Consider the following 72,089-nt stretch of genomic DNA (forward strand, 5'->3'; position numbering starts at 1 on the left):
GCCTGCTCTAATTATAGCCAGGATTTCAGGCCAGCTCTTGGTGAGAGCAGGAAGGAATGAGACAGCTTAGGTGAGGTGCCCAAAATGGGAGTCCTGCTTTGACATAATCCCCTAGGCCCTGAAGGATGCCTGGACAGGAATGTGCTGGTTATGTTGATCCTGTTCAGCAGCTCACGTGCCCTGCACCAGCACTTGGAGAAGCTGCAGAACTTTGTTTCTGAAGACTTAGAACAAAGAGAAATGAGAAATCACTGTGTTAGGCAGCATCCAGAGATGACTTGGAGGATGTGGGTGCTTGCATTTCTCTGTACATCTAGCCTTAGATCACATACTTTGTGCTGTTCTCAAATGTAATAACTTCACCAGTTTAACAAGATATTGTTCCTTGTGCTGTGTATATGCAATGCATGAACATAAATGAATGTAAATTGCACCTGCACTTCCTCGTTGCGCTTACCCAGACAAATAACATCCTCACACTTGAAACCATTCAGACCTGCCCAGATGACTACTTTGTTCACAGTTACCATGCCTGTTACCTGCATGTGCAGCATTTCTGTATGTGATTGGAACGCTATTCTTCCAGAGGTGGCTCACAAAGTAGTGTAGACATAAAATCCCATTCAGCATTTAAGGAGAAATAATTGCTAGTCATCTAGGGTCCCCATAAGGGCAGCTCCATGGATATCTTCATCCCACCCTAATATGGACCAGTAGCACTTCCTCTCAGAAGACTTCAGTTTGAACAGGAAACACTGAAAATAATAATAGAAATGCTAAAAGTAATAGTAGTAATGCTAACAAAATAAGAAGGATTTTGGGTCAATCTCAAGCCAGTTAATAATTTGATATCCTTTCTCAGGCACTTTCCTTGATTTACTTTCCTATCTTCTATTTAATGTCAGACATTTTCTTTCAGTGCCTTAATTAGCCCATCCATAAATATGGATTGCCTATTACGTATTGAAATAATATCACAGTAATACTTATTATATTTTTTTTCACCTTAAGATCAGACAGTTCCCTATTTTGAATCAATCCTTTGTTTATTAAAGTTTGGCTTAGAACTTCTGTGTAATATATGGTTTTAAAAAAATGACTGCTTTTTTTTTTTTTTTTTTTAGTCCTGCTTCTTCATAGTACTTTTGAAACTTTTAAGGTTTTGAAACATTTCCACTTCAATTTGTACTAAAGTGATTAATCCAAGCACACCTTCATTTTCTTGCAAAAAATAGCCTGTTAAAAAGATACGATGATATCACAGTCTTCATGAATATGGGGCAAAATCCCTGTATTTGGCAAATGAGGCAATGGCTTTCTAGAAAAAAGCTGAAGGTGGAATCACAGAAGTTACAAAACTGCACAATACATTCACTAATGAAACCTGAAATCTACCATTGGTACCTCTAGGTATCTCCATTAGCCAGGTTAGTTATACCTGTATATAGCTTAACATTATACATACAACCAGTGCTTCCTTCTGAATGTATGATTTAGGGTATTCCCTAAGGTGAGGGGCTTAAGAGGGAGGAAAGTTGGTCCTGTGCAGGATGGGAGATGAGAGTCTAGTGTCTATGAACAAACTGCCTATAATATGTGTATCTTATATTTAATATCTAAGACCTGTCTAATAATACCTTATCAAATATAAGATGGAGTGTCATTCCTGGTATGATAAAGTAGCTATGCCATGCATCTGATAAAATTCCTCCAAGGATGTTGCCTTCCTTTCAGTTCTCTGAACCCTTCAGAGAATTTAAATTAATGAAGAGATTTCCCAATGGATGGTGACAGAATAAAGCACAGATTTGTACATCTCTCTGGTGTATATTCCCACAGAGCTACAACCCAAACTCTGGGGATGAGATGCAAGTCACTGTATGTACATCTAGGTTCTTATGCTCTTTCACCAAAGATCTGCTACTGGTTACTGTCACATACAAAATAGCAGGTGAAAGAAGTCTTGATTTGCTAAAGCTTGTTTGATTTTAGGTTTTACCTCCATGCAACTAAAGACACCTATATTAATATATATTTTTAAAACTTTTTTAAAATAAAACTTTTAAAAAAGTTTAATCTTAACAAAATAAATAAAACCAATACAGTTAAACATGCAAGAGGGATTACACAAAGTAACTGTTAAATTCTGGGAGGTTTTTTTCATACATCTGGTAGAAGAAGGTGATATTTGTTTCAAGGCATTTCAAAAACAAAGTTCTTTGAAAGCTTTTAAGAAATAGGATACAAAAGGACTGATAAAAAGCCTTTAAGCAATCATATTCTGGGATTCTAAGTCAAGACCTTTCAGCAAATATCCCAAAGTCCTGCAAAAATAATGATCAGAATTCTAAATTAATGTTATCCATTTATCCATTGAAATCAAAGGGAAAATCACTTTATTACTTTTCTTTTCTTTTTTTTTTTTTTTTTTTGTCAGTTGGGTTTGTGTGTTGCAATATACTGGCAAAGGTAATGAAATAAATTCCCTTGTATTTCTATTGCCAGGCCCTGTCTCCAACCAAGTAGCTGTCCAGAAATGATTCAGGGCTAGTGGGATTCAGTGGACCTCTTGGTATGTGGCAAAATGAGGGACAGATAACAGAGAAAACATTTTAATTGAATCCAGATATATCCCTATCAAAATCACCATTTCTACTGGGTCTGAATCAGAATGCCAGTTGCTTCTGGTTTGCAGTTCCCTTTGGGAATGTGCTCTATAGAGACTCCTGATTCATTGCTTTAGCTGGCTTCTTCCACGGGAGAAGTCATCTATTCATGTCACTGCTCTGAATGCTGCAAGAAACTGGAAGCAAAGCAATATTATTTTACTTTCATTTTTTCTGCTTCTGGTCAGCAGCTGAAGATCTGCATTGCTCAAGCTATTTTCTACAGGTTCAGTGCAAGACTTGGATCAGACCATTAGTGTTAACTTAAAGGCTAGTTCTGAATCACATTATGTGCATTTCAGGTCCATCCATCAGGTGGATATGATCTAGTAGCTAACGAGGAGCTGCAGGCAGAGTAAGGTATGAGAAAACTCACTTCCCTTCAGACACCATGTCTCCTTTCCCCATCTCTGAGAACTTGATTTTGGCTGTGACGTTATGGTGAAGTACAGGACTGGGGCAATAAAGACTCTTTGGCAATGAAAATCAGGTGACATATCATCTCTGGCCAGGAAATCCCATCCTAAACTTTTTCTCCTGGAGAGAAGTATGCAGGCTGAGTTTAGACTGCAACAATCACAGAAAACAGAACAGGCCTTTCTTACCCTTTAGACTGTCTCTTTACACATGAAACATGGCAAAGTATCGTGCTAGTTATTGGGAAAGGTGAAGGTTAGCATCTTTGATGGGACAGATGGAGTGGAACTCAGGGCCTGCACTGATGGCTTATGGGTGGGGTCATGCTGCCTTCATTGGAAGTGTGAGAGCAGGAGTTTGTGCTTGTCACCTGTGCTGATTTTGGCTGAAGAAGAGTTGATTTGTAGTAGCTGGTATCAGGCTCTGTTTTGGATTTGTGCTGAAAACAGTGTTGCTGGTACAGAGATGTTTTCGTTACTGCTGAGCAGTGCTTACACAGGGTCAAAGTCCTTTCTGCATCACCCCACCTGCGAGGAGGCTGGGGGTGCACAAGGAGTTGGGAGGGGACACAGCTGGGACAGCTGACACAACTGACCCCAGGGCTATCCCATATCATATGGCATCATGCTCAGCATATACAGCTGGGGGAAGAAGAAGGAAGGGGGGAATGTTCAGAGTGATGGTGTTTGTCTCCCCAGCTAACTGTTACATGTGATGGAGCCTGGCTTCCCTGGGGATGGCTGAACACCTGCCTGCTGATGGGAAGGGGTGAATGAATTCCTTGTTCTCCTTTACTTGTGAACATGGCTTTTGCTTTACCTATTAAACTGTCTTTATCTTAACATGTGAGTTTTCTCACTATTACTCTTCTGATTCTGTCCCTCATCCCATGGCGTGGGGGGGGAAGGGGGAGGAGGGAGTGAGTGAATGGCCGTGTGGGGCTCAGTTGTCCGCTGCAGTTAAACCATAACATCACACCATAGCCCACCCCCGTTGCAGCTGCGTGGAACAGGAGAGGGCATGCCAGCTGCCTGGGAGGGTCCCAGGACTTCTGGGCCATTTGTCTTTGCAGTGATCTGCAGTCATTGTGCGACTAGACACATGGAAAACCTAGGGAAAGATAGCTTGCAGGGCCAGAACAATAACCAATTCCTTTCACTCTATTTGGTCCTGGTGAAAAAAAAAGTCTGAGTTAGCAAGAAAAAAAGTTATGACAAAAAAGACATCCATTTACACAAAAACACTAGTGCTGAAGATCCTATCATCATTTACTACACCACTTTTGGACAGGAGTTTTGGCTAGATTTTCTTTAAAAATAGGGCTGAAGACCTTCAGGGTCAAAAGGATTTGCAATTATACATTTCTAATATTTTTTCTTCCATTCTTGTTAGTTTAGGAGAACATAAAATAATTTTTGTTTAAATGCAATTAGCAAAGAAATCCAAGTCACCTCAGGTTGGAATTTGAAAGCCTGGATTCAGTTCAGATGAACTTTTAAAGATCCATTCATAATGTCTTAAAGTAGATATTTGTGTATGAGGAATGCTTTTAGTTTTTTCCACAGTCCTTCCTAGGATGTAAGCATCCTTTTTCTTTAGACTGGTGGCCTGTTTTCTCCTTGATATATCTTCTCATTTAGAATTCTAAATCTAATGATTTTTTCTCAGGCTGACAAAGAGAATAAAAGGCTCTACACCATTTTCTTTAACATTTTTAAATCTCGAGCAAACCTGAAAACTGCAAGAAACCACTCTAAAAGAGTTATATTAAATAAATGCTGCAGCAAGATTAGGTCCTTCTCCCTAAAGAAAAGCAAAATAAAATGAAAAAAAGACTCTTCAAATAGCCATTGAATTTCCCCAGGTGGAGATGAAACACTGACTGTTTTCTCCAAGGCTATTTATATTAGTCAAACTGTTGAGCCCTAAGAACCTGAACATTTTAGTGTTTGGAGATCAAATGTGGGGCCTTAATTTTACCTTGTGTCTAACCAATGGTATTTATAAGTTACTCAGCATGTTAACAGCTGCCTGTTCAAGCAAGGTGCATGGCAATTGCAAAAAAAATTTCATGCACCTGACTCCAGTTCCTCCTATTCCCATGTACTGTGCATACATCTGCTCCTCACATCCAGTTAAAATGTTTCCCCATGCAGTCTAACAAATGTATGTTCCTTGCTACACAAATCCCGACCCACCGAAAACATGAATGACTTCGTTGTGATGTTCCTTCTTCATACCTGCAAGTATCCCCTTCCAATAGTTCCTTGGTTTTGTTTTTGTCTTTGCAACAGTTGCTAACAGAAACTCTAGAGTGAAGGTTTATAGCAGCTTGCATTGTACCATCTTGTATTTTCTTTCCATACAGATAAAACTTTCCCAAACTTCCAATTATGAAAAGAAAATTTCCCAGGCTTGGTTATATTCAAAAGCAAAATAATTTGGAAAGTTTGAGTAAAGTCTCATAAGTGGCTTTTAAATGAGGCGAGAACAAGGAACATTGGAAACTTGGTAAGGTCACAGGATATGATCCTGCTCCCACAGACGTCAACAACTATGTTCCCAAAGTCCTCCCAGAGGATCTAGAACCAGGGACAGGGACTGTTGCTCTGCATTCCTTCTATAGACTGAGTTGCCAATGAATCTTGGTGTAACACTAGTGTAAACTACAAATCCCAAACCCTGCAGGGCAACATGAGCCTATACAGACCACTTGGTGAACCACTTCACTTAACACATGACCCATTAGTCCAATGTTTTTTAGTTGGCTCTCACTCAGCAAAGCATTGCCCAGAAAATTTGCCTGATTATCATGGGTGGGAGAAAGCAGAACATCCACCAAGCCCTTATTTTGCATCTCTCCATGACTTTGATTTTTCCTGACACACTTTCATTTAAAAAACAAACCAAAACCATCAAAAACTCAACAAACAAAAAAATCCCTTGTTCTCTGTGCAGAGATCATCACTCTCTCAGTCTTGGTGCTGGAACTAGACTCTGCTTGTGATCAAGAAGATAAGCTTGTTTTTGTCTCTATCTGTGTTGTGACAAATGTCTGTTGCAAAGTTAGCTTCATGTTCTATGCAAGAACCCTCAGGTGTCCGTACTCTGTAAATGGTCAATGGCAGAAAGATTTTTCAAGTTTAACATGCAGCTTTTGCTGATATAGTTGTAATCTTTGCTATATTTCTTCACTGTTCCCTTTCTCCAGCAGAGAGAGTTGCTTCTGCCACACTGTGTTGTATTTCACAACAAGCTCATCTAGCAGAAGTAGGGATGGACCAAGACTGCAAAGGTATCAATGTATATATGTGCAAGGTATATAACTAAGTATCCATGATTCGGTTCAAGCAAGCAAATATGCCTGATAAGGATTTTGAACGCCTAACTCTTTTCAGATCTGTGAAAATACTTATTTACAAAACTGAGAAGTGTGTTGCATCCAAACCTGACTATAAGTATCAGGACAACCAAGTTATCCCAGAATCCAGAAGCACGGCAGGAGAGTAGAATTAAGGACAATGTCAGACTCCCGTTTTAAGAGCAATAGCTTCAGGTTCCCTAAACGTATCTAATTCAAGAGCTACTGGTTAAGACTATCAGGGACAATACAGGTAGATAGTGAAGGAACTGAATGATAATCTCTGTCTTTTGATCCGCTTTGAAAGGATGCTGCAATCTGTAACAACTAGCAATCTACTACCCCTGAATGGTAGTAACTGCTACATCAACCTTCAGCTTTGTCATTGCTTGGATCAGGATATTGCAAAAGAAAATCCTTCGGTCTTGTCACAGTGACATCAGTGTACGAGGCTGGATGAATCCAGGATGTCTTAGTCTCTAAAATGTATAATGTTTATATCTGCTGCATCTGCTCCTTCTTTTAGTTTAATCATTCAAACATCATGAGGAAAACCTTCTTGCTTACAAACATGTATAGTGTGTATTGTAAGCAAGGACTACGTGTATCATACTCCATTATCTTTTTCTTTATGCAAACATTTTGAGTAACTGTGATATAAAGAGATGCTGGCAGGCCTCCAAGAAGAATTCAGGATGGAAGTTAAACAGCCCGAGTTGTTATGGTTCAGCAAAGGACATCTTTGTCTGGTAGATCCTACAGTTTCTTAATAATTTCTGGACATAGAACAATAATGTCTCACAGCTGGGTGCCTTTGGCCTGCTATAAGAGCCGTCAACACAGGGGATCGAGTCCATGGACTCCAGCTTGGAAATCATGTGCCCTGCCAGAGGGAGCTGAAACATACGTGTCTAGCTGCTACCAGAAGTTACATAATACACGATGATAACTGAAGTACATGATCTTCCCAAGTCTTCCTGAGTTCTTGCTCTCAGTAAAAGACAAGATCAAGAAGAGAAATTATGATGTCTGTCTTGAGTCTTGTAAGGTGAGAAATTAAGTAAGAATCAGTTTGGTAGAGGAATCTAAGTAGACTTAGAAGAAGCTGGTGGAGAACAGCCTCCAGGAGACATATTTGCACTCCCACTCCTCCTGGAGCATGTGTTTCACTGGTTGATGTCAGTTAATGCTTATAAACACTTGTTTATAAGTTATATATAATTTATTATATATAAAAATATTATTTATAACATTTAATACCATATGATTCCCTTTGACAGTCAGGATTTTTTGTCTGATGGATCAGCTCATTACCTAAGGATGTAATTGTACATGACTATATTTCTTCAGTTTTTATTACAGCTAATAATTTTCCTTTTTTTCAGTCCTGAAGCTGCATTTCTAGTAGATGAATGCAATTAAATTGCTGCATTTGGTTGGCAGATGAAAGGATCCTGGTGCACAGACTGTATTTCAACTTGTAAAGACATTAGCAGCCCTTCAAAATAAAAGGCACTAATGGACCAAAACTAACCAGTATTCCTTCAGAATAATACAGCACTTTCAGTCTTGCTTTTCCTTTGCATCTTCTTCCTTTAAGTGACTTAAGAAGCAACTTCTGAGGGTGTTTTTATCCCTGCAAGTTGCTTAGAGGGAGTACATTTCTGAAGGAGTTAATGAGGTTCTCAATTTGTCTGTCAGTCTCCTCTCCCACCCCAAATTCTTGAGAATAACATAGCTCAGATTAGTGTCATCAACTTTCATGAGTCTCCCTGGGAGACAGGAGAGGTCATCCCTCCTCTAAGCAGAACGGGTGATGAAGTATTTATTCAGTTAAATTACCTAAGCTGGAGTCCAGCATGCAGGTGATGAGGACACAGAAAGCAGAGTATGTTTGCTTTCATATGTGTGTGTCTGTGTGTGCGTGCAGATTGCAAAAGAATGGGCAAATGCTTACTTGAGTCACAGAGCTGCATTTAGCCAGTCTCCAAGGGTTAGAGTGGCCTTCCCTTATACCAGTCACTGAGAGCTGACAATTTGAGCTCTGCTGGGACTTCCAACATTCAGCTGTGTTGGCCACAAGGATGACAACTCCCCTCTGCTGTCATGTGATTGCCCTTAACCTGGTGAAGGTTATGCAGCAGACTTGTTGTGGCACTGCAAAGGGCAGTTCATGTTCCAGCAGGCTGTTAAGCACAACCACCAAACTGATGGACTGAGATCTCTCTGTTGGATATGCTCAAAGCACAATCATTCTTAATGAATTTTTTATGTCACCAGAAGCATCTGAATGACCAGGACACTGTTCTCATTTTACAAAATCTTACATATCTTCCTGAAGATAGATCTAGTTGATTCTAATTTTGATTATGGGAGATGTGATTGACTAGGAAAGGTGAACTTTCTTATGCTGGCTGCTCTCCATCGTCATGTTAAAAAAGTCTGTAAACAAACCAACCTTTTCCTTAACTCTCTCCCTGATATTTGTGAGGTTAAAAAATGACAACTTTAGTTTGTCAGTAAACACAGTGTCTATAGGAGTTGGCAATATTCTCCCCTGAAAATAGTTTAAATGAAAAAAAGAGCCATATTCATGCCATCTCCAAGTGTGATATTAAGGAGGTGGATACCTTCTGTAGATGAACATTTGGAATTGCATTGGTTTGGGAACTGTCCTACTGAGTTGGTCATTGCTGGTGTGCAATTAAATATCTGGGGGAGGGAGATGTATGCCTCTGCTTTCCTCTGTTACCTTGTACCCATAATAATATCTTCCATCTTTGTCTTATTCAGTGAACAATGAAGCTGTACACCCTCCTTTCAGTGGCATTGTGCATGCAGGAATTTCTGTGCTTTCTGTTTTCTGCTCTGTCCTTGGTTCCACATTGTGTGTCTTGAGGACTGGAAAAGGATCTCCTAATTCCACTAAAGCATTTTCTTCTCTCACTGGTGGTTTAGATTTCTGCTTTGGTCTGCATTCAGTGAGATCAACCACATCGTGCTTTCGGGAACCAGACTCTGAGCTTTTGAGAGCTGTCTCTGCTTTAGAAAGCCCTATGGCAGTGTTTGCAAACCTGTTTTCTCAGGCTTTGGGAAATAAAGACATGTCAGAACTCACCTTTTAAAACAAGCTCTAATTTACCTTCTAAAATAAGGTCTGACCTGTGGTTTCTACACAGGGAATGAGGGAGTTCTTCGTCAAGATACTACTTCAAATGAGCAATCATTTGGAGAGGCAATTGTCTCAAGGCCAACCTCTTTTCCTTCACTATCATTTTACACCACAGTGGCAGTTTTTATCGCCCTAGCATGGCACTAGATAAGTTTGGGTAGCAGTGCACAGTTTGCATGTGGAAAGGTGTAAGAATCCATGTCAGACATGCTAACATGACCCTACAGATCAGGTCCACAGTGCTTATATCTGAGAGATTTTGTTGGACTGTCTATATAATTGTGGGTCTGGGTCTATACACCTGAGAAAGATTTCAGCTGTTGTTAACTTCAGCCTCTGCATTCTCACTTTCTTTTGTTAATTCAAGTGAGCAGTTTACAGAAACATTTAATGCCCTATTTCAGACCCAGTGAGAGGGTCATGTCAGCTTCTTGTAATGATTTACCACTGAATGGTGGCTGTGTTATTGTTCTGTAAGACAAGTCTTTTTTTTTTTTTTTTTTTCCCAGCACTCAGAAATGCAGTTCTGAAATCTTCCAGAACTGTGTGTGGTTGAGGGTCAAACTGGATTTAAGACCGAATTTTGTTTGCGAGTAGGACACTTCAAAAAATTCAGTGAAAGCAAAGGTGACCTGTCTCCTGCAAGGAGGTTGAGGTCTGCTTCAAAACCCATTGGTTTCACTGGCTGTGAGGCACAGAAAATCACACTGTTGCTATCCCAGTCCACCAACAGACAGACCATATGCCAGCAGCTGATGGCATGTGCTTTCTGCTACTAGCCTTGCTGCAGCCTGGAGTCCCTGCTGCTCTCCCTCCCCAAAAAGGGAGTCCTGCTGGGCTGGTGATGTTTTTTAGCTCACCAAAATCACAGAGCTGATCCTGGGTTGCACGAGGCCTGCTGTTGAGTGGCTGCCTTCTGCTAGTGGAGTGCCACAGGGTATGTTGCAAGCTTTCCATATTAATGGCATAGCATGAGGCTAAGCAGCAGGGGCTGCTGCCTGAGAACCTTTCAAGACACCAGCACTTTTACTTATCTATTCTTCACCTGCTATACGATCATCAAGAACATTTTCACTAGTCCTGAGAGTCTCAGCTTTGTCTTCTTTTATGAGGAGGAGTTTATACCTCCTGTTGTTGCCTCTGCCCCATATTGTGGTCACATCGCAGAAGGACAAGCTGTCCCCTTCAGGCATCTTTTTCACTATCTGTGCAGGGAAACAGTGAAATCTGTTTGCTTTTGTGTGTGTGTGTGTGCATGTTTACAGCCAATGTAAATGTCTCCACTGAGTATTGAAGAGATATACCTGTGCAAAGGAATTGGACCTTCTAAACCATCTCTTCACTGAGATTTTTTTCTGGTTAAGCATTGCTGGTAGCAGTGGGTAGTAATAGCCACCTTCTGAGGAAACACACATTTCTATCAATAATGCTGTTTGTTGAGTTTTCTGCTTAATTGACTTCAACTCTGGGGTCAGACTGAACTGTTCTGTTCAGTCAAGCAAGAGAAGCTGGTCATACTTCAATCAAAATATAAACTCTGTTGGCTGCTGCCTTGCATGAAGCCAAGAAGGAAATTGGTGCAAAACAAGGACCATGATAAAAATTAGAAGCTGTTCCTCTTCCTGAGACATGGTGGCCCCTTGCATAGTTGTTGTGTTTAACACAGTGTGACATGTAGGCACCTGGAGTTGCAGGACAGTTGAAAGACTGACGCATTTCTAGTCAGTCTGGGTTTCAGCACTTCAACGCCATGAGACTGACCTGCCCTCCAAACTATAGATTTCTGTCTTCAGATTTGAACCTGGGGTAAGATCCTGATCTCTCACTACTTTTTGGAGTCAACTGGATTCAAACCCAAGATCCATAAACTGCTCAAGCACTTGCCATTCAGGAACAGGAAATATTCACATTGATGTGATTTGGGGTCAACAGCGATTTGGAGTGGAGACTATAGATGAGGAGAGAATGAAGATGCAGGGGATTTCATAAAAGGAAAAGGCAACACTCGTTTGCAAGCAGTGAGTTGAACTCAGTGGTGAAGACCTTGCTTACACACGGCAAGTGTCAAGCAGAATTCCACATTTGATTCTGCTGTCTTCATCTAATGATGAAATGTAAAAGAGCTTGTGGTAATCAGGAGGTAGGGTTCCTGGGAAGCACGCCTGTTCTGTTCTACAGGATAACTTCCACAGCAAGTACCAGACCTCTGAAACAACTCAGAAAAAAAGCATCTCAGATCCAAGCAATTTAAATTCAATGAATGTGATCTGGCTTGCAGTTAGTTCCCTAGGAAGTAATGAAAGAGGTAATTAAAGACTGGACAACTACCTTAAGTAAAACATTATTCATTAGAGTAAAAGCGTTTCAGATAAATAGTTTTCAGGCCATGAAAGCCAGCTCTACATCTTTCTGTGCATCACTACAGCTGCCCATTTCCAGAGCAGGGAATGAGACATCTTTTTGAAGGTCCCACCACAACCTGCTTGTCCCAGATGCCTGAGAAGGAGGACACTTACATTAGAACATGTGGAAAAATCCAGGAAGTGTTAGGACTTTCCTGCACTCACTCTTCTCCAACAACTTTACTCCCTGATTGCAAGCTGCAGTCTTCCCAGCCTTGCTCATCTAGTGTCCTATGCCATCCCCAAAGACCTGCCCTGAACTTTCATCTGGTAGAACAGTGACAAAAAAGCATCCTTCAGAGAAGAGAACTCTTCCCTGAAGAATGTAGATTCCCCTAAGTGAAAGAGCTGTGCGATGTTGAGAGGATGCAGTGAGGGTGGAAAAGGGTCATCCAGAGAAGAGTCTGTGGCAATGAAGTTTGATTAGCACCTTGCTTTTGAGAAAGAAAAAAATATTACCAATGTCAAGAAGAGTAAGTCACAGCCATGTAATGTACAGTGCTCCAGTGATAACAGCAGAGCAGGCAGCAAATTGCTTCTCTGAAATGAAGTGGAACAGCACTTGCTATTCAGTCAAGGAACTGAGCAGTTTGTAACTTCCTAAAAGCAATTTCTCAGAAAACAACCCAACAATTAAAAATATCAAAACCCACTTTAAGTAAATTTACCAATGTGAAGATAAATAGTAGCATAACAGGATCAGGCATCACTGCTCCCACCCACCCACCACTGTAGTATTATTAAAGACCATGGGGAGTGTCTAACTACATCTCTCTAGAGGGTTTGAGCACATCCTTGCTTACCTAACATTTGTTCCTGAACAACATGCTTTTAGTCTGAGTTGAGGTGAGCGGTATTAGCTCCATTCATAGCACTCAGTTTTGACCCTTATGGCTAATTTTACACTGCAATGAAACCGGTGCTACCATCTGACTACCTTACTACCCTATAGCATATGCTAACTAGAAAAGTGACTTGGAACTGCACCATGTTTCATTCTACCACCAAGAAGTAGTTCTTACTACGTGCTGCCTTGTTACCTGCACGTGAAGCCTAAGGACCCATGAAAACTTGCAAGAAGTAAGTGTCACCCTACACCTTTGTCAACAAATCTGTATAACTACCAATTACATCAGTGCAATCAGCCTCCATGTCAATTTTTTTCTTCAGTCTTCCATTCCTACTAGCTGACAGTGAATCATATTCTTCTATTAACTTGCAAATACTGATCCTTAGTTAAATTAAAATAATCTGACCATGGAAATGTCCCACCTTGGACACCTCAGTGAATCACATGAAAGAAAATACTTGCTGTATTATCCTGTGGAATGAGAGAAGGGTTAACCATTGCTTCCTTGTTGACAAGGTGCCTTAAATAGCTATTTTGTTGTGGCGTTGATTCTGTATCCTAATCAATGAGAATAGGACTGGCAATGTCCCATAAAGGGAATACTGGGACAACACAAGCTTTACAGGGAGGAATTGGTATTACTCTCTTTTGTAGAATTTGTGGGATGCTATTGTTGTGGGTTCTTATGTCTCAGACCTTTGTGTGTGAGCATGGTCCTTTCTCTCTCCCTTGACATAAGGCTGATTGCAAGAGTGACTGTGTCTTGGAAAGGAGTTGGCTGTCAGCTGCCACACTGAGCTTTTAATATCAGTGAGAGACATCAGGAGTAATCAGGAAATAAATCAGGTTTTCAGCATTGTAACTGTCAGACTGTTTCTCCTCTGCAAATCATTGCAACAGTGCAATGAAAACACAATTAATATCCTCTAGCAATTCCCCAGGTGCATCTTTTCCATCAAGATTATAGATAATAAAATTATTAACATTTCATAACAATTAAGCCAGAATGAAACTTTCCCAATCCTTTTGCCATTACTACTGACTGACTCCATCACTGGAGTTTTATTAATTTTTTTTTTTGAAGTAGGACAAACATCAACAAGGAATAATTCAGGTAGAGTTGGTCTTGTCTTCAGGTAGAAAGAAGGACCAGATGACATCTTGAGATCCCTTCCAGACCGGTTTTTCTTCTAAAACATTCTGAAAATCTGTTTTCTCACATCAACAGTGATTTGCATTCATTTTGCATGGGTGGAAGTGAATACACCAGCTTCTTGCAATAGGAAAGTCAGTTTCTATTGCATCCAGATCAGGTCCATTTTTAGCTTCTAAGGATCAACATATTCAAACATCTGAAAAATGTCTGACTTTGATGTAATGCATGCTGTTTGCATATTTTTAATGAGAAAACCTCCTGTTTGAGATGTTCTGGCTCTAAAAAACTAATTGATGAGTAAGCTTAAAACATACACTAAAATATTCTTCCTATAGCTCAATGTTATTTTCTTTGTGCCCATTTAAATTCTTTCTTCTTCCACCTTTCTTAGCATTTCAATTGCACTTCATCTTGGATGACTAAGAAGGAAATACTTTCGCAGAAAAGTAAATCATCATTTTCTTGGTGTAAAACAAATTTTCTTTTCTTAAGCAAACATGAGAGTAGCAAAAAGCCAGAGAAGATCGTTGTTGGTTTTTTTCCATATTCTCTCTGACAAGATGAATTTTTGGATTTACTTTCGTTCAGATTTGACATAAACAGAAAAGAAAAATATCAAATTGTATACAAATTGTTCATAATCTGTTAATCACTTACAAACTGACCTTAAGTACTCTTTAAAACATCTCTAGTTGTGAACAGTAGGAAAAATTAGTATACAGAACAAACAGTGGTACCAAACAGTGGTAATTACTCAGAACAAGCCAACTAGCTTTAGTTTTTGTTTTTCTCTGTGTGACACTTTTCTTCTGTGTTTGCAGGGTCTTGGTATTGCCATCCTGGACCTTCATTTAGAACAAAAGTAACAATCCAGCAAAGTCTGAGTGAGTGGTATGACCCCAGAGATGATCAAAACACTCATGTAGATTAAGAAGTGGTTTTCAAATTAATTAGAAAGTGTTTTTATAAATGGAATCAGTGACATGGAGACAAACTGTTAGATTTTCAGAGGGGAATTAGATAACAGGAATGGGTTTCCCAAGAATAACTTAACTGAGGGGTTTGGGTGTCTGTGTGTGCTCATGGAACTCTGCTGTTGAGTATGGAGGCTGGTGCAATTGTATAGGGACTTATGCCCTCAGATCTGAAGATGAAAGATGTTAGCAAGCAGAGGTGGCTGAAACCACTGTTTGGAGTTATGCTTCAAGGATAAGACTCTGTTCTGGACATGTACAATCCCTCTCACCTGTAGGTACAAGAGTTTTGGAGAACTCTATAATTTGCAGAGTGTAGTTGCCCTTCAGTGGTCAGTATCTACATGTATAAGGAGTTGTGTGCGTTGCCAGGCAGCACTCCAGCACAAGTAGGGACCTGGGTAGATTAAGGAATCACAAAAGGACAAGAGTTTGGATCGCTCAGGGGACTTCTGATATGCCCCTATAAATATGAGCTGATATTCTCTCTCTCTTTCCTACATGGACATCTTTATCTTGCATGAAGCATAGAGGTATAGATAGGTAGAACACTTTTCACTCATTTTTTAAAGCCTAAAATCACTATAACCCCTAAAGTGCATCAGGATCAGTTTGACACATTCTTAAATGAGGTGAATTGTTGTGATGCCTTTCACAACAGATTAGTTTATAGATCCACAAAAGAGAGAATAGTCTACCTCCTTCTATGGAGCACATAGGATTTCATCATGTACACCTGGTAGCAACAGATTCTTCTTTGGGATGTTGCCATGTTACATTTTAGGAGGAATTCAAGGACTGAATGACTGGGTTTATTAACTATCCTTTTGTTTTGTTCATGACCACTGTACTGAACAATTGCCCTGAACAAAACCTGCCAAAGATAAGGGGACAAATACTTTTTCTTTTCAGGCAGCTTCTGACCTTGTCCTTTCCTTACAAGGCTATTTTGTAGGGTGATGGTATGTCTAACTAAAACAAAAGAGAAGTGCTTTGCTTTTGGAGCTAGACACCCACTTCAGACTATCAAAGAAATTTTTATTTATCTTGATGTTAAGTTGGATTGCTGTGGAAAAAAATCTCTTACTTTGAACATTTTGGTTTATGATCAGATCCTTACCCAGCTTAGGAAATTCATCAAAGGAGACAAAATTTAGGGGGGGGGGGGGACAACTGGACACAACACGAGGGACACGACACTGTGTATAGGGAGGTCTTGCACAGGGAATGACAGATTTGCCTCGAATTTTATGAAAATACAGATACCGAGCTATCAGCATGTCTGATTAATTAACACTTGTTTATGTACTGTTTCTTTCAGTCTTGTTTCAACACCCCAGAACTGATTCTAATAAAATCCCTTTGCAAGTTCTTTTTCCTTCCATACACTTAACTCATGATTGCAAAAATCATTACCACTTTTGATTATAATCTTTAATTAGCAGGAAAATATATGTGTTGAATTATTTAGTTAGCATTCATTTTCATCATCGTGTTTTGACAGCTTTTGCATTAATAAATCTTTCGTAGACCCAGACCCTGGATAGCCTTGGACGGAGTTGTTTAAGGACTCCTGTTAAACACGTTGCCTTCCAAAGACCTTAAAGCATGATGTGCTACCCAGGATTTTTCACTCCCAGATGAGTTTCCTGATCACTAGCCTGTCTCTTCTGTTCACTTTATACCTTAATGAATCTTTAAGATCTTTCCTTCTCAGTAGAAGTTCAAAAGGAGAGGAGATAACATCTCTGCACACTCTGACATTCGAGAATGGTTGTGTGGCTTGAGGCCAGATTCATCACTTGTCTGCTGCATGGCCTTCTGGGTTGGTTCTGGAGTTGCTCAATTTGTTTTACATGGAAAAAAATCTTTTAATATAGTTTATTCTTTATGATGTTCTCAAAGGAGTCTTTACTTGCCTCATAGAAGTGCCTCAGGGCTTCTATGCTTGATCTAGCATCCCTTGTGTCTCAAACCTACATTTTTGGTGAGTAAGCAAAATGGCTCAAAGTATTCTCAGAAGGGCCCCAACATCCCTGTCAAGGCCTGTGGGGCTGTAGACAGCAGAAATTAAGGGTGTCCTATGGGTTGATCCATCTTATATAAAGCAAAGATTGTATCCTGCAATGAGCTTCAGATGGGAGGATCCCTAGTTTCCTGAGCAAAACCACATTATACTCAGTGGGGGTCCCTACCTGTGGAATTCACTGCCAAGTTGTAATGTAGGAAGAAGGCATCTTTGACTGGACCTATTCTTGTTATTTAAGGCACAATTCAGTCCCTGTTTGTTCAGCTCCAAGGTTGCTATCCAAGTTGGCATGTAAGGCTGAGTACAGCTGCCAATGAACTGAGATCTCTGAAGTTCTCTGCTACTGTTTGAGTCTATCAAGATTTTAAGCTGTAGATAGGATGCTGAGGTTTAGCTTTTGTCTGATTATTGTTTTGCTGTGATTTTCTATCCAATTTGATGAAATTACAGTGTTTGTAATTGCAAGTATTGTGGGTAGGTATTTCTGAGTGCATGTAATTTATCAATTTAATGAGCAAATAAGCACCTAACCACTGTGGCAAGAGATGGTCCCCAAATCTTTAAATAATAATGAATAATACAGCCACAATGGAGCTCTCAGACTGGAGCAATTGCCCCATATGCCATTATACCCATACAATAAACCATTTACAACTGTTTTAAATGCTTCCTGTTAACACTGGTGGTGGTAAAATAATTTTGCATGGTTCATTTGCTGCAGTACTTAATTTTCTTTGGTGCTTCTGGAAGGAATGATTGTTATCAGAATAATAACTATAACAAGGCTGTGTTATTACATGTTTAGCTTCCATCAGGAATTTCTCAATCGAAATCTAACTAGAATCAATGCAGTGGAGCAGTGTTTGCAATGGAATAGCACAATTTATTCAAGGCAGGGTGTTCTGACTAGTCATCTGGAAACTGGTGAACTTCAACAGTTGTATGAGTTGTTCTAAAGTATGTTGCTACTAACGACTTCTGTGAACTTGTTCTGAACAAATCCCAGAATTTAGGAAGACTACCTGCGACCTTTTCATAGATTTTGTAAAAAAGTTAGCAATAAGAAATGGGGAATTCCTCTGGGAAGTTTCTTTTTGACATTGTCTTACCAACCCCAAAACAAGAATCCCCCAAACAAAAAACTTTTTACATAAAGTGAGCTAAAATGAATTTCAGGCATTCTGCTTCTAAGTAAGAGTATCCACTCAGGATTTTATTAGAATTCAACAACTTCACTTAAAATATTTATTTGGATTGGTGCTTCTGACTGTCCGTACATTGCAATGTCCTCAGCTGAATGCAAAAGTATGAGCACTGATAGAGAAAATAACATGTAGATAGATATTCTCAGAGTGTTATGGTCTTGTTTGAAACAGTATAGCTCTTTCCTGTAGAATTTGAGTAATACTTAATATTCCTAGAGCCATATATATCACGTTTTGAAGCATCCTTGAATACAAGATGTTGCATCTCAAGGACATCTCCCGACTCGCATTCTGGCAAATTAATCTTTTCAATTGCTTTTTCTTGCTTGTCAACTTTTTATTCTGGTCTTTTCACTAAATGAGTTGTTTATACATATCACCCTTCATTTAACTTTAAGTAGATGTTTAAACTGTGATATTACTTCTTTTTTTTAAGGGACTCGCAAGTCTGGCATCTCTGTAGAGGTAGAAAGGATTCAAATGGTATTCCTGACAGCAGAAATGATTAATGGAAGGCTCTTGAGAGTGCACTTGTGTGTTCACAGTGTGGGTATCATTATGTTTACTGAGATGACTGTTAACGAAGTATCAGAATGCAGAAACCGTGAGCATCCTTACCTCCTTTATCAAATGTCTAGTGTCTGTTGCCCTCTGTGAGCTCATAAATACCAGCCAGGAGTCTGGGAATTGAAGGAAACATCCGATCAGAGCCCAGATTTCATGGATGAGTGTAGTGCTTTGATTTGATTTTTGAGCAAAAATAAGTGAGCATAACAAAGAACTGTTTCCAAACTTGAACTTGCCTTGTGAGCAGCAGTTAAGTACTTTGGCTGATGAGCAGATGAGCAGTAGGAAAGCAGTTAGCATGGTAACAAGCCCAAGCAGCATGGGAACCAGAGGACCTTCAGCTAGAGGAGCTAAGAGAGAGCAAAGAGTTAAGAAGAGGTTTTTCCAGGACTGCTTGGGCTTCGCAACTTTGGGCCTCATATGCTCCATGTGTAAGAGGTCTGACAGGGAGAATTAGCATTTATGAGTACACTTCTGAATAGCATTTCTGCTACCGCTCTGAAGTTGACCCTGACTAGCCATACTGTAATCCAGACTGGTGTGTCATCACCACCCAGTGTGTGCCCAGCTTGCAGGAAAAATGGGATCCTTATAGCACTGCCTCCTTGTTTCTCTCCACTCCTTGCATATCACACGCCCCCAAAAGACCCAGCGCTGCTCCTGGGGATTCTTGGTGTGAGGTCTTTGTCTGTGGTCCTGTCCTGTGGCTCCCCAAGGGAGTTATTTGTTGCTCCAGATGGGAAGGTGATCACCCTCCCATGCTTGGGACAGCTGGAGTTGAGAGGGGGTCAGAGGGGAAGGGATGGAGATCCCATCCCCAGAGACAGCCCCAGCTGCTGGCAGGCACCTTGTCTCTGCACTCTGCTCCTGAAGAGCATGTAAAGCCCCTCAGACTTCTGCTTGGGCCGATACATTAATTCCCTGCCTCTGTCACACCTGGCACATTCCTGGGGTCACAGGAGGACTCTCCTGCGACTTGCGATGTGATGCCCTTGGCCACTGTGTGAATGAAAGAGGAGCTGGTGAGGGGGAGGGAAAGAAGTAACTTTTAATGTCAAGTCAACAGAAAGCCAGGCAGGAAAAATGAGATTGGAGGAGGGAGATAAGAAGGGATCTCCTGGGTCATGGAGAACACTACTGAGATAGGCAAAGAAAGAACAAATCGATTCATTAAAGAGGAAGTAATTAAAAGCAAGTTAATGAAAGATTAATTGATTGATATTTAATTACATAATCTATAACTGCTATAATTAGATTCATTGATTAACTAGAAACAATATCTAAGTATTATAATGGAATCAAATTTTAAGTCTGGGTGGTGAGTTTGCTGTGACTGATTTTTTTTGCAAACCTTCCTAAATTTCAGCCTAAATTAATTTGTGGCCACATTTAGCCAGTTTGTTCTTGCTCCCCTTTATAGAGGAGTGTGTGTTTAGCTTGACTTGGTATGATGGCTCAGTCAGATGTACTTTGTGCATTCCAGATGCAGAGGTGTGAGAGGTTACCATGCCCATCTGTCCATCCCTCCTCTCTCAGGGTGCTTGTGTCAGCAGTTAGAATGAAACGAGCAGCTCGACATGACGAAGGCTGGGCTGCTGACACGTTGCCTTTGGTAAGGGAGTTCAGTGCTGTCTCAACCTATTTTGTCAGTGACAAATTAACCCTGGACTCTCCTTGTATGATAAAAAGAAAGAGGTTTCATACCTTGTGAGAGAGACCAGCTGCCAGCCCTACAGCCTCACTTTCCTAGTTCCTTGTGTGACATGCATAAGTTGTAGCTCCTGTTCCTTTAGAGAGGTGACAATCCATAGAGGAATCAGGAGCTAGTTGCTGTGATTGTGGCCAATATCTTTGTAGGCATTTCCCATCCATAAATGACTACACTAAAACACTTTGCAGTATTTGACCTGACATCCTGTGAGTAGCAAGTTCTCATTTATTCAGCTGGCATGTGCTGAGCCTATCCACTGGCATTTGCAAGATATTTCATGGTGACAGTAATTATTATAATCATTCCCTTCAGTAGCAGGCTTGAAGCCTACTCTTTCCATTGACATAGTTCATCGAACTGCAGAATAAGTCACATGTTAACAGCTGGACGAAAAAAACACCCACAGATGTTGCTTAATAGGAGCCTGAGTAAGTCCACCCACTGCTGGTACATTTAGTCCTCCTAGAGGAGGCAGGTGTATAATCTAGGAAATTTTCCAGTTCATCCCTTAGAGACATGAATCATTAATGTTTAGTGCAAAGAAACAATGTCCTTTTTACCCATGGTGAAGAAAAAGAGAAAGACCACGAACACAGAAAAAAGGTCTAGGACATCTGGGAGAGAGCTCACAAGCAGGAGCCAGCTAGTTTTTCTTTACGCCAAAGCCAGCTACTGGTTTTCACTGTAAGAAATAGCACGGCAGTCTCTCATGTGTTATCTACAGCATTCACGCTGTCTGAAAGCCAGGGTCAGAGGCGTCAGGCTGTGAATCAGCTGAAATTGGCACCTCTGCTGCTGGCGGCTCTGGGAAGTGTGCTGCTCTAGTCTGGCTTGAGGGAAATAGGCTCATGAATTCACTTGGGGTCTCTGTGGATCTGAGGAGCAGTGGCACCTATGGCCAGGCCTTGGTTGCCCGCTTTGTCCCCTGCCTGCCTTCCTATCACACCCAGGCAGTGGGACAGCCCCAGCTTTGCCTGCCATGAGGGTTGTGGGGACACAGAGCTCATGGTAGCTTGAGATGGTTGGAAGTGGTGATCATCCTTACTAAGCAGTGCAAAACAGAGAGAGGTCCATTGGCCCATTTTCAGAAAAGAAGAGACTACTAGTGCAAAGCTCAAAAAGTCATTCACACAGATAGTCCTATGTATTCCCATAACCCTGACAGATTGTTTAAAATGACTAAGTAAATAATAACCTGAGGGAAAAAAAAAGCTTTTTTTTTTTTTTTTCCTGCATTTTTCCTCACTGTCTTTCCGGATCTTTCCCAAAATTGGAGCATTTTATAAAGGTAGAGTGGCTAAAACCTTAATCAAGCTGACAATCTCCCTGCTGCAGGCAGTGGGGACATGGGGAGAGTCTCAGAATGGCCATCCCAAACCTTATCTTTGAGTGAGGACTTCCAGGCTAAAGCTATTAGCTTTTTGGTGATACTGTAACATGACTCAAATTGTGTGACCTTGGTGAACCAGATTCTTCTGCCTATGCAAACTGTCATTTTCCCTGCTATATGTATCAGGTCTCTGTGCTACTGTAAACTGGCTGTGTGGCTCAAGACTATTACTTCTTTAATTCAGTTCTTTCACTTGGTATTTGGTTTTTACTTAAAAAAAAATAATTTATGGAAAGAAACAGAAAGGGTATATCAGTTTTAATCACTGTGATTTACTAGAGAGATAATAGGCTGTGGAGCTGCTGTCTGGTCCCTACAAGGTGTGTACAATTCAGTCACAGGGCAACATAAATAGACAATTCTGAACTGCAAGCACTTCCATGACTAGCAAATGTGCTACAGACTCATCTGAGGAAATGGCACTTTTTCTATTGTTTACAACACAGATGACACAACTCCAGAAAGTTTTCTGCTTTTGCACAAAGCTCTTAGTTATGGAGGCATGAGTTTCACTTGACATTAATCAAGAGCTGTTAGCCATACGTTTTCCTGTGATTGTTGACTTCTTAAGGATGTTAACTCTGTTCTAGCTTCTTATCTATTTTTGTTGGAGTGAGTATCCTTGTTCTGGAAAAACTAAACCCCAAAATCTCTTGTTACAATTTTAAAGGCAAAATGAAAACCCTCTTGGGAAAAACACTTGACTCTGAGGATGAGGAATGGATTGTTTTCAGTTCCCTCAGTTTGGCCAACTGTTTTGGAAGATGTGTTCAGTGACTTGTGACTGCTCTTTGTCAAACAAATGGGAGAATATTAACTCCAGCCCTGAGCCATTTTGGGGCCTGGCATGGGGTTACTGGGCGAACCAATGGAAGCTGATTGAATGCAGAATCACATTATATTATGTTGGGGAAAAATCATCAGAGGAAGGGTTTTTTTTTATTACATCTACAAGTAAACTTCCTTCACCAAAGACATCAGTGAGTCGAGGAAAGAAGTAGAGTTCTCATTGACACGCAGCAAGAATTAGACTTTATACTGTGATAGAAAAGATGAACCTTTGAATGAGACTCATAACAATGAGGAAATATAAGCTTCATCCAGGGCAGACCTAGGTGGCTTCAGCTGCTACTGACATGGCTGTTACACCCCTCCATGGGTACTGTAAATGAGGCAGCTTTTATTCAGTGCCTTGAAGTCCTTAGATTAAAGCTGTGCCACTGTAAAGAAGAGCAGATAAAGAAGAGCAGATGAAGGGTGAAATACACAGAAGGTTTTTTTAAAAAACCTACCGCTACTGACAGATGGTGGCATACCACAAGAAATGACCAATTTGCTATTCCGTTGTTGAAGGTCCATTCCAGCAATCTGAATTTATAGGGAGTTAAGTTTCCATTTCAAAATAAAAAATTGCCCTTAATCACAAGATTCTACAGTAATAAACAGTTTCCTTTTAATTTGCTTTGGCACAGATAAAATCAAACCTATTTTACTGGAAGTACTCCTCAGGACAACAGATTATAGAATAATTTTGCATGGAATTCTTATGCTTTTTTGACTGGGAACCATTTTAATCTGTAGTTTCCTGATGCTGTCTTCTAAACAGTCTGTCCCCAGCACAACACATGAATTCGATGTGCCATGTTTCATTGGCAAACTAACAAGGACACAAAAAAACTACATCAACATATCATAAAAAATGCAAAAGCATTGAACACTTAATTACAGCTCGAGCTGTTCCAAAAGGCTCAGCAGCTGAAATGGTTGAAGAGACACAGTTTCTAGAACTGGCTGACTGTCTAAATCACACCTAATTTTCTGGGATCTGTTACTATCAGGAGTGGGGAAATTGGAGGTAGGTGAAATAAGCAATTCACTGTTGGCACTGATATACAGGAAAGTGTCTGATTCAGAGCAGACACTAATACTTTATCTGGCAGATGCAGTGCATGAAGTCATGTGCCTTGAGGTGTAGCATGAGTGGGTGCGTGGTTGGTCTGCTCTTGACACTAGAAACAGACTTGCTAGTTATTTGGAACCTGTTCAACAGGCTGTTCATCTGTTTGCAAGGTGAGGTCTGATCATGACTGCTCTAGCTTTGCCGTTTACCAAGACAGAGCAGAGTGCAAGCCTAGGGCCACCTTCTCCTCACCTTTGGGGTGCCTGTTCCTCAGCAGTTTCCTTTCAGGAACAGGGCTGCAAGCATGTGAACCATATGTTGTACCTCAGATGTGCCTCAAAGCATGTGCTGGATGGGAGGGATCACTTCCACGCATGAGGAGGAAGATGCTGTGCAGGACTTGTTCCAGGTTGCAGATGATGGGTTTTCCAGTGGGAGTTGTATAATGTCCTCATATGGACTGAGAAGATCAAATCCCACCACACTTCAGACTCAAATGCATGACTGAGTCTGCAGTTTAGTGAGTGACTGCCTTTAGCACATCTGTGGTAGGAAATTTCCACAGCAAATACGAAGTAAAATATATCGATTTAAACCTTTTTCTTGATACTGTGATTTACTCCTTACTTGTTATGTCCTTAGAAGGTAAAATGATTAATTATTATGACTCAGGTGTTGGGCAGTAATTTATTAAACTGAGGAACATTGATGTTGGAACCCACAGAAGTGCCTGTAGGAATTTTCCAGGGGCCTGCTGTATCCCAGGGTGTCATGATGGCTGCAAAATCTCCTCCTAAGTCCCACTGGAAGGAGCTTGTTGAGGGAACTCAGAGGAAAGCAGGAGTCTTTACTTTCACCATAAATAACCTTAGAGCAAAGGAGAGGGTGTCACTCCTGAAGATAGGAAAGGGAAATGGGACCTTCACTAGAACTTCCTTAAGAACTTTTATAAGAAAACGATGGAGGGTGAATAAGACTATCTCATTCTTGCATTTTAACAACACGAAAGAGAGTAGTGTGCTCATATTCCTTGGAGAAGCTGTTGTCTCTTTTGGGAAAGGGGATGCCTGTCAGGGGCTTGATGCTGACTTGATGGGGAGTTGGAATGGGAGGGAGGGGAGTTGCAGTGTCTTTCTACTTAGATGGAGGAAGCTAAATAGCAGTGCTTGTGTGCATTCCCATGCTGACAAAATCTGTGAGAAGCTGGAGGGGATGACAAGCTGTTCACTGTGCCCTTTTTGCGTAGGACATTTCTGTTTTGGCTGAGGTGGTTTTTGGATGTGTGGAGACACAGTTACAGGGAGTGGTTCCACCTCTCCCAGGCCCAGTAGCAGCAAGAACTGCAAACTGCATTTTCTGAGACACACCACCTTTCCCCAGCTCTGTGGCAGGAACTGATCCAAAACTGCCTCTTGGCTCCACACAAGCGATACCCCTTCAGGAGACTAAGGAGAATGAGTAGGGGCTGTCAAAGGAGCCTTGATTCTCCAGTCCTTTGTCTTTTTTGCTCTGTGAGCCTTTTTTTTTGCAGCATTTCCTCCATTACCTCAGAAGCTTTCAAGTCTTGAAAACGATTTTGTCATTTTTCTAACTTTAAGAAGTCAGGTTTTGATTACCTTATTTTATGGTTTCCTTGTGGCTCCTAAATGTTCTCCCTGCAAAAATCAGTGAAGTTAGTTTTTGAGCCTGTAAAGAAGTGCTATAGAGTATTTTTGTATAAACCAGATTAATGGTTTTAGAAGACGATGCATTTGTCATAAGGCAGCATTTTGGCAGTAAACCGAGCTTCAGTGAGCAGTTGTTTTCAATCTTGTCATGTGTCTTCGAAGAGCTAACCTGAATTTTCTCCTGAATTTGGAGTTTTACAAAATCATGACTCAATCCTATAATAAAAAAAAAGGAAAAGCAAAAACACGCCTCGCACCATTTTAGAAGTATGTATTCTGATAGAGAGAAAAAAATATTTTAAAAATTCCTTTTCTGTACTTCTTTTGTCTGTGTCATCCTAATTTTGGTTTTGCTTGGTGGAGCTAAACTAATCACATAGAGAGATTTATGCATTACAAATGAACATCCTGAAATTTAAAGTCAAGCAGAAACTGTAAAAGCTAGAGGAGAAATCTTTATGTAGTATTTCTGAGGGTCACATACTGGAGCTTCTTTTTTTCTTTAAATAAATCAAATTCCAGTGTCAGCATCTGATAGCAATTACAACAGGATTTGGAATCAGCATTTCATCCTGTATAAGCTACAAGCAAGAAACTGTTCCAATGATTTAAAAAAGCAACCAACAAATAACTGTAAATTCTTTATCGCTGTCATGCTATTTCAAAGTAGAAGCCTAATAAAGCACCCAAAATGGTAGCTTGAATCCTGTCCTTTGGGAGCTCACAAGGATGGCAGTCTGCTGGCTCACACTTGAGCGTGGGTAGAGCAGAAATTCTTTCCTTTAATGACACCAGTTCTGTGAATTGCAGTTTGTGAACTCAGCTGGACCTTGAATGACAGACTTTCCTAAAAATGACTCCTAGGTAATGTGACCAGTTCAGACAATCCAAGGTTGTTCCCTTTGGCATACTCCCCATTTTTTGTTTGCCTCTATAATGAAGCCTAACAGTAGTCCCTTATGCTTCTCTGCAGTGCTTAGTGGATCTCATTTTAAACTTCAGGGAGGAAAAAAAACGAGTGCGGAAAGATCGAGTATGGAGCAGGAAAGATTGGTGTTCTTATGGGGGACAATTAAAACCTAATGCATGAGCCTATTGTTCTGTAGAAAAAAAGAAGAGCATAAAATAGACCAGGAGATCTATCAGAGAAAATTTCTATTTCAACAGCCAGCTCTGGGACTGTGCTAGCGATCACGTACACCAGTAAGGTGATGTGTTTCATGATGAGCTTCCAGGTATTTGCTTTTATAATGCAACACGCTGAAAGATGAGCAGGCTAGAACAGAGTAAGAGGGAGAGGAGACAGAATGACAGCGTTCACATTCTGGTTTCCCGTCCCTTGTTCAGTGTGTTTCAATTGCCTGGATCAAGTATCTCTAACGTGTTGGTGCCCTTTGCTGTGGTGTTCCCTGGCACCAGGCACAGGCAGGCACAGAGGTCCGTGGCACTGCTGGGGTGGAATCTGCAGGGCTGTACAGAGCTGGAGCTGGGGACCTTCCTGCAGAAGGTATTCTTCTGGCTGCTAGAAGCCTCTGGGTTTAAAAAGATGAATATAATCACCTTGATGTAGAACATGGTTAGCTGTGAGGGAGGAGACTCTGTAGCGGTGACCTTGGACGGTGAAAACCCCTTCTGAGTGACATGATAGAGCCCAGGGATGAGACAGGGAGGATGTGGCAGCCTCCCTGGGGTTGCCTTTGGGGAGCTGAAAGGGGAAAGCTGAAGCTTTCTATTTCAGCTGCCACAGCAGACTTTGAAAGGTAAGGAGGGAAAAAAGGCTGCCCCACATTCAACTGTGGAATGCCCCCTGTGAGCTGGAGTATGTCAGGGGCTCATTCCTGGACAACACAAGTCACAGAGTCCCTCTCATCCCACTCTCTCCGAGGTGCCCACCAGCAAGAGCTGGAGGGATCCTGTGCTCCCTGTCAGTGTTTGCCTGCTTCCCTTCCTCTCTACCATGAGGCTGAGACTTGTCACACCATCACACCACACGTGATCTTCTGGACATCAGGAGAACAGAGGTAGCCAGAGCAGCAGGACAAGTCTTTCCTCTCGAAGCACCAGAAATATACTGTAAACATGTAAACTGCAAGAAGCTGATATGTTACAGGGTACCTTGCCCAGGGGAAATTTTGTTCTTCATTCTCTTTCACCCAAATTAGATTTTTATCCTAAAATACACAGATTTCCACCTCTTCTAAAAGAAATTGGGCATTTCTAGGCATGTTTTAGCTGTGAAAGTAGGTGACTGCGTTTTGCTTAACAGATGTGTGTTTCTTTGTAGGTTGTGGATTTGCTACAGGGACTCTGAAAGCTGTGGAGTCACAAAGCGACTGTATATTAACTAAGGCTTTGAGAGTTGCTGAGATTAAAGTCTAAACAGTATTCAGTGTGCTGGTCAATGTGCTGATATCCATGTGTCCAGCTTTGTTTTGTACTACCTGTCAAACGAGAAACCAGGATTTTGCAATAATGATGACTGTTATTCAGGGAATTGGTTAGAAATGAAAGGTCATCTAGAAAACCAGAACCAAAAAAATTTAACCTCAAAAAGAGACGGCAGTGATGAAAACATCTAGCACTAGGAAGCTGAAAAAACAAAGCTAAACCTTAATACTCTCCACAGAAACTTGACACAGGGGTTACAGTGTATTTGGTGACTTTACTGGATCTTACTGCCTGTTCCCAGCACTGAAAACAAATGCAAATGACTCTGGGAGCAAGTAACTGTCAAAGGCTCCATTCCTTTCATTCCCTTCCTTGTCATTTCTCTTTCAGACCCTGATCCTTGCTTTGTAGAGTTTATTATTAGCAGCTGCGGCTGAGACTAGGGAGACTGTTGCAGGAGGAGAACTATAGATACTTTTTTCTTTAGATAAAACAATGGCTCTTCCTTGGCATTGAGTGTCTTGGAGTAACTTCACTGTGGTGCAGCAGGATGTGGGAGTGAAATGGAACAAGTAATCTTTGAAAAATCACCTTGGGCAGTCCATTTAACTTCCAGGCTGCTCTGTATTCATCTCTGGGGCTGCCCAGCATCCCTCAAAACTCTGTTGCCAGTTTAGAGAAGAGAAAACAGTCAATACAGGTATTTGTGGTATCTGCTGTGAAAAGTTGGCATTCAATTAAAAGAGTAAAACAACTGATTTCCATTTGACACCAAATGTGCAGAACACAGCACTGCAGGAACCACCTCTCTTTTGTGTGTTATTTTACCAGGGATTTACCAGACTAGGTAACTCTCAGCCGCAGTAATCCTAACAATAAAATTTCGTGATGAGTCAGTCCCAACGTTTTCCGGTGGACAGTCACCAAAGACGTGTAGAGCAGGTGCCACACTGCTCCATGGTGTGTTTGTTGGGGGCCAGCAGAGAGAATAAGGGCAGATGCTTTTTATTTGTCGTTGAGCAGTACTGTGAGGGAAAAAAAAAAAAAAAAAGTCTCTGTGTCAAAACAGAGCTGCTATATACTGGTTATATGGTTTAAGAAGAGCAGTGCTCTGTCTGACCTGTGTAGCCAAGGTTCTTTTTACAGAGCCCAGAGTGAGGAGCAGTGCAAGTCTTCTCTTCTTGTGGGATCAGGGTGCAAGTGTCTGAAAATTCTAAACACAGGTTCAGAAATGTTCTTGTGCCACTATTTTTAGGAATTACTTAAGTCTCTTAGAGAGCAGTAAAGCTAGGATAATATTGAGATGGTTAGAATGCCTCATCTTTCATTTGATATGCCAGGTGGAATAGTCTCCGTTAAGTCTCTGTAAATTATTAACTCTTTTTTTCTAGCTAGAAAAGAAATGTAGTTTTTCTTTACAACTTTCTGACAGATATTAAAACATGATAAAATGAAAATAGCTTCACACTATAATTCACTGGGACTTCTCTTCTCAGAACAGAATGGAGCACTGCCGAATTTTAATGTTGATTTTATCAGTGCTGCCTTCTCTAAAGAAAAAACTCCTTGCAGATTTAAGAGAATATTTTTGTGTGGCAATCTTTGGGGAGTATTTAAGTTCTCTAGAGGTCCAAGTTCCTCAAGACTGCACGGAGGACAGTCTAGATGATGATTAGAGTGATTCAATTTCGTAACAAATTAGGCTGTAAAAAGAGGAACTAGTGTAACCACAACGATCATTTAAAGGCTTGCCTGAGAGCCCATCAGACACAATGAGCTTTGCAACAGTCTCCTTCCAGACTTCTTTACTGAGGATTATAACTGTAGATAAAGATATTGTGCAAGTGTTTGTGTTTCTCTCTTCCCTGCAGTACTTCCCTCTGCTCAAAAATTAAGCTTATAGACTAGAGTTTAGTGCGATTCTGGCCACCATGATGCATCCTGATCAACATATGTTTGGACAAGGAATGTTCAAATACAACTTCCAACCACAAGACATGTTTTCCAGGTAGCTCCAGTTCTGGTTTTGTGTGCATGGCTCACCAAGGTCTGCATCCTGTGCAAGCTGCAGGGAATATGGAAGCAGGAATGAACAGCATGAATGCAGACCAGCATTAGGTAAGTTATACAGAGCTCATATCTGACAGTGTGACTGGTAGAGAAAGGAGGTCAAATGAGGCATTCATTACCTCATTCGCAGCCTGGTAAATCACTTTCTGTCTTTACCCTCAACTGTTTGGCTTTTGCCACCCACAGCCCCCATGACTCCATCATCGTAATGAATAATTCAATAAATATTTTTAAACTCCAGCTATTTTTTCCTATTTCAAGGTTCCTATTTTATGGCTTGTGGGGTTTTCAGGAATTGCTGAGTGTCAGTTCTGTGTGGTTTTTATAGGTTTTATAAAGGGCACAGGGAAGAAAGCAGGTGGTGGTTTTTGGTACAGCAAACAATTCATTGAAACTGGCATAATTGACAGACTGGAAAAATATAATTACAACAGTGGGTAAGAAAGTAGAAGAGACCAGACAGTCCTTCAGGCTTAGAAGCAGCAGAAAGACAGTAAAAGAAGAGAATCCATTTGTGGTATTCAAAGATGGAGAGACTGAGGGGCACTAAGGTAGACTTGTTCTATTGTTTGTACAGATTTGAGCAAAAATAAAGAAATGCCAGCAAGGCTGGGAGGTGAACAGGGACAGGAGGGCAGGGTTTGCATTTAGCTTTAGGGAATAAATGGTCAAAATGAGATACTCAGACTGTGGCTGAGGGAAAAATGGCAATGGATAGAGAGAGGTGAAAGAGAGAAACAAGAAAAAAAGCAGTTCTGAAGCAAAGCAGTATTGACGTTCACCTTGCCCTCACCTAAACCAGTTTTTTTGTTCTCTACTTTGCAAGGTAAATCATGAAAATAAAGTGGTTGCCTCAGACCCACACCATGCTTAGAGGGCAGTGACACTGTGTACACTCAGTGCTTGCAAGGCGCAGGACAATGGACACTGCGATGTGAGAGGACCTTTCACATAGCATTGTGCAGTGCCTCAATGTTAGCGTAGTCTGGGACTTCTGCTCTTCTCCTCTGAGATGCTCTTGCCCTGCTTGCCCACTTGCTCAGAGCATGGAGTTCAGTAGAAGGAATCAAGTTTCTGTTTACTTTCCTGTTACAGATGGTTTCTAAACAGTTTCCAATGTCTGGAATATTTGACATTTCAAGGACATCACAACACACTGTTCCGATTTCTACAACCCTATACATTTTCTCAGTTTCTGAAGCTGTGGGAATTTCTTATATGGGGTCTGAAAATATGCTAGGAGTGGAGTCCTTAAGGAAAAGAAAAAAAGAACTGATATGTCCTTCTCTTTCTTATTTCCTTTCTCTTCTCTATTTGACTTTCACCTCAGTAAATATTGATGAATGTGAATGGCAGAGAGAGATCGGTTTCTCACTGTTACTTGTACTAAGAGATATCAATAAATTTAATTTTCAAAATCCTATGTGCATTCATCAAGTGTGATGAATACACCACTTCTTTCCCATTATCCAATGAGATATTTTGATATTAAAAGTATTTTCAAACTTATCAATTTTACTTTTAAATTTTATTTTCTTAGACAATTGTTTAAAAAAAGATAAATGAAAAAGTATTTTAACTTGCTGAAAAAAATAATCCAGAAATGTGCTTTTTTCCTACAAAGCTATAAACAGGTATTTGCAGTTTGGATGAAGTTATTAAAAAAAAAAAAATACAGATGGGGTAAATTAGGTATATGAGAAACGTTTAATACAACCTTTTGTGAGGGAAATCAAGTCTCACAGAGGAGCCAATGGGTACAGGTATAATGGTGGCCCAGTTAATATATTTCAGTTACCAAAACTTTTTGATAAGGCATGTCTTCAAAAACTTTTACAGTAACTAAGCTGTCATGGAATGAATGTTGATGTCCTCTCTTAACTGTCAAAAGATAAGAAGCCAAATGAAGGAATAAATAGACTACTTTCTCATGAAGAAGCCACCAGATGAGTCTTGCTGCAAGTGGTGTTGACTAGTCATATTACTAAATGGTCTGGAAAAGAAGCCGAAATTCAATGCTAGTCAATGAGAGTTAATACTTATGGAAAAAAGAAGCTCTGAGTACTATGATGGAGAGACTGACCCAAAAAGAAGTTGAACATGTTCACTGAAAGGGTACTCTAATGATAGTGATCAAACACAACCAAACAAATGCATCTTCCAAAGCAACATCTCCAAGTCTCCACCAATGGGGATGAGTCTCTTTAACCAAGTAAGAAGTGATAGGACAAGAGGGAGTGGCCTTGGCCTCAAGCTGTACCAGGGAAGGTTTAGACTGGGTATCAGGAAGCATTTCTTTACAGAAGGGGTTTTTGGGCGTTGGAATGGGCTGCCCAGGGAAGTGGTGGAGTCCCCATCCCTGGAGGTACTTAAAAGTCAGGTTGACACAGTGCTTAGGGATATGGTGTAGTTGAGAATGGTCAGTGTTAGGTTAATGGTTGGACTGGATGATCTTCAAGGTCTTTTCCAACCTCAATGGTTCTGTGATTCTGTGAAAACTGGAACAATATATCATAGGAAAGATATCCCTACAGATGTTCTTTTTGGTCTTTCCCCAGGTTTCTGCTACCAACCACACCTGCAGGACACTGACTGCAGTGACTCTTGGTTCAATGAGGTACAGGTGCTGTTACAGTCCTCATTTTTTCATTCCCCCTCCACACAACTCCCCCCTCGGGAAGTTAGAATAAAATCAATGGAATTGAAGAAGATTACATCAGTGAAAAGGAGGGGAAAACAGTGCTTTTTTTTTTTTTTTAAAAAATGTGCAGATGCTGTGACAGGCAGCCTTAAGAAACATCAAAAGCATAAACGTATTAATAGAATCACTTTCTTGGGCATGTGAAAATGGAGATGATGCATCATTTACAAGTGAATGACGACTCAACACTGCTAACTGCTGGACTGCATAATATGACCACAAAATGCTTCCATAATAATGAGTCCAGGAAATTATTGCACAGCTGTAACACAAGTGTGGAGGAGATTAGTAGAGACTTTCAATAGATTTTTAGGTTCTCCCTTTTTAAAAATACCTTTCATCTTCAATGCAGCCTGATTGCATGCAGTAGCTGGCATGAAGGCAAGAAGCAACTACAGCAAAGTCTTGTAGAGAAAATGCTAGCATATTTGGATGTGCTGACAATGTAGCTCTAGGATGTAAAGAACTTGCAGTATCCAAATCATGGGAGGAAGGACAGGATCATGATTCTACAACCTTAACCAGAGGAGGAAGTCTTATGAAGAAAATGGGGGGTCTGTGTGTGTGTCCCTGAGTGTTTACTCCTATATTTTTCACATTCAGTCCAAGAATCTCCTGACTGTATCAATTAGAGTTTGATTATAAATAGACAGAAAGAGTCTGTGGAGTCATTTATCCAGCTACGATGCCTGGTGTTGTGTTTGTGTTGCCCTAAGGTGGGAAGGCTAGCAGAGGGCTGTGAATGTCTTGGGGCACTGTTTCCAGATGACTGGGTTAAGGACACTGGGAATAGATATGGTAGTTAGAGCTGCCCTCATCTGGAAAATTGTATTTCCCTGCTCAGCCAAGGCAAGAAAGTTAATTCTCAAGACAGATAATCCCCTTTTCTCCCTACTCCTGCCCCAAATTAACTCAATTCTGGTCAAGGCTGAAGCACTGTGTTCTCCCAGCCCTGGAAATGATTCTTAGATGTATCTTCAAGAGCAAGAGACGTGACAAGAGGAGACACACAGGCTCCCGTTTGATATTCATAAGGAGAAGAAAAGAGGGTGCCATTGTAAAGAGGTCCCAGTTTCAATATGCATGATAAACAGCTCTCCTAAACTGTCAACATGTATGAATAAAATCCATATAAATTCCACAGTACAACTTTGGTGGTACGATCTAGAATAATTTCGTTGCGTCCTCAGTTGACATTAATCAAAACTGAATTGAGGATTTATCCTGGCTATGCAGATTTACTGTGGTGAAAGATTCAGCGCCATGGTTTTTGCTTGGCTTTGGTATTATGACATGTTAGATTTATTAGCTCATTTGCTACAGTAAATGAGAGTCTCTGGGCTGAGCTAAAGTTGATAGCAGAGTGGTGAATGGACTGGATGAGGAGTGGGACAGGAATAACGAGAGAACACTAGTTCTGAAAGACAGAATCCAGTCCTTGTTCTTGTCCTGGTCCATCATGACTGCCTTCCACATCTAGTGAAGGTGATCTGCTTTGGGACTTGAAATAAGCAAACACATTTTTTCCTTAATGAAAAGTGTTGCAATGAAAAGAATTTGACAGGCCATAGAATATACTACAGAGCTTTGTTGAAGTGAAATACCTTCACTTTCACTAGAAAGAAAAGGGATTTTCTGGTGCTAATTTTTATGATAAGAATTGAAGTGTAAGGAACGTCATGGACTGTACATGTGCTTGTATGGGGTGGTGTTTGGTTTTGCAGTTACCTGCTGTCTTGTATTGAGATGTCCAGACATGAGCTGGGAGTCATGAGAGTTTGAGGAACTTGTGCCAGGGAGTGTAGGCTCCTGAAATTATGGATTAAAAAGAATCATACTTACGAGTTTAGTGATAAATGAGTAAATACAGACAGATGAGACATGATGTCTTTGTGTGTGACAATAATATGAAGCTGGCAAATGTGATGATCATATGTAATAAATAAGAAAAATATTTTTCTCTGATTTAATTTCTGACTCGGAATTTAGATTATTCTTGGAAGATCACTAACAAGTGGACACTTTAACAAGGAGGAAATCTGCTTAATTTACCAAAATTCAGAGAATAATTTTCACAGAAGATTTTAGAGCACTTGCAGATAGGCAGCTGAGAATGAATGCAGGTTGAGTGCCAGAGGAACAATTTTTCCAAAATATGTTCCCTATTTTATTAATTTATCAATATAATATTGCCTTAAACTTATGGTAACTATTAATGATCATTATTACCAATAATAGAGAAAATTTGTAGCGGAGTGTTTCTAGTTTGCTATATAAAGAGTTGAGCTCCCAGAGAAATCTTATGGGCTGGTCACAACTCCCGTGATGGAGCTGCAGGGTGACAGCGTCCAGAGAAGATCAGACGCAAGAAAGGAGCATATGGAGGAAAACCTTCCACTCACTGTCTGCCCAAACTTCCACTCCTGTGGAAGCTGTCATATGACAGCTTTCCCTGAGGCAGCACCTTTCATTGCACAGACCTATGTCCTGGGTGTGTTATAATGAATTAACATCAGTCTGCTGTGTGAGGCATTGCATTGATCTGGTGTGTTCTCATATCACCTGGGGAGAAGTGTTTTCTGCAGTGTTAGGCCTGAGCAAAGACAGTATCTAACATAAGTACCCTTTTAAGTATAAAGCAACTAGTACCATAAAACAATTTATACACTGTCCTGGCATTTACAGTTGCTAAGATGAACTGCTTTGTGGTATACAATAAAGCCCTTTATCAAAACTGGCTTTACGTATCTGCTTACAGCCATAAAGAGAAGTGTGTGTGAACATATCCTCAGTTCTCCCCAGAAGGCACAAAAGGACAGCTTGTTCAGTACAATACTTGATGTTAGTGGTGGGATTTGTTTCTGGATTATCAGTTTGTAATTAAAGGAGTTATTAATGCTGAGAAGGAATTCTGAGCTCAGTCCATAATCCATTATCAACATTATGGACAGAAGTGCACTCAACGGAAGAGAGAGAATACAAGCTACTGCTGTGCCAATTACTCTGCTGGTGTGACCCAAGACCACGGAACAGCACCGATTTGCAGGAGCTGGAGGCCTGGCGTGGCACTGACTGTGGGGCAGTTAGGCTCTGTGGGACAGCAATGTAGTTTTTGGGCTTTCTTCTGCTGTGAATCCTCTCCTCTTTCTAGAGGTGGCTAACGGAAAACATCCTTTTTCAGTCTATGGGGTTCAAAGCGTTCCCCATGTTCCCTGGAATAGCAGTGGTTTAGTTGCTCTGAGTTCCCATAGGTCACCTGTATGTGGGAATCTGTGCACTTCAGTGCTTTTGGGGAGGCTAAATTTTGCATCTTTAGAAACCTAAATAGCTTTAAAATATGGTTTCCTCTGAGCTTGAAACAACGTTCAGAGAATCAGTCTCCTGTTGACTTATGATCTTTGCATCAGGGCCAGTGTTTTTGGTTTTGTGTGGGTTTTTTTTTTTTTTTTTTTCAAATGTAGATGTTCAGCGCACTCCCCTGAGCCATCAAGCTATGACTTGGCTTCTTGTGACCAGGGACATCTGCCTAACTGATCCAGGCAGCTCTCTGGGGCCTGTGAGGTGAGATAATCTCACTAATCACCACTACCTTCTGCTGGTTCCTTGTTTACTGCCTTTGGACAACAGTGTGCTACCAGCTAATTGCTGTCGGGCACGTGACAGAGACCAAGAAGTCTCAGTGCCAGACTGGATGGGAGGGAGCATAACTCACTGGCTGTTGATAATGAGTCAACTATCAGTAAAGCACAGGAAAAAAACTGAGGGAAGTCAGGTAGCCATCACTTCCTTGACACTAAGGAAGCCTAGTCAATTCATGAGAAGGATCACTTGTTGGTTAATTGCAATTACTTGAATAAATGCTGAGCTGGGTGACTTTCCTGACAATGGGGAGACTACATTACAGAGCCCATCCATCTCAGGGTCAGTTAATTAACTTTACTGCCTGCTCCCTCACATTCAAGGAGGAAATAAGATAGCAAGTCTTGTCCTGTCTTTATAACCTTTTACCTTTATTTATTTATTTCGTCATCACTTTGGCAGTGATTCAGTTGACACTATCTACCTGGCTTGTTGCCTAATCACCTCTTGAGGATGGACATTAAATACTCCCTGTGGGTGTGTTTGCTTCCATTGTTGTCCCAGGAACTAAAATGACTTTTCTCACCTTTTTCTACTGACAGTGTGTGGAAGGAAAACACTACTGGTTAATGTGTATGTTCAATGAAAATGTGTGCATGATTTTGTCTTAGAGATATTGCAGGGAAACAGGTGTTGTGGACATAGTTTTTCATCTTTCAATGGAAAAATTGCTCAGCTGGTTCAAAATATTACAAAGAAAATTGTTTTAGAAGACCAAGAAATTGAGTAAATTGCTTTTCCTGTGTTTTTTTCCGATTCCTTCTCTTCTCCCCCTTCATGTTTTCTAGTCCTTCTGTTGCTCTGTACACTGGCAAACCTTTGTACTTTTTCAAACATCAGAACCACTAAATTGCACTACAAATCTGGCTTTTCAAACCTAGTTAAAATTTCTGAAATTACAAATGGTGCAAAGAAACAGTAATTCTCTTTCAGCTATGCATTCTGTTCTTTTTTATTAGTTGGGGAAAGTGACAAGGAAAGGAAAAAGGCAAAATACTAAAATGCCCAGTTGCAACCAGAGCTGGATTATAAGTAATAACTTTTAAAGAAAAGAATTGTCAACTAATTTCTAAAAAGCCAGCTTTAACTTTCATCCTTCTGTAATCTTCACTAAACCCAACAGTTCTCACTGTTTTTTCCTTGGGTGAGTAAAACAATCAGTGTAACCTTAAAGAAAATGTAAAAATATACTACTACCATCATTAAGTGTCAAGGTATGAGCCTGAAGCTATGAGCCCAGGAGAAATAAAAAACCCCAGGAAGCTGAAGCCCAAGCCCATCTCATGGTTCATTTCAGGCATACCTGTTAACACTGCTGCTTGTTAACAGGGTTCCTGTTTAATACTGGTGCAAGTCTCCTGGAGAAGTTGTAGAGTCCCCTTCTTTGTTGATATTTAAGGTCGGGATAATGTCTTGAACAATATGCTGTGGCTGATCTTCCTGTAAGCAGGTACCTGCCAGCCTCAGCCATTCACTGAACCCATTGCAGAGCAGAGGCAACATTTGTCGAGGAGGATCATCACAGATGTAAGGACAGTCAGGCCTCACTACCATGGTCTCAGCATGTCCCACACTCTCTCTGCTGTTGTTATCCAGGAATGTAATGACCCAAAGTGTGGAGACCTGCATGACTTCCCCAAGCAAGGAGCAAGAAGCATTGTGTGGAAGAGCAGGGAGCTGGATCTGCATTTCAGGAAGATCAGACCATCAGGGCTCCCTTCTCCTGGCTGTCCCTGGCTTTCTGTGGACCACCATCATCTCCTCAATGCTGGAACATAATAATTTACAGGCTGTGCTTGCTGCCAAGCCTCCACTGCCCTGAAAGGTTGTTTGTCCCCAGCAGTCCTGAAGAGAAATCCTCCACTACAAGTACATTAAATACATGAACAGCTCTGACAAGAGGCAGAGTAATAATTTGTTTGGTAAGCTCACTTATTCTTTATTGAATTCATTTATTGCCTGTCCAACAGCTCCATCAGGTGCTTTTGCAACAGCCAGACACAGAGACATGACCTCAAGTCTGGAGTCAAGTCAAAAGGTCCTTCCTGCCTCTTTATTATAGTGGTGAATGAAAATCTCCTCAAGTAAGCAGAGGTGTCCTACCACTGACTTCACTGTGTGCAGTGCAGACTAAGCATTGGCATTTCAGCAGCAACAGCTAAGCATGGCTGTGATAAGCTTCGGTAAGTTAATTAGCTCTGGACATATCTGAAGTGCTTAACAGTTTGATGTGGCAATAACAGGAAATACAATTTTAATCAAAACTGAGCATTGTTCTCTCTCCAGGTGTAAAAGCTTCATGAATGCAACAGCATGTAATCTCTCACATTCATTTTTTCATGCAGGTTGAATGCAAATTATAGTGTGTTTTTAGCACAGTGATATAATAACAAACGGAGACAGATTGCAAATTTACCAATGAAATACTGAAAAAGAGGACGTTTTGTCTTAATGACTCTGCAAAGTGGGAGAAATGGGTCATCAGAAGTCTACTTTTATACTGGGGAGCTTGAGACAAGCACTTCACTGTCGGCCACATGTGTACAAAGCAATTATAGTAAATAAGCCATAATAGAAATGTTAATATATTTTTTGAGAGACAAGACAAATGTTGTCTGGCTTTGTTTTGCCAATTATTAAGCCTAGCATAAAGGACACAACCAGCATAAAGATGAACCAATAACCAAATTCTATTTGATACAAAAGGGTCAGTACATGGGTAAGCGCTGGGGGTACAAAGAATTACAAAGAATGTTAGATTATATATAATCGACATCAATCCCACTGATCCCAACAACACCACCACATGACCAACAATGGGTGGAATAAATGGTGAAATGCAGTCTCCCATAGAAGGGACGGGAGACAACCAAGTCAACAAGCCAAACACATAAGACCAAGGAAGCCACACACTGAATCTCTACACAGCCCACATTTACAAAAGCCAGACCTGAGTGGAGCCCAGTCCCAGGGAGGCGGGAGGTCCTTCCCCAACAGGGAACTCTGCACAGGGCATCCCCCTCACAGACAGACACTGCCCCTCCTGCAATGGTCCCAGCTTTTATCCCCAAGTGGGACACCTGACCTTGGGTCACTTAATGCAGACACCTGGGGTCATTTACCCAATGGCTCTGTCTGCAAGGCCGGCCGCACCCTGGAGGGAAGCCTAAAGGCAAACTCACCCCCCTTTGGGAAGGGCTGTGGGAATCACCCATATGTCAACCTTAACATGGGGCTTGGGGTTGAAACCCCAGCATTTCAGGCTTCTACTGGCTCAGCATTGCATTGCAACCTACACATTAAAAACGTATTGTACAGAGTAAATGGAATGGGAATAGTTGATGAATATCACAAAACAGAGATGCTGAGAGCTTTGCTGCACTGTTGTATAATGTTTGGGTATTTGCTAGTGACAGATGGTAGGCCTTTTCATCCATATCTGTGTGCCCTGGATGGAGGATTACTTGATGACATGCACACAGTTAGTGTCACTGTTGTCTTTGTCATTTTGTAGCATTCTTACAGCTTTGATGGCCTCTGTGTGTTTAATCATTTGTGCAGAAATTTTATGAGGCAGGTGCTTAAGAGTGTGGTAGGAGGGAAGACAAAACAAATAAATTAAAGTCAATTCCATTTACTATTAACCCCAGCAAAGGCACAGACTGTGATCACTTAGTCCCTAAATGGCCTGGGTCTTGTATTCCACATTAGCATCTGGACAGAAGACACACATGGTGTTAACTGGTAATATGCAGAGGCCAAATAAATGAATACACCAGCATGAAGTCATGTACGGCCTAATTCCCTTCACAGTGGATGCCTGTGGGAAGGCACAATGTGTGCTGAAAACCAGAAAATTAATTTGGAGCTAAAATATCCTTTAGACGAACTTATATTTTTCTGTCACCCAGAGCAAAAGTACACGAGGCTGGAGGAGACTGAAGGTTTCTCTTTGCAGTGGCAGAGCATCAGAGATGTGCATCCCACCAAGAGAATTCAGGCTGCAGGGAATCTGCAGGCCTGCACCCATATCAGTCTCAGCCCCTTATTGCTGGCAGAGGGCTCTAACATGCTGCAGAAAACTCCTCTCAACATTTCTTCAGCTACATTTTAAAGGACAGAGGGAAAAAGAAAGGAAGGTAAACAAAACAAAAAAAGGAGGGTTTCTCTCTTCTTGGGAGAAATTCAGTGCTTTCACAACAACCCAGACTAAGGTGCATGGAAGTATGCTAATAATAATGAGCTTTGGCCTCAACACATTTTATTGGCCTGTGTACAGACAGGTGATACCAGGCCCCTCAGCATCTTAGCTCCCTGAGATCTCTTTCTGTAGCATGACTCTTACCATACATATGTGGGCCCTAGGACTTGCGCCTACTCTGGGCCATGGAAACAAGAACTGAGTCCTTACTATTGCATGACACTATCATTCCTTCACATGGCAAGTGCACCCTGTCCCTGTGCAGGTGGTGTACTGTAATTATTTTCTTCTGAAGGCAAATCAATATACCAGGAGAACTGCTCCACTGCATGTCCTTTGGATGCTTCATGCTCCAAGATGCGCATTACTGTCCTCACTGAAGAAACCTGAGATCAAACAATTTCTACTTTCATCAGCTGAGGCCAGAGCCTTAGTTTACACCTATTAAACAAAATTTCTTTTAGACCTATGATTTTTGGTTCCCCATTTCTCATTGTGTCTTCCTCTGCCCCCCGATGAATTTGTTCTTATTTGTTGAAATATCTTCTATCTGGACTCCTTCCAAAGATCAACTATAAGCCTGATTAATTATCAAGGAGATCATCACAATTCATAATAAGTTGTGTGCTAATTACGTGTACCCTATGAGTATTTTCCTCTCATTTATATTGTGAGTGCTCATTTTGCAGATTAATAATGAACATGACAACTGCAAGTGTAACCAGTACTGTGGACTGTCAAATAAAGGCATGGGGGGATTGGGCTCTTAATTAAAACTGCTATTTGCTTGGCATTAGTAATGCCACTACCCATCTTGCTTCCAGGAAAGGCTATTTATTAAAAATGTATTATTCCCAAGAGACAGATAAAAGACACTAAGGCAGTCTGGTAACACCAAAAGAATCACTTAGTGTTGAAAACTATTTCATACCCACACTGAATTAAAGAGTCCATGTAAAATATCAGCCTGTTAGAACTGAAGAGCAATACTCTCTCTCTTATGCAGGCAAGTACAGATAAGCTTTTCTCCTCTGTCTGATCCATAATCCAAAGAACTCAAGCCTGTGGTTTCCTTTCCCCAATTGGGTTCAGCCTGTATTCTCTCACTAAAACTCTCTGCAGGCCTCACAAATAATTTTTGTAGTCAAGAAGTACAATAAAGTTGACTGTGAGGGGTCATCGGTCAGAAGTAACTGTTTTGGCCAGTTTTATGAGCTACATGAGAATCTGCAGTTTGGAAGTGAAAAATAGATTACTTACATTTTTAAAGAGCACCTCATCCCTCCTCACAGTCTAAAAACCAGTATTTGTGGTATTAACACAAAAAAAGATGGGGGTAGGAATACTAGCTGTGACATGTCTGGATCTTAAGCTACAAGTCAGCACCGCAGCAGCCAATGTTTCAGAGAAAATAACTCTTTTGGGCATCAACATTCTGCTGGCTGTTTATAGTTTGCTTTGGGAAGGATTTCTTTTGGTCCTGTGTGTAGCAGGACAATTAGCTTTGGGAGTGATAACTTTATGTCAGGAAAACAGTCCTGCTCCTCTCAATTTTATTGAAAATCCTATTACTTTAAACTTCCTTTCTATGTTGCTTTTCAGATCACCACCTGCTTCATTCCCTGTAGTAGCTTAGCTAAGTTTCTGATGAGTGTGTTAGTTTCAGTAAGATTTCTTTCATTCCTCTAAAAAGCCCCAAATTAAATTGCTATAGAGTTGTGTCTATGTGTCCATCCCCTCTCCCCTCCCTAATAACCCCATTAATCTTAGGACTGAAATTCAAAAAATAATTTCCAACAAGAAATAAATTATCTTACTCACAACTCTGGCATTTCAGAAATAACAAGAACGAAGATGATCTCTTGTAGAATGGCTCTAAAAAGTCTTTTTTTTTTTAGCCCTTTTCATACCCCAAAAGATCTAATTATAACCCATGTAATTTCTTGTTCATTAGTCCATGACTCCATGACTCAGCTGCCGTGTTCTGCTACTCAACATGACCTCACGTGATTTACATCACAATAGCGTAAAACTGTAATTACAGATAGTTTAAAGTCAAAGAGGTTGTCTCTTGAAACACCAGTTTTGCCCATCAAAGTAACTTTCTTTTAGTTAGTCAAAACATATTGTGGTAGTAACAAACCAGCTGGTCATAAGATATATTACCTTACTATATGAATACCAAAACACATGTATCTTCTATTATAAAAGGCAGATCATTCCTATGTCTTACTACCCTAGATACAACCCAAGATTGTGGTGCATGAGGCCACTGCCTTTCTAAACATAGATTCTTCTTTAGCTAATACAACTGCAATTGCTAAAATGAAAACCTTTCCATGGAATGCCGCATTTTGATTCATGTTACCAGCTGTGCATTCATCAGAGCAGCAAAACCAAACTGGTCTTTGTCTACTACATCTTCCACTACTGAACAAGTCTTCTACAAGAGGCTGACTGGCTTCTGGACCTGACCTTGCCACCATGCCTTTCTTTACTCCTGCTTTCTCACTCTCATTCTGCCAAGCAGTTCTGCAACCAGCTAACATTGCTGTCAAATGCCTTTCTTTTCCTGTTGGTACCAGTCTGAATACAGAGTAGGCAGCGAGTTTGCTGACACCCGTACTTAAAACAGAATAATTTTTCTTATCCAGTATGTTTGTTTTTATGACCTTGATGACATATTTATAGAATTCAGTTTTTCTGAGGGAGAGGCTGGTTTGTGTTTGCTCATGCAACAGCTGTGCTTTGTCCTTTAAAAAGACAGTATAGTCCCTATGCCTGGCTATTTTTAAACTGCATAGGTCTCACTGGTCACCTAAAAATAAGTTTCTAATATTCACATGTAGTATAAATAGAACCATCATTTGACCGAATATGGTAGCATAAAGGGGTCCTTATCAGGTCTTTGGCTTCTTCTATAGCATCAATAATGATTTTAAAATACACAACAATCATAAACAGACCCTGTACTTCCTGTTTGCAAAACACTATGAGCAGAAAATAATGCTTTTGTGCAAATAGAGTCTGGACTGAGATTACATTTAGACTTCTCCTAGCAGTGATCAAACAATAATGGTTTTTACTTCCCTGTAAAGGTCTGGTTAATCATAGCACCTGTACAGCAAGGAAGCTGAATATTTTGAAGGGAAAAATATTGTTGGAATGTGAAACAAAAATCCTCAGAAATATGAATGAAAGTTCTTTCTTTTAAATAAGCATAATCAAAAAATTTTATTAGCAAGCTTTCAGAGCAGAAGTTTTCTATAAAAACAGGCCCAGAACATCTAGGCCATCTGATTCCCAATGCTTTTAGGTTTCTTCTTCCTCATTGATCCTAGCTCAGAGGAGAGATCTCAGAGGACCTGGACTGCTCAGACCCAAAGCAATCTCCATAACAGAGCAGACACAGATTTTGGCTATCTGGGCTTTCTCAAGAAAAGCCTACCAACCTAGCTATGAGAAAATGCCATGGTCACCTAATGTTCAGACAGCCGGACTATATAGGCTTAGCAAAAAAATGTTTTCATTTGGATTAATCGGACACTTTGACAGAAAACAGGACAGAAAAGGTTTTCAGGGGACAAGTCCTTATGAAACCTGTATCTGTCACAGTTTAAAAGAATGCCCTGAGCAGCAGAATTAAGAGATTTATGTCTCACAAATGGCCACCTTGGTGGACTTAATAATTTTTAGTAAGGGGTGAGCTGGTGGTTGAAGCCTCTCTTTCTCACTTTCTGTTCTTTTCACAAATCCAATGGGAACTTTGTGTCTTTAAGACAACAGCATTTCTTCAAAACCTGCAGACACTGACTGCATCATTCTAGAGGGGAAAGACAGTCATATTGGTGTACGCTAACACAAAGCACATTACTTTATCGAAAAGGTTTTGGTTGCAAAGCCTACAATACAGGCGTTTACCAATACATGAAGTTCTGATCTTTTGCTTATACAGCTGTGCATCTAAATTAGTGTGCTCCATCCCCGTGCTGTTATTCTATAGTTCAGTGGAAGGTTAAGTGTGTTGCACACAAGACAATTAAAAATGAATTAGAAGGAGTTTTGGTCACCTAAGGTTTTAAGGATTAATCCTAAAGACCTTAATGCTGCTGTTTGGTTTTGAAAGCAGTCAGGGCCTACTAATTTGATGAAGTTAACTGGAATATGCAAGTCCTTGTTTTGAAAACCTCTCAAGAAATATTTCTGTATGAGAGAATGTGGATGGTAATGGGATATTTTTAGTGTAAAGTTTGAGTGCATGGCAAGTCTGCTTGCATTCTTCCAGAAGAGAATGAGTCATTACCCACAGAATAGATAGGCAACAAATTTAACTTGCTTTTCTGCTCATGCAATACTATAAAGCAAAACAGAGTTTCCTGAGATGTATTTACTGAAGTTCGTTCTTCTCTGAGACTATATTGTTAAATCTAAAATTTACCTAATGGATATGGTTCTGAACCATCATGGACATTAATATGACATTAATACTGTCATTACAGACATTTTCCTGTGTCCTCTATTTATGTTAGCACCTCCAGTGCTAACTGTTCAGATCACTAACAACTCTCTTTATTCAAGCTTTCCCTGTCAGTATTTGCTCAACATCTACAATAACTGTCCCAACATCACAATTGTGCCCTACTGTAATACAAATCATAAACACATCTTTGTTTTTCCTTTCTGCAAGCTGTGGGTATGGCTGATATTTCCTAAAATATTAATTGTTGCACTCAAACAACCAAAAAAAGCTCTAACGGTATTGCCATCTGGTTGTTATGGGAAGGGTTCTGCCTGTATTACAATATGAAAGGCCATTGTAAGGCATGGCTTCCCACAAAACAGAGGAAATGTTCTGTGGTTTCAGCTCAGCATGTGAATTTTTCAACAACATTTCAGAGCTTTCTGCAGCAACAGTTTTCATAAGTGAAGATGTTTTTATAAATGAAGACAGACTCACACAATTATAAAAATTGGTTTTGAACTTCTTGGTAGGACAGATGACCTAGTATTACAAGGCAGTTCCTAAGAGGAAACTTGTATAGTGGGAACTTTGTGAAGTTTATTGAAGTACATATTTTTCTTAATTCATGGCAGCTCTCACGCACAACATGCTCTGTTGTAAAAGCGAAGTCCAGTTATATGTTCACACAGTTCAGAACCGAGTGGTTTAGATTTCATGCAATTCAAAACAACATGGGTCCTATTGTTTTTTGCTTATATTATCACATGAACCATGTTGTGATTATATAGTCTAATTTTGTGTTCACCAAAGAAAAAATATGTTGTACACAGATTGTGTTACTCAGCTGGGGTAAAAGGTCAAAGAGAACATTCAGAAAATCACCTGTTAGGGAAGTTAGGAAGAGATTCCCAAAGTATTGCTTTATCCAAATAAACAATTTGTGTAGTAACCCTGGATCATAAAGTCCATGGGTCATGGAGAATTCACAGAAAGCATGGGAGAAAGGTCCATTCAGAGGCTACTGACAGTGATCTGTTATGATGATTAATGATTCTTGCATATATACAAATTTTAAAGGCCAGAAGAAACCCTTCCATCACTTTACCTGTTTTCTGTAGGAATGTCCTCCAGTAACTTGTGTTTGAAGAGTTTTCCAGAAATATATTCTATATGTAAGGACTTAAAGAAGTGGACCATTTTATATTTGGCCTTCATTGGTGACCTGAAACTTTGGAGCTTGTATTTTAGATGTTTGTGATTGTTCCAAAAGTGGAGCTTACACAGAGTAACCTATTTTATGATGTTTATGGAATTCATTCCTTTTTATTCTGAGTGTTGAGACTTTACAGAAAAGGGATGAGAAAGGAAAGGAGCTTTGTGGTGATGAGGCCTAGTATGTGTTTCTTTTCATTATTGACTGTGAATACTTCCAAAACATGGGAAGAAAGCTAGTGAGTTTTGTAAGATGGTGGAATGAAAGCTGGGATATGGGAAGGCCTTCCCTGCTTTGGCTGTAATGTCATTTTCCTGAGGCAAAAGAGACAATAAAAAACTAAGACCAAGAAATCAGCCTTCATCTTGCTCCAGTGTTGTGCTCGTCACAGCCATTGATTTGATGATGTTCTATTATAGTTCCTGCTTTTGATTGAAGGTTTTAGCTGGGACAGTGTCATAGTTATTTGGCAGTTCAAAATATAGAACATCTCAGACACAGGAAGAAAAGCTTCTGCATTACATTAAATAGCTTTTGGAGGCAGAAAGGAAAACTGAGGGGTAAGAAGAGATTGCAAATGTCAATAGAGGCATTTACACCAAGTTTCTAGGCCCCACTTTAAATTGAACTCCTGTCCTACCAGTGCTTGACGTCATCCTTGAGCAGCATGACTCTGAGAGAAGGAAAGGAATGTGAACGAGACCATTAGCCCAGATCTCATAGATCTTATGCTTTGGGACTTCAGAAATCGACAACATATGTTGGCAAAAAGCCTGAGAGACCAGCCAGGACAATAAGTTACTGTTAGGAAACAGCTTGCTTATCTGGTTATAATTTGCTGCAAATGGGTTGCCTGTATGAGCGGCTGTATGGCTACACATGCACGAAAAAATCTTTTCACTACTCTATGCAGTTCCAATCAGACATACATGCCATCCTTCACCCCTTGAAAGGCATGCAGCACTCCTGAGTAATGGAAAAACTATTTCCCCTTTCGAAGGCACAGCAGCAGGAAATGTATTTTAAACTCATCTCATTTAGTTTGTGGAATTGTTCAGGTCTCTTGCCAGCTGGAAGGAGGTTGGCAGGCATGTATCAGCTTCTAGCCTTTCTAAAACACAAACTTATGCAGCTCATCAGAGTAGGTTATTAAATAAGAAAAGCCAACATGTAAATGAGGATGGATTGGTTGTGGATGCTTGTTCAGTCTGTGCTTCCAGCACTCACTACATGCCATCCACACAAGGTCACAGCTCATTGTCAGAAAAGGGTACAATGCCTCAGAGAGGTCACAGCACAGGATAGAGTGGAGTATGTGTGCTGGGTGGCATTGCCCACTGATCACCTTGTAGAGGTAACATCAAGCAAAGTCCTGTCTTATAATATGCCTATGCCACCCACAGATGACTCAATGGCCTTTAACTGTGAGCTCCATAACAAAATCTTTGTCTGACCAAGAAGCACCAAACACTTAGAGAACCAAGAACCAGAGAGTCTGCTATGTTCTGCTCTTCCATTTCTCCAAAAGGTTGCAGAAGTTGGACATTCAGTTTGGTCTTGGGGAGCCTAGCAATGTAGATTCAGTAGTACTTGCTGCTTTATTTCACCCTGCCAGCAGGGATTTAAACTAGCCAGCATTTCCCACACCAGCACAGCCCTGTAGCCAGCTTGAGACCCATGTGATTCAAGCATTTGGCTTTTGCATTTGGCTTGATAGACACGGGTTGGCCACCTCTATCTCATATTTGTCCTAGTTCCACTAAACAGCAGCCAGGGGATTTCTATTATATTTCTTGAGGGAAATTCCAGTATAAGCAAAAAACTCACAACAATTTCCTGTGAATTTCTTACGGTACTAGTATAACATCAATCAACATAAGCTGCAGTCTTTTAAAGTAACACCTGATATGGCAAAATATACGTTTGAAAATGTTTCTAAAGGGTGAATATTTTTGTAAGGTTTTTCTGTTATAGAGTTCAAGAAGTCAGTAGGCTGTCTATAACCATCAAAGGTGTCTGCTACAGATGTTGTAAGAGCTATATCTAAACACTTAATATTCATATCTGCAAGGTGGGTATTATAGACACTATTTATGTTAAAGCTATGTATTTAAAGAGTAGAGACTGTGATCTTTACTCTGAAGCTACTTCATTGAAGATCAAAGTATAGCTGGCTTTCTGGTGCAGGAGGGAGACAGCGACGACTCAACTGGCCACGGACATGCTACAAGGGCAGCAGTGGGGAGGAAGAGGAGTCCAGTCTTTTTGCTGTTTTAAGGGGTTAAATGCACACAACATTCAACACCCAGTCTGAAGTATGGCAATGGCATAACAATGGCAAAGTTAAAACAGTGATGCCACCTAGCTTAAGAAAACATATCAGGCTACCTCAGGTGGCCACCCTAGTTTGTGTGGTCCTGCCAATGCAAGATGACTGCTCAAACAACTCAATTTCTTGGTAAACAATTTTTTTGGCTTCACTGCAGAGGGTGAATCCTGTCACCATTTAGGAAAAAGGAAAGCTCTTAGAACTACAGTTCAACTTGCAATGTAAAACCCAATCCCAAATTGTAACTATCCCAAAAGCTGGAACTGTGGTTCACAGTTTGTGGCCACCTCTTGCAACACAGCTCTGGCTGGACATAAGTGAAGTTTGATTTATTTACTGATGGAAGGAGTCAGGGTATACCATGACAACTACAAATACTAAAGTATCTGGAGGCATTTTGTGAGGCAGGGACAGGAAAAGAATCAATATATACAGCTATCAGAATGGCCATAAAATTTCCCTCCCTTAGGAGAGTCTGCTCCAGTTATGTCAGGAATACAAATTGATGCTTTTAAATTGGTTTAAGCTTTGTTTTGTACTTGTTGAACTATACCACTCTGTATTTTTTGGTTAAAGAAATAAATGTAAATAATACTGGGGGTTTGGGTTTGGTTTTTTTTTGTTTTTTTGGTAGTAGTATCTCTGCATTTAAAGAAATGCTGTTGGCATGAGCAGAGCTTTTATTTAGTGAAATACGAAACATGACAACCATGGAAAGCTGCTTTCAGTTCTTGGAATAAAAATAAGGAAGAACATTCCTAATTCACTGTTCATTCAACTCTTAACTTCAAGAAGAAAGATTCAGGGATCTACAGGCTGGTCAACCTCACCTTGATTTCTGGGAAGGTGAAGAATAAGATAATAAGGGGAAATAATTTTCAAACATATTAATTGCAAGTAAGCTATTGGGCAAGGTCAGCACGGATTTGCAAAGGGATGCCTTCCCACCTCACCCACTCTGTGTTTCTGTGAGCCTGTGACTGAAGACAAAACTGATCCCACTCCTCTTATCCGACAAATCCCATACTGCCCCTTGTACCTCTCTAGATGGGAATTTATTAAGTGAATAAGTAATAGATGGATTACTGATTGCATTTAGTCATCACCACATTTAATTAATTAAATCTCAATAAGAAGAACTCTTGGTAGAGTAGAACAATTCAAGCATTCAGTTTCAGGCAGCAAAATGTAAAATCCTTAGTTCAGAAATCAGCCCAAAAGCTTGTATTTTTGACTGTGCTAACACTCCAGGCTTGGTGACTGTCCCTGCCAAAGTGGCCTCCACTCTAAGATTTTATTAATCTACAGTCTAATAACACAAGTAGTAAAGATACATACAGGCTAGTGGGATGTTTCAGAAATCAGTTTGTTAGCATGTCAGTTAGAACACAAGTTACTTGGACCTTTAACTTGTATAGTATTGCCACAAAACCCAAATTGTATGTTGCAGTACATCCTCCTAAGCTACTATTACTGGTGTCTGGACATACCTGGTGAATGCTTTCTTCAGCTCTGATGATACTGTAATACCAATTTCATTTCAGCCATGCTGTCCAGCTTTGCCAAGGCTGTGGCATCTGATTTCAGGAATATGATCTATCTGCTTGGACAACGTGGGTAAAACACTGTTTTCAAAGGAAAGAGAACAAGATCCCATCAGTAAAGAGGCAAAGAGAACCAGTGAGTACAGTGTTATTATATCATTGCTTGTACAATTTGCATTGAAAATATGAGATATTAAATATAGAAAAAGCAGTTGCCTGGCAGAGGATCATCGATTGTATGCCGCTTCTTAATAACCTGTGAATCAGAGTGCATACATTAATGTTCAGGAATTGAAACTCTCTTTAATACCCTGGTGGGATTACTTGGATCTGTGGCAGGGGAATGTGTATCTGTGTACGTGCATGCTTAAAATTTTCCTACTTGGTTCCTTCTCTCAAACACATCAGGGAATATTTTCTTCTCATTCCTTGTCTGTCAGTTGGAAAATATATACCATTATCTTCCATTTTATTACAAACACATTGTTTTTACCAAATTACATCTCTGGAATATCAACTGTCTCTCTAAATAAAAATGTCTAATAATAATTCAAGGTATTTCAAAGCATTTACTTGTAAACATGTTAAATAAACTTGACAATGTAATTTAAATTGTGGTGCTTTTTTCTTTCTTTCTTTCTCCATATCCTTTCAAAAGACATTTTGCTAAATATTTTCGATTTAGTGGGAAAACAGAAAACGAACAAATGAACAATATGAAATTAGACTAGTATCAGAAGAAATAACTGGCAAACAAAGGAATGAAAAATAAGGGGAAGACACTCAGGAGCAGACAAAGGGGTTTGTGAAAAGAGACTGGAGTGATAGAGCTCTGTTTTTCAATATATATTCCAGGAAAAGTGCAGGATGCTTAGGAAGTAAGTGTGTGTATGTGTGTGTGTGTGGACACTGAGTACCAGATCTGAGTCCCAACACAAAGAAGGAAGATGATGTGGAAGCAGAAGCACAGAATGTTCGTAACTCCCGAGTGAGTTACAGATAGAGTGATTTATGAGTGGAAATAGCAGCAGAGTGATGGAATAAAAGGCATGGGAACTAAGGATGGATATTGTGACAGTCCTTTGTTTTGAAATGTGACAGGGTTAAGGAGATCATTCAAGGCCCACACATGTTTGAAAAGGTGTTTTACAGACAAATGAAAAGGACAGGCTATTCGCATCCAGAAATAGAGAGACCAGGGCAAATAGACCCAGAGTGTGAGAGATGGACAAATAGAGCTAAGGCTGCAGACTAATAGAAAGAACAGGAATATACTGGAGAGACATAATGGAGAAGGAAGTATAACCTACAGATAGAAAGGAATACTGATTCATTTTGACACCAGAAGAAATTAAACCTGTGGGATCATGAACTTGTTGTCAGGGAAGAGTCAGAAAGTATGTCCCCAGTGTCAGAGATCAAACGAACTGCCTGATGGGAACAAAGACAAGACAGTGTAGAAACCTGTAACTGTTCTTTGTGCTGAGACAAATACTGTCGGAGTTGCTGGAATGGATCAAGGTTGTCTCTGATAAACTCTGGTCCTAAGGGGATGGTGCTGGGTGTTTTCCTGGTCTCTGGAGAAGTCACAAAAAGACTATGAAATTTAGCATGGGAGTCTAGACTTTGTTTCTTGCATATCTATTTTTCTATATGCTGATATTCTCTGTCACTACATTCTTCACTTTCTTTTCTGTAAGTTTTAAAGGAAGTTCTGAAAATCTTCTCCTCCAGAGGAACTGGGTAGAAACAATCAATCTGCCAGCTTCCCTTGGACTCCAGTGGAGTCCATCTACCAGCAGTCCTTTCTTCATGAATGTGTCCCACTGGTCAGAAAACTTTATAATACAAAGTGCTAACATGGAGGAAAAGATTTATGTGGACAATACTTTCTAATGAAAGACTTAATCTGATGGATAAAGCAAATGAATTAAGATAAATCAATTTAAGATTCTTATTTTAAAGAAATTGGACAGCAAAGTAGAAGGAACTAGACTGATTAACATAACAAATGAAAAAAGCTGTATTGGGTAAAGGGAATGAGTATAGAAAAAGAGTTGTGACTTGAACAGAGTCACTAAAGGACATTCAGTGTTCAAAGCAGATAGAAACAAAGTGATCTGAGGTGCTGAAGAAAAAGTAGGAATTATAGAACCACAGGAAAAAATGTAGGTTGGAAGAGACCTCTGGAGATCACTAGTCCAACCTTGTGCTCAAAGTAGAGCTAACTTCAAAGTTAGATCACACCGTTCAGGTTTTTTTCAGCTGAATTCTGAAAATTTTCAAGGGTGGAGATTTCACCAAGTCTTTTAAAAGATTCTGATGGAATTGTATATATGTACTTTTAGAGTCACTCAAGGTCAGATCTGTTTACAACTTGAAAGCTCTTTGATATTTTTTGACAGATAAATATTACAAGGAAATATGTCATTCTAAATGACATAAATCTTCCCATTGGAAACACAGAACAAATATTACCAGTAATATTAAAGGCTACATCGATTTCTTCACCAAATAACAAAGAAATCAATCAGGAGTGACAGAGTTTTAGATTTGGTCTAAATAAATAATTATACATAACAGTATAAGAAGACATTGGTTAAGGGTGTCTTGGATAGTGTGATCAAAGGTTGAAGATTAAACAGAAAATGAAAAAAAGAAAATGCATCAGTAGATGCATTGTAGAGGAAAGGCTTGCCAGTTTGCAAGTTGCTGCTGGACTCTGTGTATAGGGCTGTATCTCGAGAGCCCAGAGACTCAGTGAGACAGGGACCAACATAAGCTCAACCTTGCATTCTGAGATTTACAAAAGTAGAAAGCCAGGTTTATTATTTCTGCAGTGGTTTTGATGCTTGTAAATAGCTTGCTTTTTTTTTTTTCTTTTGGTACAGCATGCTTATTAGATATGTTATTTTGTTAGCTGGCATTGCTGACAGGCTATGAAGCGATATATTAATCTCCGAGCAGAATATTTCGTAAATTATTTTTGATGGATGTTGGCATCTCCCTACAGTTTTTACAAAGTAATTCTGAAGATGACATTTTTATCTTGTGAATGGATGATGGGACTTATTGGTCATATGAAATAATAAAAGAGAAGATCCCATTTGCCACAGTGAAGAAGCTGGTCCTTTGTAATCTATGTGTCAGATGGACTGAGAGATTGGAGATAAAACTGAAAGATGATGACAAGGCATGTTGCAGAACAGCATGAAAAGCACATGTTTTCACAGCTGAGAAAGAATATGTATAGGGTTTAATTCACTGTTTACCATCTGGAATTATTAACCTATGGGTCGTCAAGTGAAGAGTCTGCTGCACTTGGTATGAAAAATGGTATGAGGTACATGCACACCTGTAGAACATCAGCATTTTTCTAAAAGAAAAAATGTGCAAAATGGCCCCCTGGAGTGGATTAACAGATAAGAAGGTAGAGCATGAGGCAGCTTGGCAACACCAATCAAAAGCTACAGAATTGCTTGACAGCTGATATTCAGAAGTGGATGAACCTCTCTGAAATGGAGGACATAGCAGCCATATCTTTTTTTTTTTTTTTTTTTTCTTTCCTTTGGGATACAGGAACAAAACAGAGATCATCTAGAAAACTTGGTGAAACATGGGAAGCTCCCAACCAAAACACCAGGTTCTGCATTTAACACAGTGAGCCTTTCCCATGCCTGAGCTTTGAGCTGAAGGGCTTTTTCACTAGTGTTAGTGAGTGGCTGTGCTCAACCATGGCCATGAGGAGCAGCAGAAACCCTACAGGAGGACTGGGAAAAAAGTGACGTTTGGCCAAGGGTGCAGTGAGAAGAAACTTTGGGATTTAAGACTATAAAAAACATTTCATAAAAGTTTGTAGCTTAAGTTTTAGATGAAAATGGGTTTGGTTCAGAGGAAGTCACCCTCTTTGATTGTTCTGCTGTGATCACAAAAGCAAGAATTTGTGCTTTCTTTGACAAGACAGATGACTGCAGTGAAATTTGATTCAAGACTATTTTCTTCTTCTGACCCAAATTTGGCTACTGCTTTCGCTATAAAGGGATAACTGTATTTTTCTGTGTATAATCCTGCTATAAAACCTATAAAACATCTGTGTATCTGGGAAGAAAAATATGACATATCTTTTATTGTTAATATTTTCTGATATGACTTAGCATTATGGAACAGTCTGCCTTAAATGTCTTTATTTTATTAAAAGCAATTTTTTTTTTTCTGATTAGAGAGTACAGAATCTTTTAAGGCAGAATAAAGAATTGTGCAGTGGAACCACAAGGACATTTAAAGTAGGCAAGCTGAGACCTAGAAAAGGGATTAAAAGAAAATTTCCCTTCATTTAAATGGTTTACTTTCACTCAGGCTAGTTCATGTTCAACAGGGACAATTAAAGATGAGCTTTTTGCACAAAGGCAATGAACTACAGAAAAGACCTTCAGTTCTGGCACTGTCAGAATTTTTTAGGTTCAATAGGAAAATCGCAACGTAAAGTTAAGTAAAACTGGGAATGTAATACAGGAAACTAATGTGGGACAACAGGTAAGGAGCAGAGGACATCGGATGATGGTCCATTTTAAGCTTGAAGCATTTTTAGGTCTGGCCTCAACTTCATGAACTTTTGAAAGGCTGTCAAAACCAGAGCAAATCCTGTTCATTGCACAGAATTATTTGAAACCTTAAGTTTCAAACACATGCAGGATAAGAAAGTCATTAAGATACACCCTGAAGGGCTTTCCTCTCTATGTGGCATTGAAGACATGTCCATTTTCATTAACGGTCATTAAAAAGAGTTGGTATTAATGACTTACTTTTCACACTTAATTTCCTTTTCAGAATCATAAATTATCTATGATTTTGAGTTCTACACTTGCCTCATTTGGTTTCAAATATTCTGTCATCTGCAAGCACTTTATATGGAGACAAAACAAAAAAAACTTTATATAAGACAAAACAAAAACCCCTTAAGGCTTTCCTAACCTCATAATAGACTCCATCTTGCAAGGTCTTCTTGCAAAAGATAAAGATAAAGAGTGAAAGTGCTTCTAGGACTTTAATAGTAATGATTTTACACTTTTAGACTTATGTCTGACATCAAACACAAACACTCATGAGAGTCAGTAGGTTCCAAACAGCTTCTTGAGACTAAACAAAGTACACTGAGAAAAACCTTGGTAACAAATACAGCGTGAAAAAAGAGATTTCTTGTCCCAATTCAATTACTGGCTACTTGTATTATCTCAGTTTAGTCCCTCCAATGGTGTTTTCCCTTGGCACTTAACAAAGTTGCTTCTCCCTACCCAAACTCAATTTAAGAGATGGTGAAACTTAAAAACTCTTTTTGCTTAGTTTTTTCTCAGTGGAGAACAGGAGATGCATTTACTGTTGTCTTTATTGCCTATGGGTCTTTTGCTTATAGGTCTTGGTGAAGGGGGAGACTCCTGCTAAAGAATTTCTTGTAGAAATTCTTGTAAAACCAAGAGTCTACACTGCACTCAGGATAGTGGGACTCTGGTCTCCTGTTGGATCCTCTGGACACTGTCATAATAATATACAACATACCCACAAACCCTTACTCTGCAACAGTGGATCAGGGTCCACATCAGGCATCCAGGAATGCTGTGGAGCAGGAAGCTGGCAGACACACCCCTGAGGACTACTGTGGCAACTTCAACGCTGGCATGTTTTCATGCACATCTTCTCAGGGTCAAGAAAAGGCAATAAAAAATGGCTGTGCTTTGTGAGGCTTTTACAGTTTTCAGAGTACAAAAAAAAAAATTGAAAAAGTGTGTAACATGCTTTTTCTCACCAAGACCACCTTTTCCCATATCATGCCAATTTTCTAGTTGGCTTTGTACTCTGCTGCTCCATCTATTAACACTATTTTGGGATTTTGTGTAAAATTGTCACAGCAGTGCTTCTAGCCATGTTACTTGGACAGCTACACAGAACCAGCTGCTTGCATATCTGATGCTAGGATTGCCTCCAAGACTAGAGAGACAGGAGGGTACAAGCTAAAGCCCTCACTGAGCAGACAAGCTCTTAGTGTAGACACTCATAAGGATAAACTGGCTGAGTACTAGCCATTTGGTCAGAAAAGAGCCCAGGTCCTGCCCCTGGCTGGGCTCTCTCGAGAGCAGAATCTAACAAGATATGCAAGAACTTTGAGATGGCACAAAATGGTCATAAAGATTTTTGGAGACTGTTCTTTGCTGATTGCAAATACCAATAGTGGTGTAATCATCTCTTTTTGCGTGCGTGAAGCCTGACTGTAACAATCTGTTCATACATAGGTATAATTTTCCTTTCCTAAGTGAGTGTACAGCATTTACTCATGTAACCTGAGGACAGCACTGTCATTGCCTGGATTTTTGCCTGTGGTCTGTAGTGAAACCAAGAATGCTTATAACCCCAGTTCAGATTGACCATTATGCAAATAATAAATCACAGATGTTACTACTTCGGGGTTTTAGCCTAAATGCAAAACTGAGATGGTATGTTGCCAGTTTCCTTGTTAGCTGATAAAGCAAATTTGCCAGACAGGCAGAGGTTTTGAAGATCTTAAATGTCTGCATATTTTTTGAGAACATTGGCCCAGATACAGAATAAAAACCCAGTTAAAACTCTTCCTCACAGGAAGACTGCAGATCAATAACATTAGATATCAGTGTGTGCAAAGAGAGGGAGTGGCTATAATGCCACAACAATAGAGCCCATGACTTACCAGACACAGAAGGATTCTTATGAAAACCAAACCAAACCCCAACAAAAAGCCTTGCAGAGGATCCAAGGTTTAGAAATTCTGCAACTCACAGGATTGTTTGTTTGGTTAAATCTGAGCTATCTCAACCTTTTTCTGGGATGATAATTCAGTCACAAACACATCTGGCAACACTTTGAGCATCCATTACATTTTCCCTCTCTGCAGTTCAATGCACTCTGCATACTCACAGCAGAACAAACATCACTGTTGCTCTAATATTTTCATTTTCTGTAATAAATCTGATGCACCCACAGGAGAAGTGGTGAAGTCTTTAGACATGTCTTTAAAAGAATGTCTCAGCATGCAGTCCTGAGGATACAGTGTTCTTGTGTCTTTAAATGAATCAGCTATTTAGCAGCTAAATTGGGAAAGCAGCCAAAGAGTTCCCAAGAGACCTGCTGGCAGAAACGCATCATAGTCCTGTAATATAAAAATATGAACTCTATGGCATTAGATCTCCTTTATTGTAACACTTTCCAAGATGATTTTGGGGAACAAAATGTAACAGCAAGCATAGAATCATAGGGGATTGAAAGACACAGACAAAACCACCTAAGCCCTCCTCCTGTCTTCCTGCTTGCCTGGAGGCGCTTGCAGCCAAGGACGAGACAACAGGCCACTGTTGATCATCATTTTCATTTGGTTTTAAAACCCATCTATACTTACATGATCCATAATAGGGTTCCTGGAAGCGCAAACCTGTGGGAACACGTGGGACAGCCACTTGGAAGCCCTAAACATGAAGATGGCCCTAAACAGGCCCCCTTTTGCTGCTGTTGAAACACATGGAAATACAACAGCTAAAATCTGAGATGACAGAGGGAGCTGGAAAAAGCAGTGTTGAAAACTCCTTTGTTTAAATAAACTTGTGGTATCTCTATGGCAGGAGTAAAATACTTTGTTGCATAAGGTAGGGAAGGGGTTTTCAGGCCAAAACTCAGTGTAGGTGAGGACAAAAGATCTCTCTAAGCATGAGAGAGGACCTTTGTAAAATTGAGCCCTGGAAAATAACCTTTGTGACTTTTGGCCCTGATGAAAGGTCTCAAATCTGTGGCAAAACTGAAAAACCTGAACCCGTATGTACAGGGTCACAGCCTGGAGACCAGCTTTCCTAGTTTCTGTGTTTGATGAAAACAGCCTCACACACAACTTCTGAAAGTTCATTCTTACAAGAGCAGGTTGGGAAGGTGTCACTAACTGTGAAAATAAATGGCTGCTATAGCTAGGGATGAAATAAGTGCTTTGACATTTCACAAAAGTAGTATCTTCTGTTGAGATTCAGCAGGAGAGTAACAACCAGCGCTCTGACTCTTGTATGTAAAAGTCAAAAATCCACCTGACTGTCAGAAAAATAACAACTGTTTTATATATTTCTGCAATAGCCAGATGCTATGAATCTTGTGCAGCCTCGGGGAATATCAAGTTACTTGATAACATGTGATTTGATATTCCAAAGAGAAGAATAACCTGACAAAATGATTTGCTAAAGAAACATTACCAGAAGCATCCAACTGTTCCCATTTCTTTCTCACGCAATGTCTCCATGGTACCCAAGGGGATAGACTGGAAGTACAAGCTTACCACCAAATAGAAAGAAATAGAGTCATTTTTATAATATGCAGCCCATTTCACATATAATATTTAAGTCCATTGTCACTAAAAGAATCAGCATCTGTTTATTGCCCAAATAATAAACCAAATGTTGTGCTGGAGATTAGTTGCACATGCAAGCATTTAAGTTTGTAGATATTTCCCCTTGAAAAGCATAATGTATGAGAAAAAATACTTGTATTCAAACAAAATTACTCTCAGACAATGTGAAGATAGGGAGCAGGCTTGGTAAAGCTATTAATCTTATGACCTGTAGATAAATCCACTTTTTTGTCCTGATTTTTAGAAATATTCTGGGCTGTGCATGAAGTGGTTTCAGCATACTATTTAGGAGACAGAGTTACAACGACAGTGACTTCATGTTGAACAGGTTTATTTGCTCAGCACTGGGACAGCCATCAGTGATACACTCCTGTAGAGTCATGGCCAACTAAAACAAACCTGCATGAGAGGGAAGGAAGATTCTTCTGTGTTATGAACCATATGGTAACTGGGTTCACACAAATAAACAAATAAAAACAGCTTCTCTCCTATGCTGGGTGCCTACACACCAAAAAAATTCCTGAAACAGCAGGGAGCAGGCTTCCTAAAAGTACAGAAACTAGTTTTGGTTTATTTTTGTAGCTTATGAGGAAAGTAAATAATTAGGCTTATAAAGCATGATCAGAGCTGAAGTGAAATATTCCTGTTCTTTTGCTAAAATCCTTGTTCTCCAGTGCTATATCCCAATGACTAGTTAAGCCTTAGAAAGGCTGTTAGTTCTCAATGCTCCTTATCACCAACTCCCAGTCCAGCTTCTAGGATGGAGTGTCTAAAGATGAAGTTGCAGCCAAGATCTAACAACAGATGGGAAGAACCACAATTTTCCTTCCTGCTACAGGTTGCGAACAAGATGTTTCTGACCTGAGACAGGATGACATGCTTGCAATAAGGACCTGCAAGACAGCTGGTTTTGCGAGTGATGAGTAATTAAGAGATTTAACTCCATTATCTCAATGTGAATTTTGAGCTCCCCCAAATCCTTCAGAGAGAATGTTTTCAGTCAGGCTGCTGGACATTTAGATAGCCAGTTTGTATAGATACTACATACTGACTACAGCTTTACTAAGAATGCTGAGCCAGTTTCCATGAATTTATGACACACAGAGAGCTGACATAGGATAATTACCTTATTTAAGAACAGAAGCAGAGATCTATTCCTAAATAAGGGATGTTTGTGGTATCTATTTAAATTTCATCTGGGGACAACATACAAATATTTGATACAACTTCAAAGCCTGTCTGCCTATGTCTGACCTACACTGGTTTAACTAAATTTATCAGTACCATTCAGTGGTACAGAATACATATTTCAAGAATGAAGACAGCCCCCTTTTTAATACTGTCTTGTAACACAAAGTCTGGATTTTTGTTTCCCTCTCAGGAGTAACATAAAACAAGGACAATGCTTTGTGAGTCTGTGGCTGTGACTTAACTCGAGGTTAAGGATGGTTTTAATCTGAAAAGTATTCACAGTTATTTATATGTAGATAAAAAATAAAAATATAATAAAAATAGCTACTTTTGGTGAGAAGCAAATTGTATTAGTGAGTTCAGTCCCATAAATGACTATTAGTCCCCATTGTTCTGTGCGGAACATCAGAGGATCTGATACTTTTGGCATGTACAAAAGGTGTTGAAGTTCACTGACTGCCACTGGAACAATTACCCCACGTTTCTGACTTTTTGTTTTTAGCAGTTTAATATCTAAATTATATTAAATGCAATTTTGTTTCACAAGATTTTCGTTCACCATGCTCAAAGAAATCCTTGACACAATGACACTCAGCACTGAGCTCTCCCTTGCAAGTTGATGGTAAGGGCTAAAGCTGTGTCTGTGAAGACAAGTGTCCTGTTCACCCTGTTCCAATGTCCATTATTACTTCCTGCAGGTTCTCAGACTGAGATCTTGCTCTGGCACCTTCAACCAATATTTCCATCTAAAACTGGATAGGTTTTCTTCTTTTTTTGAGAATTAAATTGGCCTGTACAATGTTCTAGTTCTGGGCTTGACTCCAGGTCACATGGCAGCTTTGCCAAATGCTTGAGAGAGGGTGAGTCCAAGCCCCTGAATACTGCTCCACTTACAGGCAATCTGCAAATCATAATTTCATAATTCAAAACAGGAATTGGTTTGTCAGAACGTTTTTTTCTGGGCCCTTTTGGCAATGGCAAGGAGTGCCTTCTTCTGGTTAGCAAATGCGACATTTTTACAGAGCTGTGGAAAGCCTTAAACCTCCATCTGTTTTAGAGCACCCTAGGTTCCTTTCTTCAGTGTGAGGGACATCAGACCATGGGTTCCTTGTGACATGAAACCTGTGGTCAGTTTTTTTAATGGTTCTTCTCATAGCAGATATCATAATGTCCATGGGTTGTCTTCACATAGCTGGACTCTAGTTTTACCCATTTATTGAGCCCTGAAATTGTGATTTCTTAATCACAAGCTAATCTCCTCCCCTACTGGAAATTGCAGGTTGTTTTCAGTATGTCAAAAACTATAGCTTCTCCTTTAGTTTTGTTTTTCATTTTTTTAAGGGGAAACATACACTTTGTTGACTCTACAGATTACCACATATTAGCATATATTTAAGATTGTTTTGATAGTATTTGCAGAGAACAGAAAGCTTGTTACCCAACACAATCCCTGTATCATCTTTCCCTTTCTTTGACACAGAAGAAGAAAATAAAATCTAAAAATGAAACACTTAAGTGTATCCAGCCAACTCTTTCCCCCTTTGCTTTCCACGACCTTGGACTGAAGCATTAGCTTCTCATATAGAGCAAAGTTTTGCAGTAAACATTCTGGGAAAAGAAATTAACTAAGATCTTGATACCATATGCCTAAAGAGTTTCCACATGTTTATAAGAAGGGAACTTCAAGTACTGAAAACACAAAGCTCACGTCATGCTTTTGTAAGCTTTCCACTTTTATTTGTTAAAAATATCTCCAAAGACTTTCCCATAACTAAATGTTCATAGCTATATCACCTCCAGCTGTGATCTCATCAGATGTCCCAGGCAGAGCGAGGTCAGGCCTAACTGGTTCATGTATGTAGAGATTCCAAGAAAGGCCGTGCTGTGAGAGGGATGTGATACCAGTAATATTGGATGCAAAAATGTTGGATGCAGCAACCCTAGTTTAACCTTGGGTTTTGCTACCCTCAGAAAAAAAAAAAAAAAAAAGAAAAAAAAGAGGTTGTTTGACAATGAAACTCAGCGGAAGCACTGAGTGAATTAGTAGCTGTTCACATCAACAATTTCTTGCAAATCATACATGCAAATCAAATGTTCAAAAATGGTCTGGGTTGGGAGCAAGAGCACTTTGCTTTACGCACACAGTGATGGGAGAAGTGTCTTGGATTAGCAAAAACCATCTGCAAAAGATGTGTGTAATTTAAGATGTGTTTTGACACAAGCTCTCAATGACTCTGTAGAGCTCACTGGGGAGTCAAGGTAAGATGCACAGTGATTGCTACTGAGTGTTTCTCTGAGCCCAGGAATAACGTCGAAGTCATTCAGTATCATCAGTATACTTTCATTGTTATGGACATTGCAGAATTTCTGAAGGACAGGAGTTATTTGGGCCATGAGAAGTCAATTCTGGGTGCTACCTCTGGGGTCATATGTTGGCATTTTCATGAAGTCTTTGATTACTTGGCTAGTCTCCTAATGTGTTTGTTCAAATGTGAAATAATAACACCCCACCCCCTCACCTGCTTTCCTTTGACACAGGAAAAACGAGTAATACAATGGCTACAAATTACCTTAAATTTGGATTGTTGCCAAAGAAGGTGGTTTCAGGTAAAAGTGCCCTCTTATTATTTGGCTTTAGGAGGGATTTGGTAAATTTTATCTATTTTGAAAAGCCTCTAGTGACCTGAAACTTAATTTGCTCTGTCTCTGTTGAACAGTAAGACAGCTGAGGTACTGTTCATGGAATACAAAACCAGGCTGGTTCCCCCTTCTTAGCCATGATAAACAGCCTTTCAGGAGCATGCTCATACTCTCACAATCCTACTTTATTAGTCTGGATGTTTCCTCACTAGCCTGGCAAGAGGTCCTTTGCTTTGTCAGCTCAAACTGTTTTCATACATAATGTCTCATCTGCATTTCTTTCATGATCTGTCACTGTGCCCAACTCTACAACTCCTCTTTTATTCCCATGAACAGCAGTTTAATGTTCTGTTTCTCGCTTCAGATTTCAGTAGTCAGAAAAAATGTTCTACTCAAGTTCACAGGCATTTATCTTTAGACCTGATGACAAGCATCTTAACTAGAAGCAAGCAAATCACATCTTGCATACATACACAGCATGACCACCTCCCAGTGTCACACAACATCAAAGGCACAAGGGACACATGAATTCGAGATCAATCTCATTCATATAAGTAGCTCAACATGACCAGAGGCTGAATTTTTTAATGGCTGAAGCTAAGATTTGGGATCCACACCACTCTGATATATTCAAGCATTGTGGGAATCCACATTTTCTGCATAACCTGCAGCTCCCACTGGTTGTAGCTGATTCTGAGAGTTCTCTTGCACCAGTAATGTAAGGGCCAGATAGATCATGCTGAAGGCTGTGACATACTTCCATGCATCACATCTCCCTAGCATCTAAAATGGTGTTGAAGTAGTCCACGACTTTGGTAAGTCTGGTGTATTCAGAGGGTTCCGATTTTCTCACCCCCGTTTGGGAAGACAACTACAAACAGCAAGAAAAGCTCAGGCAACTTAATTATTTACTTGCCTCTGCTGAATTCAGCAACTAAGCCTTAGGCGTTCAACCTTGAAAACCATTAGCTGAAATCTTTGAACACTGGGAACCTGACAACACAGTACTGATGCCAAGTACAGCAGACAAGGACAAGTATAAAAGTTTTGTGGAAATAAGTACAAGGAAAAGAGACAAAAACTGAAGGGAAGCATTTAGTTTGCTATGGTAGCATGTGAACTGCAGAAGTTTCAGGGCTGGCTTCTTGAGAGATTGCTTGCTACCCTGACTGAGAGGGACAAGGATGGCAACCTTGTTAGCAGCATGAGTTTCATCTGCTGAAACATGTGAGACAGCTTCAAGAGAAAGGGATGAAATAAAACATAATGAGATTAAAATAAAAATCCAGAATATTGGCTCAGCATCTGGATTTCTCTCTCAAAAGACCAGAAAATGTGATAAACCTAGTGGGCCTCTTTGTCAATCATACTGAGGACATAAGAATAGGGACAGATGATCTAGAGACAACAAAATAATGCTTTACATGCTTATCAGGAGTTTAAATACAATTAAATTAAGAGATCTCTAAATTAAATTAGAGATCTACCAGTCAAAGAGTTAAATCTGGCTCACAGTTAACCTTAGCAATGCACAAGAACAGTGGCACCTAGATAAAACCCTGTAAGTTTTAGATTTTGGGGTACTAGAAATTGTACCAGGTGAGCAGTTGGAAAAAAAAAATATCCCAGTCATATGTTTCAATTTGGAGGATCTTGAAGTAAACAGCCTCCATTCAAACATGTTAATTTTTCAGTAGCCTTAAATTGTCTCCCAGGGGTTGCTCAGGACATCAGAGAGATTTAATGCTAACTCCAAGAACAAACTGCTCTCAACTGTGCCTTATTAAATTATACATATGCAACCGCTTAAACAAACTAACCACTGTCCTGTTTACACTATGTGTTCCAAAAGCCACAAGAAATAAATCAACCCCCTTATCTTTACAATAAATGTTTCTTGTACGCTTTGTGACATGCTGTGTCTACACACAAGCCTGGAAACAAGGTGATTCCATGTACAGGACTGTACTTAAACTGTCAGGTCTGCTCCCATCTCAGCTCTATAACCAGAGGGATTTCTTGCTCACTATATTTCACTTCTCAGAAAAACACTGAATAATATGGAGATATTTTATTAATTTGTACACATCTGTGATATATTATTATTAAGTTATTTAAGTTATTAGCTTGTTGTGTGGTATTTTTTTTTTTTTTTTACACTCTGAGACAAAACAAAACGTAAATAGGGAGGCTTAATGCCAACATCAGCCTGCAGGATACAGTGCTCTCAGTTTCATGGGTCCCTGGGAAAAGTAAGTGTCCTCCTAGATGTGTCACTTTTGATGCTCACACTAAAATAATCAGCCCATTTCTTGGTGAATAACAGGGTTTTTCATTAAAAGGAACCTCATGCAATACCTTGGATATACTAAGAGCATCACCAGTATTGTAGCAGCAGTGGCAGCCACAGCAGCTGTAAGTCCTGGGTGGGAAGGCACTAAAGCAGGGGAAGACAAAACTACTGGTTAGAAAAACAGCTGCATCTGACAGAGAGGTTTTTTACCACAGCCCAAAAGCCTCTAGATGAATGCAATAGATGTGGAAGTCAAATAGAGGGGTGCATAACACCATGGTTATGTTCCTATGGCTCTGGGCATGAGGGAAGGTCAGTGTAAATCAGGGTAAGATTAATCCCATTGTACCACAGTTGTGAAGGCAGTTCTGATGCAGTAAGTAAATCTGGGCTTTGGAGACTGACGAATCCAGCCTGGAACAACATTTTTTTTGTCCTGCACAGGCAAAATATGACATTTGGGGCCCTTTAGCTGTTAGGTGCTACCTGTCTGCTCTCACAACTTTCCCAAAGGTTTAGAGGGCTCCCCGCATTTTTAGGATCATACTAGCAACAAATGCCTCTGTGACTTGCTTGTCACTCCCATCAGAGTGACAGTGGGAGTCATTCACACATAGCTCACATCTAGCACAATAGAAATCAGTTGTTGCAGAAGTTAGAGGCAGATGACCTGACAAATCTAACCAGGTACAGATCTGAATGCGTGATGTACCATTGTGTGTGTGAGCAGCCATCAGTGCCTCTCTATGACAGACAATCTGAGAACTAGATCAAAGCAGGACTCAAGCTAAATACTCTCAAAGGTGTCTGTATATGAAAGTATAACACACTGCTCCCCTACACACTGAGTTTTGCAATTCGAAGGTCGAGTGCTGCAGACACAGTTGCAATCATGAGATTTGGAGCTAGAAAAACCAGTGGGGTTTGTGGCTACTCTCAGTAGAAGCATTTAACAACTCCTCTGAACTCCCTTACCAAAGACAGGCAGGAGGTTCGAGAGAGGCATGGTACAGTTATCAGTGAAGAAGTAAATGAAAGTACATGCCAGCTTACCTCCTTTAGATACCAGAAAAAAAATCTTGATTAAATTAGCTGCTAAGTAAAAAATAAATAGCCAGGAGTCAGACTGGTAAATATTACCCTTGTCGGTATCCAAAAACCCTTTTGCTCTTGAAAAGCAGTGAAAAATCCTGAGACAGTATCAGTTGCATCACTCCTGCCTTTGAAACCTCCTTCCCTTTCCTATTCTTAAGCTTTGTACTCCCAGGAAGAGAAAGGTTCCACATGGAAGGAAACACACTTTCTAGAATATACCTATTATTATTTCAGAAATGAGTCTTGCCTCAAAATTCATCCTCATGCTATATCTAAAAAAGACAGAAAGAAATAATAACTCCTGCTATATTCCTATTCTCAGCTTCCTCTCTAATATACCCCTTGCCTTACCCTTTATAAAAGCCAGCTCTTCTTTTATCAGATTCAGCTGTAAAGATTCACAGGTGTCCTCCCTCATCTTCCCTCTGCATCTGTCAACACCTTCCATCTTTGGCTGGAAATTTAGTGTATTTCATATTATTGTTTGCAAATGCTTTTTAAGGAAACATTATTAGACGGTTCTTACAAAACCCCACACTATTCCTTCTTTAGGGAAAGAAATCTATTCGTAGCAAAATTTTCGAAAGAGGTCCCTGCACTGCCTATTCAGTGAAGATCAAAGACTTGAAAATCTGACTGAAAATGATGTAGCTGGAGTTTAGCTGTTAATTTCAGCCTGCAGGTGGTTGTCTCCTATAGGAGAATGTATCTAGTAATAGGAGTCTTAGATAAGTGTATAATTGAATTTCTGTTACAATTAAAAAATGGATAATTTCCTGTAGTTCAAGAACTGAACTGTGGCTTTTTTTTTTTTTTTTCCTGTGATTTTAATACTGACAAAGACAATACTGTCATTTGCATAACAAAATGACTCGGATAACTCTGGTCTATTGAATATCCCTTTTAAATCCTAAAATGTAGTCTAGGCTCATGGAAGCGTGTGTTTAGGGAAATAAATTTCTCTTGCAGAAGCAGATATTTGATGTTGGTGTTTGCTCTGGAGCATATGCAGAAGCCTAAGCTATGTGTGAGCTGAGTTTTATTCTCTGTTAATGACATTTTCTAAATGACACTGCTCACAAGACGTAATTCATGAGTTCCCTAAGAGTTTTGGTGTTGATTTTTTTACCATCTGTTGGTGAAGATGTAGCCAAAAGGACCGTTCAACCATGGGTTCTGACTCCAAAATGATTATCTAAAACACCATTGCAAAAAGGTGGTAAACTGAGCCATAGAAAGTGTAAATCGACAGATGAGTAAGAACCTGAACTCACCCTTTCCTGACTCCCCATCATATATTTTAATCAGGTGAAGTTTAAAAACAAATTCCAAGACCAAACAATGCTACCTCAAGTCCAGACTGTCAAGCTGAGAAACAGGTAGGGTCCTGAGTGGAGCTGACAATCTGTGATGAATGATGGAGACTTGCTGTTGATCTATAAACGGCATCTCTGTTAATAATCTAAAAGAGGAGGACCCGGGAAATGAGTCAGTGGAGGTTGACTCTGCTTCACATAGATGCTGCCTTCTTATTATAGAGTTCTCCTTCCCCCTCCTCTGTCAAAGGGATCCACACATCTGCTGTTATGGGTTAGATTAGGCAGCTGTGACTGATTTTGTGGTTTTATCTTTCTTTTTTCAGTAGTGCTGAAGAATTTTCTTAGAGGAAAAGAAGAGGAGTAATTGCATTAGCATTGAAAACAAATCTCTATTAGAAGGTAGCGTCCTTCAGGTCTAACTGATTTGATAAAATTTACTTAAACCACAAAAGCAGAGTACAAAATCAAAATTTCATATTTTTTCCTGTCTTTGTGTGTTTTTACATGTACATACACATACATGTATGTTTATATATATATATTTACAGAAGCACATCCACCAGTAAGTGTGTTTATGTGTATACACAGTGACATTTAATTTTAATGCTTTGACAAAACTGTCTAAAAAAATTATTCCTTGTCAGCAATATTGCAAAGAAGCGGCATTGACCACTGCGTTTTCCAAAGAAATATAGTTATTAGAGGTAGGAATAGATTTTTAATTGCAGTGGTATCAACCAACACTGCTAAGGTGATTTTGGCCAGACAAGGACCCAGTAAACATGATCTTGGAAAATTGTCGTGCTCTCTCCCAGACACTCCAGCATGTATCAGATCAGGAAAGTGTGTTTTCCCCTCATGTTATTTTTCCTGTGAAAATAAAGTGGCTTGATAACAAGAACTCCTAGCATAGGCCCAGGAAATGTTTTGGGAATGCTGCACAGTACAGGTGGGTTATCCCGGATCCTTTGCCTGGAGACATGTCAGAAGGGGACCACTGTTTTCTTAGGCTGCTCTGTGCACAGCTGAAGGCCTGCTAAAGCTGTAATGTTCCTAATGAGAGCATGGACAATGTCCATGTCTCACTCTACAAAACATCAGGGAATGGAGAGATTTATTAACTGGTAGAGGAGACTCATGTTCTTATCAGTACTGTGATGTATAAAAGGAATCAGAAGAGCCAAGCTAGACAAAAGGCTTTTTCTTGGTACTTAGGAACTTTTGATCCCATTCTTTAAAGTGTTTTTTACAGTCAAATTTTATAAGCTAAGAAACTTGGAGGGAGGTGGGGGGGTGGGGAGGCTAGATGTGAGGTCTAAAATGTGTAGGCTGAAAATCACTGGAAGACTTCTGGTGAAAGGAAGATATGTCTCTTGCAAGTATTTTTTTTCTGTTGAGGATTGAATAAAATTCTCCTTTCACCCTCAATGTTCCAGTTGGCTTATAGTCCAGATAGACAGACTGCAAACCCTTCCAGCCTTGAAGGATGTCAGTTCTCATATCCAGGTTTTTCTAAGAGAAGGAATCACATGGAACTTCCTCTCCAGGCTTGGATTCTGCAGTCTGGGCCCTTTCTGAGCTTTAAAATTTGCTTTTCTTGTCCTCAATAAATTACAAAGAGTTGTTTCACTTTTCAGCAAAATAACTTCTGGGAATATATTTTTTTTTCATTAAAAATTGATATACTGGGAGCTTTCAAAGTAGATTTTAACTGTAAAGTTGTTCTAGTGGGTATATTTTGACCAGCCTGAAAAAAGGTCACTGACATTTGCTGTGATAAGGAATGGTAAGGAAAACTATTCATACCATCTAATATCAGCTTCCAAATGAGGTACATAAATGAAGATTTTAGCAGTAGCAGTAATAGTCTTCCATCAAATTAATGGAGCAAGATGGGATCTTGCAGACAACTATTTATGAGAACTGGATGTGTGGGTCTCTGCTAGGCAAGGAAGGAACTTCAGGTTTCATGAATGCTACCTTCCACAAAAATCCCATTCTTGGTGCTACAGAAGTGGAGATAAGTGAGCAATATGATCTCTTTGGTAACAGAGAGAAGGCATTGATGCTCTTCCCTGAGGGTGACAATAGACAGTGACTTCTTCCCAGAAGATGACATCCCTTGGGGACTTACACATATGTTATGTGTAAAGGATGCTATAGATTCTTAACTATGAATTTCTTAAGTGTTTGTCATACACCTTCAGATTTCAGTGGGACAGCTGACACCAGACATGCCTAAACAGAGACTGCATACATGACAGTGATGAGCCATGCTACTGACTGATGTCTACGCGCAGTTTGCTGCACAGCATATGTTCCCCAACTTCAGACTCTAACACCCTCTCTGACTTTCAAGGAAGATGAATTTACTTCCTGTCATCTCTGTGGTACCACACGTGCTATGATTATCTGATCATAGCAACATGGAAGTCTGTATGAACTAATTTACCTGGAGAAAGACAAGATGTCTAAAATGATTTCATCCTTCAAGGCACTTAGTTTGGCAGCTATTAGGGGTGAAAATAACTCATAACTTTAGAGCAATCTAACAGATTGTTAGTATTATTATCTGAACAGATAGGGCCTAAAAAGTCTCTTTGCTGCTGCATAGTTGAGTAATGGGAGGGAGAAACACGTTCCTGATAAAATAAAAATGAAGTTCTCCACCTTCAAACACAGCCAAAATCTCTCCTGAGTGTCAAAAGGATGAATTGCCTCACTTCTCAGCCTTGGCGCAGTACTGTATACCCTGGATCTGAGCCAGGCCAGAATGTATACTGAAAATCTCCTTAGAAAGACCCATCTGAGTTATTTCCCTTCTGGCATCAGGAAACTCAAAATGGCCGTGCTGGCTGGTTTCCAGCACACAGAGTGCCTGTAAACTCCTTTGAAGTTGTTGATAGATGCTGATACTTATCCCATAAGATAGAGACAAAATTAAAGGTGCCATGGATTTATTAGAGATACTATTTTATGTGACATACAATGACCTACCTTGCCTTCATTCCAAAATAAAGGCTTGCTAATATCCCTAGAGCATCACCTGAGATTTTTTTCAGGAGGCGCCAGGGCTACGCTTCAGTGGACAGTTCCTGCTCTTCTCAAGTAACTTGGCAGAACCACACATTAGCATCATCCACCACAGGCCAAGACCCTAATATAATTTACTGCTTTTTTATTCCTGTTTATGAGTTTCCCCTGCATATTGCTGTGGTCAACTAATCATGCTGCAAGGATATACATTATTTTCCAGAAGTCAGCATCTGTGCTTCTGCCCTTCAGGAAAGTGAAAGGCGTCACAGGACATGTTGGCTGTACTGGTGGGGCTGTGCTCCTCCTGCCAGTTAACACTCATGTGCTAATTTTTTAGGTCATTTTTAGGCAGACTCGCCTCCAACTGAAGGCTGATGTATCCCACCTCATTAGAAAGAACATTGCACAAAATGCAGGGAAATGTGGTGGTTGCATGGGAGTGAAGAGTAACAGCTGTGTCAGCGTGGTGCTCACTATAATTACACACCCAGGTTACTTTATAGTGCACTGCTGGGATGTGTGGGGTGAGTTATTGTTTCAGCCACAGTGCATGAATCACTGCTGGCATAGTCGTTTCACTCAATGGAACTATGAGTAGTGCTGAGACAGTGTTAATCTGTTTGTGTTAATGCAGAAGACCACTGGTTTTGGTATTTCCAATACCTCAAGTGAAAACTACAAGTGGCTTCTTGTCACTATAAGACCAATGAGTACCAAACCAGAGAGGGCCCAGGGAATCTCCAGTTGGACTCTTTTACCTTGTTTTGTAATTATTTTTTTTTTTTTTTGTGCTCTGCAGAAATACTTTTAACTGGCTGAAATACAGCCCAGGAAAATAGCCAGTCATCTGGAAGACTGGACTGCTGGGGTTTTTTATTTCAGTCTGCCACCAGTTTGCACTGGAGCTTTGAGCAGACTGGCCTAGAGATGCAACAGTTCAGGACAACCCTATCCTGACTTGTGTAGATATATATAGAAACAGACATCAGCATATGAATTATTATCACATCAGCAAGCCTAATGGGACTTACTTCACTGGGTATGAGCTTATTCATTAAAAACATCCAGGTGATAGATGTGCTGGGAGAGACTTTCCGTGGGTGAGGTACCAGTGGTGGCATGGGACACAGTGTGAGATCCTCCCCATGGCCCTGCGTGGAGGCTGCCGCTGGGCAGCACATCACTCTGCCTTGCTCCCTGTACCCGTGCGTGGCTTTGGCTGAGGGATGCAGCACACCGGTGGCAGGGAGCTCTTTGTGTCTGGTACTGGGTGCCACTGTGGTGCCGTCCCACAGACATGAGAGGCACAGGCGAAATGGGAAGTGGGAGCAAGCAGCGTGAGTCAGACAAAGCAGAGCATTTAGCAGAGCTCAGGAAAGTAGCAAAAAGCTTTGGATAATAACATATGTAGATACAGATTCGCATCCATATCTTAAAAATGTATATTTCTCATATTTTTATGACTATACAGCAAATTGTTTGAGCAAGTGTTACCCTCTGAATATTTTTTCCCCTGTGGGGGAATAATGAGGCACAGGGAGATTAACTGATTTTCTTGGGATCACAAAGAATGTTCAAGGCACAGCTCAGGAGTTTATCCTGGACTGGGTTGCCTCAGTCACCTTGACATTGTGAAGCACATGGTAACTTGAAAAACATCATGTTTCATGATTAAAACTCCTCTCTAATGGCCAACAAGTCCTATAAAGACAAATGTCATCCCAAAATGTCAATATTTTAAAAAATAAAAATCTCTGAATAGGTTGCTATGAAGAACATTTTTTATGAGGCTTACTTCCCTAATTAGAAGTTACCAGGGCTTTACCAGAGCTGTCTTGAAGTGTTTATGCATGACATTGAATAAAACTGCCTTATGCTAACAGTGAATATCTCCCATTATTACTCATAGCTAGTGTCAAAGTCTGTCCATTGTGTCTTGACATCCATGGATTTGCTTCTGATTATGGACATGTCCTTTTGAGTGCAAAAGATGAAGGGAATTTTTTTCTTTTAGCTGAAGAAAGTTGGATGTCACAAAGCTATCTTAACAGCAAAGCAGAGAGACTGTCTGGAAGAGGCAAATGCACTTGTCCT

Source organism: Athene noctua, chromosome 5 (genome assembly GCF_965140245.1).
Source record: "Athene noctua chromosome 5, bAthNoc1.hap1.1, whole genome shotgun sequence".
In the NCBI taxonomy this organism is placed as follows: domain Eukaryota; kingdom Metazoa; phylum Chordata; class Aves; order Strigiformes; family Strigidae; genus Athene; species Athene noctua.